Genomic DNA, 72089 nt, shown 5'->3' with positions numbered 1-72089 from the left:
ACCTACATAGTTATTTGATTTATGAGAAAAGTAACACTACATGCCATTGGTGAAAAACAGTCTTTTCAATAAATAGTACTACATCAATTGGATATTCATAGAGAAAAGAATAAATCTTGACTTCTAACTTCTACCACACGCTAAAAACAACTCCACGTGGCTTGTAGATCTCAATGTGAAAGACGAAACATCTAGAAAGTAACATAGAAGATATCCTCATCACCTTGAGGGCAGGCAAAAGCATTTTTTAATGTTTATTTATTTTTGAGAGCATGCGTGTGCCTGCACAAATGAGGGACAAGCACGAAGAGAGGGGGACAGAGGATCTGAAGCAAGCTCCTGCCTACAGCCGTGAACCTAGTGAGGGGCTCAAACTCAGAACTGTGACATCATGATGCCAGCCGAAGTCGGTTGCTGCAACCACTGCACCACCCAAGCACCCCAAGTTTTTTAAACAAGGCACAAAAAGCACTAACCACAAAGGAAGAGACAGATAAATTGAACTACAGTAAAATTAAAACTTCTGCTCATCAACATATGCTATTAAAACAATGAGGAGGCAACCAAAAGAATATATAATATGTATATAACATTAACATCACTTATATCCTATAAACCAATAAGAATAAGACTGTTGGGGCACCCGGGGGGCTCAGTCGGTTAAGTGTCTGACTCTGGCTCAGGTCACGATCTCGCGGTTTGTGAGTTCAGGCCCCAAGTCGGGCTCTGTGCTGACAGCTCGGAGCCTGGAGCCTGCTTTGGATTCTGTGTCTCCCTCTCTCTCTGCCCCTCCCCCACTCGCACTCTGTCTCTCAGGAAATAAATAAACACTAAAAAAAAAAGAATAAGATGGTTAATTCGCTTTCAAAAATTGGCAAAAGACAAACAGAAACTTCACAAAGAAGGGTATCTCAAAGGCCAATGACATCTGGAAAAGTGGTTAACTTCTTTAGTCAACAGGAAAATGCTGATGAAAATAAAAGTGAGATACCATAATACACCTACCATAATGGTACAGTTTTTAGTAGGTGACAATACCAAATACTGGCAAAGTTGTAGAACTGGAACTCCCACGTATTGCTGATGGGAATATAAATTGGCACAATAATTTTAGAATACTCTTTGGAAATATCTAAATTCGAACATATATATGTATTATGTAGGACCCCACAGTTTCACACCTGGTGATAAAGTCAATAGAAATATATTATTAGTGAGAATATAACTGGTACAGGCTTAAAGAGAACAATTTGGCAGGATCAAGTAAAATCCAGCAAATCTACATCACAGAAATTTTTATACAAGTACCAAAGCCCATCCGTCTATAAAGATGTTTGATATGGTAATATTTGTAATGGTAAAAATGAGAAATAACCTGGATATTATCAATTGGTAGATGGTTAATTATTTAAGGTCCATGAAAATTATTTGAGAGCTAAAAAGAATGATGTAGATCTATATGTACTGAGTGGAAAGATATCCCAGACATATTGTCAAATAAAAGATTTTGCAGAGCAATGTACATGACATGATTGTTTATTAACAGAATATACAATTTTAATTTAAAATGTTTTGGGGCGCCTGGGTGGCGCAGTCGGTTAAGCGTCCGACTTCAGCCAGGTCACGATCTCGCGGTCCGTGAGTTCGAGCCCCGCGTCGGGCTCTGGGCTGATGGCTCGGAGCCTGGAGCCTGTTTCCGATTCTGTGTCTCCCTCTCTCTCTGCCCTCCCCCGTTCATGCTCTGTCTCTCTCTGTCCCAAAAATAAATAAAAAACGTTGAAAAAAAATTTAAACAAAAATAAACAAATAAAATGTTTTAAGATTACATATATGCAAACATAGGGAAAGAGGTCCGGAAAGAGACACAGAGGGTTAACAGTGGTTCTCTTTAAAACCTAAAACTGGATGAGGGGAAGGCTGAAAAGTGATACAGGTTTTCTACTATATAATTTAAACAACAAAAATATTTTCAAGAATTGCTTGCATATTTTTTTAAAAGACTAGTTTTTCTCATCACAGGAATACCCCAAGTGAAGAAGTAGTGAAATATAATCATCATTAAAGTCAAAATGAAAGCTGCAGGCTGCATGAGAAGGAAGGGGATAAGATTGTTCATGTGAGCCGCAGAGTTCATTTTAGAGAAAACATAGCAAGAGCAATGGCTCCATCTCCCACCAAGGTGAAAAATAACTCTTTGGGGGCACCTAGGTGGCTCAGTCAACCAGTTAAGTGTCTGACTTCAGCTCAGGTCTTGATCTCACAGTTCATGAATTTGAGCCCCGCATCCAGCTCTGTGCTGACAGCTCAGAACCTGGAGCCTACTTTATATTCTGTGTCTCCCTCTCTCCCTGCCCCTCCCCCACGCGTGCGTGCGCGCTCTCTCTCTCTCTCTTAAAAATAAAGATTAAAATATTTTTTTAAGTTCTTTGTGGGGAACCAGGAACAGTCCCAGCTCTTATAGAGTCTGATCTTAATTCTTTTTTAAGAAAAATAATGTAAAATTACAGTAATGAAACTAGGAATAGGATCTTAGAAGGGCCAGTGCAAGTGAGAAGTCTTAGAGCTTAAACTTCATTAGCTTTATGACAAACTTCTATGTGTAACATAATCAAATATTACATAAATTTTGGATGCAATAATGCAAGTATTTCCAAATGGAGAAGACAGAGAGTAACATAACTGAATAATGAAGTGCTATTTGTGAGAGGACTATATGTTGCCAGGGATTTTATTTTAATTTATAGCCTAAAAAGTTGTATGTGTATTCAAACTATAAACTATTTAAAGTTCACATCCATGTCTTATGGTTAACTTCAAGAACAACAAAAAGAACATAGCTAATATTTTTTTCAACTAAAATTTTTTTCAATTGAAAATTTCTTCCTGCCTTAATAACATTTCTTGTGATAGATTCATCTTAATTTAAACCTTTAAAAATCATTTACATTCTTTGGCTACTTTATTTTAAGAGTTTAGAATATACTCATTCAGAAATGTATTATAGCCCAGCCAGGAGGCACATCAGACCTAGAAGTCTGACTCAAGATGATAGCAAAAAGTGTGAACATTTCATGAGATCAGGAATCGTGGCTTGTACATTCAGTCCCAATGTCCGCAAGTGCCTGTCAGAGGGCACAGTGAACCATGATAATAACTACCATATATTGTACTGACTACCATATATTCAGCCAGATTCTGTGATAAGTGTTTCACAGACAGTATTCTTCCCTATTATTATCCTCTTGGGAAGGACTATTATTATCCTCTTTATTAATGAGCAACATGAGGCTTGATTAGGTGACTTAACCCAAGGTCACACAATTTTGAAGTGTGATAATTCTGATAATTCTGTTTCCTGGAACACTTCAATAAATATTGGTTGTGGGCACCCTTGATTAAATGGAAGGAATAAAGGAAGGGAAAGGAAGAGTGAAGAAGGAAAAGAGGACACAGGTCGATAACAAGGGCCCATGGCATTGACCTTTAGGAAGAAAACCATTTCCCTGAGGGGAATAATGGATGAAACCAACTTAGCACTCTTATCTCAAGAAGCCTGTATGCTGAGCAGATTATCAGGACAGGCCTACCTAGCAAGGGAGCTTCCCTCTCCAGTTTATTTTGTACCACTCTACACTTTGCTCTCTCCTCTACAATCACGCTCGTTCTTCTCCTCCTGGTTTAGTGGTTGTCTGTCTACACCGGTTACCATTGAGCTGTCTGTTGTTCTGGTCATCTTCATCCCTTTGGCTCTTGTGGCATTACTACCTCCAGGTCACAGGCCCCTTTGATGAGGCTGTGAGAGACATACAGTCATTCTCCCAAGGGCTAGCCACCTCCTAGGTACACAGCCTTGGAAGCACCACAACGGTCCCCTGCAGAGATCCTCACAGAATTTTATCCTCACTTCCTAGCTGGCGTACTTTCCTTCTTCTCTTCTGGTCCTCAAGAGCCTTTCCCTTCCCAGTTCCTCTCTGAAATTGGCTCAAGCCATTCCCAAAGACCAGCCTTAGACTCCAGGCCACACCATTGAAGGCCCAGCCAAGGTCCCTAAGTTTCCAGGTCACATTGAGAGACTCTCACTGTGTGTGCGAGTGTCACACCATTTTTAAATGGATGGGAAAAGAAAACATGAGGGAAAAAAATCACAATCAACATTTCCATACATTATTCTGCCACATTTCCCTGTGTGGGGTGATACCCTGGGTGAGGAACGTAGTAAAATGATTAGGTTTGAGGCAGGAGACCACAGACTGGCTTCTGGTGTGATGAGTTATGGTACCTCTGAGATAAACAGGAGACATGAAGAAGGCAATTGGATACATAAGTCTGGAGGTTTCTGGCTAACTTTTTGTAGAGTCCCATGGAAAAGACCATTATTTTCCCACTTAACCATTTCCAATATGGACAATAATAGATTTTCTTACCATTCAATAGTTTACAGGGCAAGCCTATTTATATCTAGCATGACATTTGATTCTCTAGTTTTACCAGTATTCTGAAGACCACTTACAGTTTCATTTTAGAAAAAGACAAGAACAGAAATTCAACAAAATATTTTTTTTCTTAGGAGTAGTTAAGACCCATGAACTTATATAAAAGCACTTTGAGTTTAAAACAAATTATTGCAGGTGAAGAAAATTATGTCCTTGGAGATCAGTGACCCATTCTCAACTGACCACAATCTCCCTTCTGTTTCACCTGCTTCCTACAATACATTGTTGGACCAAAAAAAAAAAAAAAAAAAAAAAAAAAAAAAGGCTTATAAATTATTTAAGACATTCTTTTTTGTTTTTGTTTTTTGTTTTTGTTTTTTGTTTTTTTTTTTTATTTAAGACATTCTAAACAACTTTCACTCAAAAAACTGCTGAGTTAATCCCTAGGTATTACCAGCTGGTTAACCTATCCCCAATTTCCATGCTATTACCTACTGCTGAAAACACAATGTTCCAAAGACAGGGGAACCCAAAATAAGGTTTATTGTATAAAAGTTTAAGTTCTACTCATTTGAGGTGTTACAAAACTGTGCCATGGATACTCTGTGCTTGTGGTTTTCTATTACATTCACGGATTTTTTTTATTCATGTCATTTGTATCACAGTGGGATAAATTGTAAAACCAACTCACAGCTCCAGCAAAAGGAAATATAAACTGAGAAATACTATGGAGTTTATTGCATTTGAGCGAGGTATACACAAGAGCATAGTCACCTGGAAATGCCACCATGAAACGGCCACTGCCAGCCACAGAGCTTGCAGCTCTATTCAAAGATTCTTATCACATCAGGGTAGAGCAAACCCACCCTGGTGAGCCCAATCTGCCCTCCTCCATTACTGAACATGGAAGAGAAATGCTATCACAAAGAGTTCATGTCATTCAGATCTCCTTTTATTGCACAAATCTCAAAATCTGGCCCAAATCCGCCATTGTCTGGAGCCAGCAAACATTACTTCCTATCATCACTATTACAAAATTGGGTAATTTAAAAAACTGGGTGGCTTTTCATGATGTTCTAAAATCCAAAATAAATACAGAAAACACAGCTGACTATGTAATAAAGTGAGGTCCACTTCCCATTGTAGTTCTCCTCTGTAACGTTGAAGTTAGAGGTGAGATTTCAGTAAAATTCCGACATTATGGGCAGAGACCCAGACATGACCAGTTCCTGCCTTGTTCATGCACTCTCTCTGAGAAAAACTGGACTGAGGGAGTAGTTACGTGTAAAACATACAAAAGACTGAGAATCAAAGTAAAACTTAAATAAGAGCTGGGGAGACATTCAATATCCCCCAGTACCATGAGTCTTCGGGAAAAGCTACACTGGAAAACAGTTTAGGCTCCTGTTTCTCTCCACCTACCCTTCACATGTTCCTGCCATGACCTGAGATGATGGTGTCCCCAGAGTAGGGATGAATTATAGCCCTACCTGGATGCAGGGAGGAAAGACCTTCCTTCCTAACATGTAGCCCAACAAATGATCTGACCAATTTGATTAGCAAAAAAAACCCTTTCTTGGTTGTATACAGCCAGGAGGTCTGGGCTGAGGCCAGTCTGATGCAGAATAGCTCTTATTACAGTAAATAATGGCTTTTTCCAAGACAAATTGATAGTAATTTTATCAAAATATTATTAATCATCACTTACAGTCAAAATATTGCCACAAGTGTGTCTTTTTTTTTCCTTATGTGCTTACTACGTGGCATTTTAAAAGTTAGTTAATGGGAATATGATAAAATAAGATATGTGCAAGATATTCAGCTGATTGCTAGGGAGAATGTGGCAATAAATAAACACATAAGCATTCTCTTCAAAGGATTTACAACCTGGAGAAAAACACAGGATAAGCAATTTATTCAATAAGTGGGTCTAGGGGCGCCTGGGTGGCGCAGTCGGTTAAGCGTCCGACTTCAGCCAGGTCACGATCTCGCGGTCCGTGAGTTCGAGCCCCGTGTCAGGCTCTGGGCTGATGGCTCGGAGCCTGGAGCCTGTTTCCGATTCTGTGTCTCCCTCTCTCTCTGCCCCTCCCCCGTTCATGCTCTGTCTCTCTCTGTCCCAAAAATAAATAAAAAACGTTGAAAAAAAAAAATAAGTGGGTCTACACTATAGCACAGAGGAGGCTATGAGAATTCAGAATGGGAGTCTCTTTTGAACTGAAAATATCAGGAGAAACTTTGAGAAGATAGTTGGATTTGAATGATACCTGAAAATATTGGTAAATGTTTTAAAATAAATATTATATTTTTTCCATAATAAGATTAGTGCACAATTAGTAGCTTTGCTAAGGGAAAAAAGTTAATGAGGGAAAAGAAATAAATCCCACCAGATCCCAACTCTTTTTTCGTTCATTTATTTATTTATTTTGAGACAGAGAGAGAGAGAGAGTAGGAGGAGCAGACACAGAGGAAGAATCCAGATTAGGGTCTGTGCTATCAGCTCAGTGCCTGACCCAGGACTCCATCTCATGAACCATTTGATCATGACCTGAGCCAAGATCCAGAGTTGTACGCTTAACTGAGTGAGCCACCCATGTGCCATGATTTCATCCTTTTCTATTTGCATTTGTCCATTTACAGACCTTTGGTCCTCCAGTTGAGTGGCAAAGTGGCATTGGGCTCTTGCCTGGCTTCAGCAGTGATAGAGGCACCAGAAGAACCAGTGCTGAGAGGAGAAGAAAATTGAATAAGGCAGGGCTATAGGGCTAAGGATACCTTTAAGCTCTGCAAGAGAGATAATGTGACATTCTACCTCTGCCAATAGCTGTTGTGGGCAGTGACCAAAACTAAGAGTTGTGGAGCTATATAAGGCACTGAAGAGTCTCAAAAATCAACAAGAAGGAACTATGGAGAGGAAAAACCAACTAAACTGCCTTTGGTCAAGGAGTCAGAATCTTAAGTGATTAACACGTGGCTATTACCATAACTGTGGCCTTATTTTAGTAATAGGCTCTCTGACTTTCCCATTACACAGTCAATAGAGAATAAAACATAGATTGGTGGCTCTGGGAGACCCATGTGACAACAGGGGAAAATGGGCACCAGATTTTGTTCTCAACTTAATATTACCTATTCCCCCTCTCTCTACTTTTGAGGCAAAGCATCCAGCCAGGTTTTGGAATGATGGCATAAAGAAAAGTCTTATGTGATGTGGAACTTCTAGTTCTACAGTTTAGGAAACAGTAACACAGCAAACAAACCAGATTGTCTCTTCTCACATCTTTCTTGAGAGATATAACTGAGCAAAATGGTTCCCTTAATTCTGTAACTAAATACAATTAAAAAAATAAATCCAATTTTTTTTTTTTTAAACGTTTTTTATTTATTTTTGGGACAGAGAGAGACAGAGCATGAACGGGGGAGGGGCAGAGAGAGAGGGAGACACAGAATCGGAAACAGGCTCCAGGCTCCGAGCCATCAGCCCAGAGCCTGACGCGGGGCTCGAACTCACGGACCGCGAGATCGTGACCTGGCTGAAGTCGGACGCTCAACCGACTGCGCCACCCAGGCGCCCCAAATCCAATGTTTTAGTTTTAAAATTTCCCTACTTTACAAAGATATCAAAGCAGGAAGAATTTTTTAAAAGAGAATTATCCTACAGATAATTAGTAGTAGTAAAAGAAAGACAGACTTAGGTTAATAGAAACTGAATTAAGTTCTTTGTATCTCTTCCTAATAAGTCATCAATTATGGGCATATTTAATTAAGTAAATCCTCTTGTAGGATAACTGGCACTTAACGCCCCAAAACAATGCAGTGGTCAACAACAAGAAGACAAGGACAAAGTTTAAGCCTAGAATCAGTCTTTCCATCTGAAGATTCTTGTGGTTCATTAGAAATAGTGAGAATGTGGGAGAATAAGGAGTGTGAGAAACAAAAAATGTGAAATAACGTAACATGTTCTTTAATAATTACTCATGCTTTTTCAAAGAGAAGAAAACTGAGGACTCCATATTGAAAAAAAGTAAATTTGAGGTCATTATTTTTTCAATAGAAATTTCTCCCTTCATCCATCACCAAACAGCACAATGTGAAAATTTAATTGAATGTTTTCTATGCCTAGGGAGCTGTGAATAATGGCAACAAGGATGGTAAATAATAATTCAAGGTCCTTTGGAGATCTTAACTTTAAAATAAACAGTAACACTCACAATACTTCCAATTTGAAAAAAACAAATTTAAATTGTCTAGTACTTTCAGTAAACATAAGCTAACATTTTATTAGTACTGCATATGGGGGAGAGGGCTGTGAACAAGCAGAAACGATCCTTATTCTTTACATATCTCTCCTTTCTTCATTGCTCAAGGGAAAAAGAAAGCTATTATCATTAGGGTCTTATCAATGAAAGAGAGAAATGTCATGACAGTCAGGAGGATTATTCCACCAAGTCTCTGCTGGCCTTCCATCTGACAAATGGGCCCTGGCCATCCCCACTTTAAGACTTCATCCTGCCCAGGATAAGCACCAGCTATGACACAGACTTTCATGTTGGATCAGAGAAAGGATTTTAATTATATAGTGCAGTGAAAAAAAAATAACACTAGTCTAAGAGTCTGCCACTAACAGCTGTGTGACCATGGGGGACCATGTAAGGATCAGTTTCCCCATCTGTCGAATGAAGATGCTGGACTAGATCAGGGGGTGGCAAACTTTTGTGCAAAGAGCCAAATAATAAATATTTGGGGCCTTGAGGGCCACACAGGTTTTGTCTAATTACTCAATGGTGCTATTGCATCATAAAAGCAGCCACAGATATTACATAATCAAAGAAGCATGACTATGTTCCAATAAAAATTTATTTACAAAAACAAGTAGCAGGCTGGATTTGGCCCAAGGGCTATAGTTTGAGAACCCCTGGACTATACAACCTCTTTATCCCTTCAAGCTCTGCAATCTATAATTCTAAAAATGAGAGAGGCAGAATGAGATTTATCAGACAGGCTTGAGCTGTCTAAGAGCCTGCTGATAGATGCAGGAATACTTCAGGGCAATTCAGAATGCTTTGTTAGCTTCTGGAGCCTATGATCCACCCACATCTAGCAGTGCAACAAAGCAAGGAAATATCTAAAAGTTGTAAGAATTGAAAAAGAAATAATAGAAATGTCATTACTTGTGAAAGATATGATTGTGTATATTTAAATAGAGAGAAATTATCAGAATAAGTCACCCATAAGCTGATCAACTTTCTATTCATCTCACATTCGCCCATTTTCCCCCTGTCCTATACTGTATAAAAGACACCAAAATTTTGCAATCTCTTTTGCCCTCTAGCATTAAATGTGCTACTGTTTTAAGAATATAGACATCAAACATATAATTTAATCAACCTCACACAGTTTGGAAAGCAAAGCAGAAATCAAGAATGTTGAAAAGTGTTTCCTCTAACTGTACTGAGATTTAACCAGGAATATGGGCTTATAAGCCTCCAGTTGATTCCGTGGACCCAGAGGAAAACAAAACAAAAGGCAAGAACTTAGAGAGATTCAGAATACTTGAACAAGAGGGGCACAATGATAATGAAAAGGAAGATATCAAAAAAAGACTTCCAGAAAGAAACAAAAGCGAGTTAATTTTAATATCGCAAAGATATGTGGATACAAAAGGAGTATATAGGAAATGCATGTTTACATCTGGGCTTGGTTGATTAACATGGGAACAGTTTAATTTGTTATGTTCATTTGGTTTTTAACTTCTGGATAATGCTCACAATACCTCAATAATTAACAGGTAAGTAGAAAATTCAAAATATTACTTGCTCAGAACTATAAAAAAATTTCTTATCAAAGAAAAGTTAACAGAATATATATAGACATGAGCTCGTGTCGATATATATATACTCTCTCTCTCTCTCTCTCTATATATATATATATATATGCACAGTATATATATACAGTATATATACAGTAGAGAGAGAGAGAGACTGTATTCTGTTAACTTTTCTTTGATAAGAAATTTTATATATAGATATATATATATAGATATATATATATAGCTCGTGTCTATATATATACATATATATAGAGAGAGAGAGACTGTATTCTGTTAACTTTTCTTTGATAAGAAATTATATATATAGATATATAGATATATATATAGCTCGTGTCTATATATATATATAGAGAGAGAGAGACAGAGACAGAGACAAAGAGAGCAAGCTGGAGAGAGGTGGGGGGAGAATCGCAAGCAGGCTCCATGCTCAGCACAAAGCCTGACGTGGGGTTTGATCCCACAACCCTGGAATAATGACCTGAACCAAAATCAAGAGTCAGATACTCAACCAACTGAGCCACCCAGGCACCCCTACTGTCTATATTAAGTGTGTTTTCTAGCAGGCAAGTTTGGAAGTATTTGGAAAATAGATATAGGTCATTGGATAAATGCAGATTATCAATGCAGTCACATTAATGCCTTGTTAAGTATCAATGCAATCTACTGTATGGAAAAACTGTAGACTCCAATCCAGTACCACTAGTTGAATGTATTCAAATATTACAGATTATATAAATTACCTCTTTGTAAAGTAGATAACATTCTAAACACTATTGTGCCCAGCCTAATTAATGAACCAAGAAACACTGTGTCTCAGAAAGTCTCAAAAATTTCCCATTAGCTTAAAAATTCACTATAAAGTTTAAAAATAAGGGGCACCTGGGTGGCTCAGTTGGTTAAACATCCAACTTCAGCTCAGGTCATGATCTCATGGTTCATGATCTCATGGTTCCTGAGTTCGAGCCCTGCCTCAGTCTGTGTGCTTGACAACTCAGAGCCTGGAGACTGTTGCAGGTTCTGTGTCTCTCTCACTCTCTGTCTCTCCCCAGCTCGTGTTGTCTCTCTCTCTCTCAAAGATAAATAAACACTAAAATAAATAAATACATACATACATACACACACAGAGTTAGGATGAGAAAAGCATCTCTGTTGCGGAGAAGATGACATAGTACACATTTCATTCAGTGGAGGAAGTCTTACTTTACAGCTGAGTTAGAGGGTATCCTTCTGTATTCCTTGGTTTTTTTAGGCAGGGTGATTTGAATCCTGTGGCCATAACACCTACATTGGAATATAATCTGCTATAAAAGCAACATCTATAGGGGTTTTTTTTCATTAACCCAGGCTATTATTGGAGGTAGCATTTTTCACATGTAAATATTTTGTCATAATCCTTTGATGCTTCCAAGAGAACTAAAGTACATACAGGACTTTAAAATTCTACATCGCAATTTAACCTTCATCTGAAATGCCAGATTTTTTACTGCCATTTGTATTTTTAATTTGTTTCAATGTTAAATTGTATTTGGTTTTTTTTTTGAATAGATATTTACACGTGGATTAAAACTCAAATAAGGTACGTTGTGTAAAATCTTTCCCCCTCCCCCACCATGCCTCTCTTCCAGGCACCCAGTTCCCAATCCATGAGCAGTCAGTGTAACTAAGAGGAGCCATCTCAGAAATGCAGACCTCAGTCTCTCCCTTCCCACTCTGAGGTAATAATACTAGAAGGATCCCACTTGCCACTGCACAAAGATCCTTACAAACAAACCAATCCAGAGAAGTCCTCTAAGACCCTGAGTAGGTTAGGAGACACACCATCCCACAAAGGCAACCAAGGCTTAAGTGAACTGATCAGCCTCTGTGTGTTCACTGGGTCACCATGGTCATCACTGGCTGGCTTATGCAGCATCACACAAAGAAAAGGGTCTCTTCCAATTCTTGAACCCGCTTTAGGAGGCTTTCTTCATTAGCAAGGGAGCTTGCTCTTACTCCTCCTAGTGTTGTTCTGTAAGTGTTATTCTCCACACACTGCTGATTGTGAACCATTTATGAATATTCTACAAGGTTCCACAAGATCGATGTTTGCCTTATGGTTGTCCTAGGGACATATTCATGTTTGAAATTTTTACCCACTTCATGTGGTACAAATTAACAATTTTTGTGATGTAACATGAAGTCTATTTCTTACACCAGTTTTACTGACTTTTATTTTAACTAGAACTTTCCTTACTTCAGGAAGAAAGAAAAGGGTAGTAGATTAAAATGTGGGTGAAATTTGGTTGAATTTTCAATGTTCAACAGTCATTGCTAAAAGATGGTTCTCAAAACTTGAAATGCAAAGGAGATAATCCGGAGATCTCAAAGGATATGCAAGATAGGGAACTATTTCCTCTGGGCTAAGAAAAGAGGATTGAGGATGCATTTTGCATTCTTAAACATCTGCATTTTTTCCCAAATAAGTATGCAATGCTCTTTTAATATAAAATTATGACCTATTAAAGTACATAAGCGGCTATTGTTCCCATTTACAGATAACAAAACTAAAGCAATGATGGCTGAAGTGACTTTGCCAGCTGTATCTCAGAGAGTCAGTGGGGAAACGGAATTTCAAATGGGGTCCCTCCAGGTCCTAGTCTATTTTTTAGCCCACTGACTCTCCTGTCTTCTTTTATAAGAGCACTGTATCTTGAAAGCATCTCTCAGAGACACCTCTGAGGTTAATGCCTTAGAAAAACCTATCAAACATAATGACTTTGATAGAGACCATTTCACATTACTTTTACCAATCTATTTTTCTTGGTTCATGCTCTCAAAAATGTCTGACTTTTCCCAATGACACTGTTCACACTGATTCTAGTTTTTTAACAACATAGGCAAAGATTTAAGCTGACTGTCTATGAGGCAAAAAGAAAATGACAGTAGAATTCAATTCTCCAGGATAGATAGAGAATATGCAATACATCTCCATTTTAGGAACCATCAGTATTACATTACCCAGCACCCACTACAGCAGCAAAAGGGGACAATCTTGGCAGCTTCATGAGATCCTTGGAGAAATCTCCCTCCTCCTTTGCCCCAGCTCCATCCCAATTCATCCCCAGACCATTCTTTGTAGCTATTATGGTTGCCAATATAACTGGCTCCAGAGCCCTATGGTGTGGGTTTAATGGTAAAGAGAAATGCGAAATATAGAATATGGAATTTCTAAACAGTAGAGGATTCTAGTGACATCTATTTAGTCTAATCCCCTCATAGACAGGATATAAAAAAGACCAAACTTTCTAAATCATTAACAAATAATGGGCTCTACATCTTAAGGATTTGCTTCTCCATGAAGAATTAAAACCATTTGTCTAGTTTGCCTAATACCTTTTCCAGGAGAAAGGGACTGGAGTAGACCTGTGAATCCCCCTCAAGAGGGATATAGGAAAGGGAGTATGTAGGTGCCAGGTGACTCACGGCTTCTCCCTCACCCCCTTTCATTAGAGCTACTGTCTCCCCATAAATATAGGTGTTATACCTCTTCCAGGGCATGTTTTCATGAGATACAACTTATCTCTACTCCATGAAGCAAATGGCATGCTCTTAAATCCAGAGGACTGGAGTCAAATGGATTGAGCTGGGCTAGACAGGTCCAACCTTTAATCTGCCAAACTACCTGGAGCCAGGGATTTGGTCCTCAGGGACTAATCAACAAGCAATTCAGATATGATGGGTCAGAGAGTTCCATCTGGGTCCCATTCCTCAAAAAGGAGATGAAGTCAAATCAGGGAGTATATGTAACCAGGTCCAAGAATATCATAGAGGCCTAACTATGGGATAGAGCTAAGTATTGGAAGCATGAAAAGAATGGAGCACAGTGGTCAGAGATGAAAGTATAAAGCACCTATGCAATTTTAGATTGGAGAATCTACCACTTTTCTTTAATTTAGCAGTAGACAAAATACCCAGGGCTGCATCTGACTGGCTTAAAACAAAGACTGCTTTTTGTAAGAATTTCCTCTACATCTCCACCTCAAAAGCCAGTAGGGAATTGTCATATCCATGTACTATCCAAAATTGAAGTGCAATTTATTACCTATAATCTATTATATCTCTCCTTGGCATGTTTATTGGTTACACTCCTGGTTATAAGCAACAGAATTTGACACTGGCTGATAAAGCAAAAAAAAAAAAAAAAGTATAATAATCCATGGAAGTATTGGCTGGGAGACCTAAAGGCAAGGGCCAAGGATGAGCTTGGGTACAATGTCAAAAACCATGTTGCAGCTAGCCTGTTAAAGAACAACCACCACCGCTATGGTCTCACCAGAGAGTAGAGAAAACCACTGTGGTCACTGCCACCACTGCACCAGCAAGCAGGAAGCTACACTGAGACCTGTTTGTTCATATTGCTTCCTTCTGTATCAGTCTGTCATGGGTATTGCTGATAGCTGACTCCTAGGCTACAAGCTACATTTTAGCTGCAAGAGAGGTTATAAACTTATGGTTTGACTCTTTACTGAAGATGTGGGATTCAAAAATGAAAACTACTCCAAGTATAGAAAAGCTATTCAAAAGGTAATGGGAAATTTTTGACAGGGCTACCAAGATAATTCAACAGGAGAAAATACTGTTTTCAGCAAATAGTGCTGAACAACTAGATATTCACATGCAAAAGAATGAAACTGGAACTATTTCTGACACCACATACAAAAATTTACTCCAAATGGAGCATATATAAGAGCTAAAGCTTTAAAATATTTAGAAGAAAACATAAGAGTAAATCTTTGTGACCTTGAATTAAGCAAAGCCTTCTTGGATATGACACCAAAAATATAAGTGGCCAAAGCAAAACAAAACCAAAAATAGTACTTAATCCAATTAAAAACTTGTCTTTCAAATGATACCATAAAGAAAATGAAATGTATGGAACCAGAAAAGACCCCAAATAGCCAAAGCAATCTTGAAGAAGAAAACCAAAGCAGCAGGCATCACAATCCCAGACTTCAAGCTATACTACAAAGCTGTAATCATCAAGACAGTATGGCACTGGCACAGGAACAGACACTCAGATCAATGGAACAGAATCGAGAACCCAGAAATGGACCCACAAATATGGCCAACTAATCTTTGACAAAGCAGGAAAGAATATCCAATGGAATAAAGACAGTCTCTTCAGCAAGTGGTGCCGGGAAAACTGGACAGCGACATGCAGAAGAATGAACCTGGACCACTTTCTTACACCAGACACAAAAATAAACTCAAAATGGATGAAAGACCTAAATGCAAGACAGCAAGCCATCAAAATCCTCGAGGAGAAAGCAGGCAAAAACCTCCTTGATCTTGGCCGCAGCAACTTCTTACTCAACACGTCTCTGGAGGCAAGGGAAACAAAAGCAAAAATGAGCTACTGGGACCTCATCAAAATAAAAAGCTTCTGCACAGCGAAGGACACAATCAGCAAAACTAAAGACAACCTACAGAATGGGAGAAGATATTTGCAAATGACATGAGATCAAGGGTTAGTATCCAAAATCTATAAAAAACTTATCGAACTCAACACCCAAAAAACAAATAATCCAGTGCAGAAATGGGCAAAAGACATGAAGAGACACTTCTCGAAAGAAGACATCCAGATGGCCAACTGACACATGAAAAAATGCTCAACATCACTCATCATCAGGAAATACAAATCGAAACCACAGTGAGATACCACCTGACACCTGTCAGAATGGCTAACATTAACAACTCAGGCAACGACAGATGTTGGCGAGGATGCGGAGAAAGAGGATCTCATTTGCATTGGTGGGAATGCAAGCTGGTGCAGCCACTCTGGAAAACAGTATGGAGGTTCCTCAAAAAAACTAAAAATAGAACTACCCTATGACTCAGCAATTGCACTACTAGGCATTTATCCACGGGATACAGCTGTGCTGTTTCGAAGGGACACATGCACCGCCATGTTTCTAGCAGCACTATCAACAATAGCCAAAGTATGGAAAGAGCCCAAATGTCCATTGATAGATGAATGGATAAAAAAGATGTGGTATATGTATACAATGGAGCATTACTCGGCAATCAAAGAGAATGAAATCTTGCCATTTGCAACTACGTGGATGGGACTAGAGAGTATTATGCTAAGTGAAATTCGTCAGAGAAAGACAAAAATCATATGACTTCCCTCATCTGAGGACTTTAAGAGACAAAACAGATGAACATAAGGGAAGGGAAACAAAAATAATATAAAAATAGGGAGGGGGACAAAACAGAAGAGACTCATAAATATGGAGAACAAACTGAGGGTTACTGGAGGGGTTGTGGGGGGGGTGGGTTAAATGGGTAAGGGACACTAAGGAATCTACTCCTGAAATCATGTTGTACTATATGCTAATTTGGATGTCAATTTAAAAAAAATAAAAAATAAAATAAGTAAATAAATAATTAAAGAAAGAAAGAAAGAAAGAAAGAAAGAAAGAAAGAAAGGCAAGAAAAGAAAGTGAAACATAACACAGAGAAAAGGAAAAAATAATGTAAACTACAAATGTTTTAATTTCTTCCTCTTTGACTCATTTGTAAGGGAAGGATTCCTACACTAGAGTTATGGGGATGGCTGAACCTACAACACCTGACACAAAGCAGATGAGACAGGCAGCAGTTCATTAGTCACTATACTCACAGCCAATGGGACAAGGATACCACGTCATGTGGAGCCAGCCACATGGGAGTTGCACTCAGGAACAGAGTGTACAACTAGGAGCTGTGGAGGACAATTTCATAGTAGCAAGAAGGTAGGATGACCCTTGGTTCCCAAGAAAGGATGTGATTGGTTTATTTGAATAAACTCATAGGTTGGCTGAAACTTGCTATTCAAGGATCAGCAAGAATCACATCTGTTCTTTTTGATATGGGGAGTTGTTTCAGGGACGTTATATATGGGAGAAGAACGGGAAGAGGAACTGGAAGTTAGATCATCCAAATCCTTTCCAATTTTTCCAGATGTTAAGGCAGCATATGATATTGAACCTTAATTTTATGTTTTAAACCACCATAAGACAAGTCTTCTAAGGGACTCATATCCAGGATATACAAAGAACTCCTACAACTAAAGAGTAAAAATACAAATAACCCAATTTAAAAATGGATAAATGACTTCAATAGACATTTCTTCAGAGAAGAAATAAAAATGACCGACAAACACTTGAAAGGATGTTCAACATTAGTAGCCATTAGGAAAATGTAATGTGATACCATTTTATACCTAAGATGACTATGATAATAAAAGAAAATGGACAAAAACATTTGGCAAGGATATAGAGAAATTGGAGCCCTCCTACATTGCTGTGAGGAATGCAAAATGATGCAGCAGCTTTGAAAAGCAGTTTTGGCAATTCCTCAAAATGTTAAACATAGAGGTACCATATAAATCAGCAATTTCACTCCTAAATATATACCCAGGAGAAATGAAAACATATGTCCACACAAAAAGTTGTATATGAATGTTCACAGAATTATTCATAATAGCCAAAAAGTAGAAACAACTCACATGTCCATCAAAACGGTTGAATGAATAAATAAAATGTGGTGTGTTTATGCAATGGAATATTATTCAGCAATAAAAAAATGAAGCATCAATACATACTACAACATAGATAAACCTTAAAAGCATACTAACTGAAAGAAGATAGTCATAAAAGAACACCTATTGTATTATTCAATTTATAAGAAATGTCCAGAATAGGCAAATCTATAGAGACAGACAGTACATTACTGTTTGTCTATGGCTGAGGGGTTGTGCCTAAGAAGTCACTGCTAATGATTATGGGTTTCTTTTTGGAGGATGAAAAGTGTTCTAAAATAGGTAGTGATGATGGTTGTACAACTCTATGAAAGTGTTAAAAACCATGAAATTGTACCCTTTAAATGGGCAAGTTATAGTGTGTGAATTATTGAGATATAAAGCTATTATTTTTTTAAGGTATGAGTGCCTTAAATATGACCGATTCCAGAAGTTTAACTATAGTCAAATATCTACTTGAATCTTTTACTTAAAATATCTTCACAAAATTTGGAAACCCTTTATGGCTGATTGACTAATATATATTTCCTTATAAATCTCCTATAATCTTGCCAAACCTGTTGATGGCAACAATGAGAAACACAGTAGTTAAGTAGATAAGTGACAACTGCAATTTCATTTTTTAAAATATTTATTTATTTGTTTTGAGAGAGAGCACATGCGTGCGAGCTGAGAAGGAGCAGAAGGAGAGGGAGAGAGAGAATCCAAACAGGCTCTGCACTAACAGCACAGAACTTGAACTCATGAACTGCGAGATTATGACCTGAACTGAAATGAAGAGCTGGTCACTTAACCGACTGAACCACCCAGGCGCTCCTGTAATTTCATTTTAACCATCTGTGTAAATAAGGGTTAGTGAATAGGCTAAGTTTTTAGAGAAAGAAAGGTTAATAGAGACACACCAGGTGAGAAAATTGCTTCTCAAAAATGTTAGCTAACTTTTCCAAGGTCACAAAGCCAAATGATAAAGATTTTGTGTATTGTGGAAACCTAATACTCCATCCATGCTAGGAGGCTGGCTAGCCAGCCTCCATGATGGCTCCCAATGATTCTCACCTCCTGTTATTTACATTCCTATGCAGTCCTCTCTTCTCTATCCCATTGTTCATTCTCAGAGAAACTAGATGAATGTCATGATGACATTTAAGCAACTATGGAGAGGTCCATGTAAAAGGAACTAAGGTCTGCTAACAATCACATGACTGAGCTTAAAAGCTTGTCCTCCCCTACCTGAGTTTTCAGATGAGACTGCAGCCCTATTTGACAGCTCGATGCAACCTTATGAGAGACCATGAGCCAGAATCATCCAGCTATGCCTCTCTTGAATCTCTGCCTCATAGAAATAGTGTGATAATAAGTTGTTTTAAGCTACCAGGTTTGGGGGAAGTTTGTTATACAGTAATATCCACTAATACATCCTTTATGCTGTTGCCACTCTAACTACTACTTCTTATCTGAGAACCATTAAATACTTACAGTGATTTTCCAGGTTGCACAGGTTAAAATTCAAACCTTAATCTCTCTATTTGGGTAGGACTTTGATTTACATTTCTCCATTTAAGGAGAGGAAAATTAAATATTACAGTATTTGCATAATTTTTTTCAATCTCATTAGGAGATTTTGCTACTCCAATAAGAGCAAGGTATAGTATTTCAAAGTAGGATAACTTCTTAGGTATGTTGCTCCTGCTTTTGCTACCAGGGTAATTAAATCCAATCACATCATGTCCCAAAGGTTCATTGAGTCAGACTGGTACTGTGGACACTACCTCCTGCTCTCTATCTGTGTTATCTATAAACAATTTCACCCATGTTCCTAAATCCACTCTGATCAATTTCCCAAGAGTTTCCCAATGTAACAAAGGAGCCACATGGGAAAATATAGAAAAGAAATCAGCATATCTTATCCTCTACATTGTGGAAGCAAAATTCATAGTAAAATTTATTATGACTGACATCCACTGTTCCCCTGACCTCTTTTCTTCATCTAATGAAGACTCAAGCACCTGATCCTCAGTCTCCTTCTCCTCTCTAATCATGTCTCAGTGACCTCACTAGAAAATAGCAGCAATCAGACAAGATTTAGTTAACTCTCCTTCAACAAAAACTACCAACCAATCTGCATCTATATCCACAATGGAATTCTCATCCACGTTCCTCTCAATAGTCAGTATTTCGGCACCTGGGTGGCTCAGTCAGTTAAGCATCAGACTCTTGGTTTCAGCTCAGGTCATGATCTCACAGTTCACGAGTTTGAGCCCCACATCAGGCTCTGCACTGACAGTGCAGAGCTGCTTGGGATTCTCTGTCTCCATTTTTGCCCCTTCCCAGCTTGCTCTCTCTCTCTCTCTCTCTCAAAAACTAAATAAACATAAATATAAAAAAATAGTTAATATCTCCAAATGTGCTTTGTACTTCTTCTCTTCTTAAATACTCAAAAATTTTACATCCAATATTTTCCAACCTCTCTTTCCTGGATTACCAATTTCTGCCTCTCTTTGTATGCACCCAGAAATTTATCAATATTCCTTAATACCACTTCTCTAAAAATATTCTCTCTTAATCCCATATACCCAGTTGGCTGCTAGCCCATTTCTCTGATCTCCTTCCTGGGCAAAATGTCTCAAAGCAGATTGGATTCTTGGTTTCTCTGTCCTACCATCTTTCATTTTTTACTTAACCCATTCTAGGTTGAGATTTGATACCATCATTCCACCGATACTACTTTTATCAATTGGTACTAAATACCACATGTTTTGCCACTTCCAGTGGACATTTTTCTATCCTCATTTTACTTACTCTCACATTTAATCCGGTAATCACTCTCTCCTAATTAACATACTCTCTTCTTTTGGTTCCTAGAATTCTGCAATATCACACTCTTCCTCCTACCTCTCTGGCTACTTCCACTCAGGCTTCTTTCCTGATTCCTCCTCTTTTGCCTGCCTTCCAAATGTTGCCACTTCACAGGGCTCAGTCCAAAGACATCTCCTCTCTCTCCTGCAAGTTGCTCATCTACTTCCAACACATGAAAGTCCATATAAACGCCAAGAATCCCACATTTATGCTTTCAGATTCATATATCCAACTTCTTCTTGAGATCTCTAGTTGCTATTCACACATATTAAACTTAATATGTCTAAAACAGAATTTTTCATTCTCAAATAAATTATTCTCCCAAGCATTCCCATCCACCTACATACTCAAGCCTGAAACTAAGTGGAGTATTATATATAATTTTTCCTTCTCCTTTTACCTTTACCTATATTCAATCCAACAGCAAATTTTCTGGAGACCATCTCCAAAATGTGTCTTGAATCTATGTACTTGATGTTGTATGCCACCAGCATTGTACTATATAATACATCATACACCTATAATACTGCCAGGGATCCCCTTTTCGGTCTTTTAAGAGGAAACTTGTAGAGTAGAAAGAGCATAATGGTATATTAATTATCTATTGCTACATAAAAAATTTCCCCAATTTCATTTTTGCTAAACTGAGCCCTCACCTTTGTCCCATCTACCGGGTTTTTTACCTGATTAATTTCTTATGATTTTATATATTTTAGATTAAATATCATCTAATTTCCTGACCATATTCCCTCTTATTCTCTTTTTGTAAGTTCTTTATAATTTATAATTATAAATGTATTTACTTGTCAATTGTATCTCTACCCCTACTAGACTCTAAACTCTACAAGCAAACAATGCTTTTTTATTCTTCATCCAAAACCTACTGTCTAGGTCAGTACTCTGAAAGTAATAAGCTCTCATTAGTATTTGTTCAATAATAATGACCGTGCTATAGGAGATTCATAAAATCAAAGAATATTCAGTTTAAGAACAACAAATCAAAAGACCTTTATAAGTAAACTGGGCATTCTTTTGCAAAAGGCCATCAGTATGCCTTGCATTTGCATTTAAGAAGTTCGTTACATACAAAAATGCAAAATTACTGCATTCCCATTTCTGCCATCCACATATTTGTGTATGTTTGTATGAGGTTGTGTTTATTTCTTAAATATCCTTTTCTACTCTTTTAATTACTATTTTTAGCACCTTCTGATTCAGATTGAACAAGATCTGTCCCCCAAAAATGCTCTTGATTCTTATTAGAGTATTTGACCTTAAAAGGCCTCCTATCAGAAGCCTAAAAATGTCAGCATTTCCCCAGATGCAGAGGCTTGTCTCATTCCTTTAACCACTAAACTAAATGATAAATCAAAGATATTCTAAGGGGGGGGGGGGCGGGAAACTATCAAAAGTCTTACTTGTAAAGCAGAATTGAAGTTGAAAAGAAAGTAAGAATGAGACACACTATATGGGCATCAGCAGCCACAGGGGAACACTGCCAAAAAGTCAGGAATAACTTCTCAAGGGTAACCATTTTCAATCTATTTTATTTCTTTTTATTACTCTTCCCAGGTAACAGAAAACTTCAACTGATATGAAACCTTTTAACAAATGTGGCTTGTAATATGGTCTATTTATATTCTTATTTTATTTGATTCAATTATTCTCCAGTAATGCTCCTGGTATTAAAAGTCTTTTTGATGATTGTTCTGTTTTCCATTTCCAAAGTCATTAACCTCCATTCCCTACCTGAGGTGAAGGGAATGCTCTGTGAGTGACAGCCTTGTTTACAGAGAGCAGGAAAGGACTTGGCAGCTGTTCCAAAGTGTCAAATGAGATAGCCTGAAGAATGCTATAGAAAAATGTCACCAAATTGGGAAGCGACGTCACACTAACTAGACTGGCTCCTTGTCCACTAATAGAATTCTCTGACGTGTACCTCTTGAGAGAGAAAGATTTTGCTAGGAGGGAGGAGTGCTGGGTAATTTTTTGTACCTTTCATATGACTTGCACAATCTTCCAACTATCAAAAGCATAAAGATTACCTTAAAAATGCAAATAATGAGAAGAAACAAACTAACAAAGACTATATTAATTTGAATTAAAAAAAACAGTGCCTTTTTTAAATGATTTCATTTTTAACATCTCAGAGTGCCTCTAATATGCCAAATTTTAACACAAAATTGATGCTCTTTAACTATTTCAAAAGGTATATCCAAAAGTATGCCAAAGTGTTAATTTGAACTATGTCATTACTTAAAAAGCACATAATCAGGTATTAATTGGGCAAAGCCTTCTAATATATTTAAGTTTTCTATTCTCTATTCTCTTGTGACATTTAGTCTTTTAGTAAATGCAATTTTTCATTCAATAGACATTTCTTAAACCTCTAGTATGTGCAGGCACAATTCCAGGCACTTAAAATCAAATACAATTAAGAAATCAGTTTCTAAATTGTACCAGTCATATCTGGGACACATCCAATAGTTCATACTCTCATAGAAAAGAGAGAAAAGAGAATAAATAAATAAATCAGAACATTCACAAAGTTATATTCTTTTTTTCCCTGTGCTTTCTCTGGGCCAAAGTCTCTCCCCTGAATCCTAATCATTCTTTCTAATCCACAGATCTCCCATCTTCACCTCAAAATCAGGTCATTCAAGACAGATTTTGCCCTTGTGTCCAACTCCAGCTTGGTTCCAATCCCCAAATCCCTAATTGTCAAAATAATAACCAACAATGAGCACGTACTATGTATAAAGCACTGCATCAGTGTGGTACACTGATTATCTGACTTAACCTTCAAATTATTCCTATGAATTAGGTCATATTGTTAGTCTACTTTATAATTAAGGAAGCCAAGAATTGGAATACTAAGTAACATGCTCAAATAACTAGAAAGTAGTAGGTGTAGGCTGGTTTTGAAAATCAATGCTACACTGTCCAAAAGTTAACATGTGGCCATTGAGCATTTGAAATTTGGCTAATGCAATGAAGAAATTAAAGTTTTTATATAATTTTTATTTATTTTATTTTATAAGTTAATTAAATTTAAGGGCCAATACTTAATTCAGTTATTGGATATGTGAACATAATTTTTCAAATGTAAATTTCATGAAATTTAAATATAGATCAAGTATTTCTCTTTTTTTTTAAGATTTTATTTTTAAGTAATCTCTACATCCAATGTCGGGCTTAAATTTACAACCCTGAGATCAAGAGTCTCATGCTCCACCAACTGAGCCAGCCAGGCACCCCATAGGTCAAGTATTTCTAATTAAAATTTAGCTTCCAAATTTACTAATTTGGAGTATATCAGTATAAAATATACATCAGATTCTGAAGACCTAGTATGAAAAAAATGTAAAATATTTCATTGATACTTTTTTATATTGACTACATGTTGTAATGATATTTTGGATATACAGCAATTCCCCCCTTGTCCATGGGGGCTATATTCCAAGACTCCTAATGGATCCCTAAAACCACAAATAGTCCCAAGTCTTATATATATTGTTTTTTCCTGTATATACATAATTATGATAAAGTTTAATTTACAAATTAGGCACAGTAATATATTAACATTAATAACTAATAGTAGAACAATTGTAACAATATACTATAATAAAAGTTATATGAATGTGGTCTATCAAACTATCATATTGTACTGTACTCACCTTCTTCTCTGTTGATGTGAGATGATAAAACTCTTATGTGATGAGATGAAGTAAGGTGAACAACATAGGCATTGTGATAGCATTAGGCTGCTATTGACTTTCTGAGGATTCAAAAAAAGGAAGATCATCTGCTTCCAAACTATGGTTGACTGCAGGGAACTGAAACCACAGAAAGTGAAATCATGGATAAGGGAGGTCTACAGCATTGGGTTCACCAAAAAAATATATATTATTATGATTAATTTTACCTGTTTCTATTCACTTTTTCAATGTGACTATTACAGATTTTTTAATTGGCTCGCATTATATTTCTATTGCACAGCACTGGTCTATAGCCTATTCTCCTAACCACTACACTATCTCAGCTGTCAGGAAAGTTTTTGTTTGTTTGTTTGTTTGTTTGTTTTAAATATCTATTTATTTGGGGGAAAGTGCAAGCGGGGGAGGGGCAGAGAGAAGGGAACTGAAGGTCCAAAGTGGCCCTGCACTGACAGTGCTTGACAGCAGCCAGCCCAGTGTGGGGTCTCAAACTCACGAAACACAAGATCAGATCTGAGCCGAAGTCTAACACTCAACTTACTGAGCCATGCAGGTGAGGCCCCTCTCAGGAAGGTTTTAATTCCATGCTTATGTGGTAACAAAGAGCCATTAATCATATTGGCTGCTGTTCCTGTCTCTCCCCCTCCGATTTGCTGTTTGAGTGTCCCTGTCATTTCCCCCTACTATAAGCCATTTGTCTTGGGATATCTTATCCCCTTCACTCTGTAGCCTCCTCTCAATTATTCTTTAAGAATTAACTCAAGTCCCACCATTAAAGAATGGCTTTTCTTGTTATTTATTCCAAAATATTTTTCATTCTTTCACTTCAACATTAAAATATGGAAATCATCAAACTAGACATTCAAGCCTAGTATTCTGCTACAAAGCATGGCTCTAAGCTACATGTTGTAAGAATGGGGGGAGAATTCATATATTTGTAATCATATTCCAGCTCCTTTTTCTAGTCTGTATCCCTGCCATTCATAAATTCATTCAAATAATTCTTGAATTCATTCACAACTGCCACTGCAAGTTCCACACTTATTTCATGAATACTACTTTTATTTGCCTAAATTACCTCATTCAAGTTTTAAAGAAGGCCGTGGTGTTCCTTCACAATTATGAAGATTATGTGTTATCTTATCCACTGTTTAATTTATAAATTTTAGTCATGTCTTATTTCAGTTTTAAATTCCTCAATTTAAGTTCCTAATCATTCTTTATATGGCAGTTACTATCACCAAGAGCAAAAAATATTATCTTTGATCATTGCATCTTAATCTACAGTCTTTCTTGACATACATAAGAATTGACCATGGTCTTTAAGATTCCAGCTGAAAATAATATGAGAGGGTAATAGAATATTTTCTGTTTGGTGTCTAATTTCCTTTATAAAAATTATTTTAAGTACTTTAATATTTAGCCATACATTGATCTGATGGCATCAGGAAACATTCTATAACAATTCTTTGCATTTGAGTAATAACCACAACCTTTTTTTAATACACAGAGAAGGTATATAACTATTTTATAATTCTGCTTTTGGTATTCACATTAATTTGCACTTCTCTGCTTATCCATACTGATGCATAAATCTTTATTCCTGTCTCTCCCTATCTTCTTGGTGTCACAGAATTAAGTCTTGGGAGATAATATCACTCTTAGATGATTCACAACCTATGTTTTCCTCTTCATCATTTAGATCATTGATTCTCAAACTTCAGAATGCATAAGAATCCTAAGATTTTTACAGAAGCTAAAGATGAAAATGAAGAAAGTAAAAACATGCTAAAGCCTTTGTCTTACTCATTAATTCTGGGCATCCACTCAAAAAACATAACTTTAAAAATGTGAAAGAGCTTATCTGTAAGATTTCTGTTTCTGGCAACATGGTAGATTAAATATTTAAAACATTCTTGATAGAAAGCACACATAAATGCTGCATAACATATAACAAATATTCTTATAATTACCTATCTGGTATTATAAGAAAGAAAAACAAGAAAATTCTCAGGCACCAACTCAAAGAGAATTAGAAACTAAGAATTCATATCCATAGCCAGCCCCTACATTGGTTTGGGAGTTAAAATAGTGCTTCATGGTCTAGGAAAAGCCAAGATAAGAAAGTGAAGTTTCCTTAGGCCTACAATATTTGGGGATTGTCTGGAAGAACAAGCAAATCCTAAATCTAGGCCATCCAGGATTTCTACAAAGTTTTGGTAAAATGGGCTTATATTCTAAAAGGAAATATTATAGAAACAAAAAGAGTCAAAGGAAGTGACAAATAGTGAATTAGACACTACAATTTTAGCTAATGAAGAAATTATAACTATAATTATTAAAATAATAAACTAAGGAGATAACATAAAAAGAAAATTGGATACAACTGAAGCAAGAATTAATGAACTAGAAGATAGGTCTGAAGAGTCCAGCAAAAAGCAAAGTGGTGTATAAAATGAGAAATTTAAATTACATTTAACAGTTCTTCCAAAAGGAGAAAATAAAGGAGGAGAGGTAATATATGTAGAAATAATAGTTAAAAAATTTTTCAGAATTGTTGAAAAATACAAACCCAAACATACAGACAGAGCAACATCTATAATGCTATCTATAAAAATTAGAAAACAACAATAGTAAACAAAAAGCATAAAGAGATCTTAAAGCTCCATAAAGAAAAGACAGTTGGCCTTTAAAGGATTAATAACTAAGCTGACAATAGACTTTTAAATAAGCAATGTGGAAGCCATAAGACATTAAAATATTTCCAAAATACTGGGGAAAAATAAGTATCATCTAGAATTCTATACAAAACAACAATTCCTTTAAAAAAGATGAAGCAAAATTTTTTTCATATAAAAACTGAAAAAAGTGACCACCAGAAGACTTTCTTAACAAACTTCTGTAGGAAATAATTCATAAAATAAAAGGGGAAAAAAAGCTTGAGAAGCAAAAACATTTTTTGAGCAAAAATGAGCAAAGATATTGGTGATATAATAGTAAATCTAAAATATATCTGTATAAAATAGTAACAATACCTAATTTTTAGTGTTTAACAATCTCTAAACAAGACTGGCCTAAAATATCAGGCAAAAATTAGATGTAAGATGCAAGACTATGATTGGAATTAAAGCACTCTAAGGCCCTTCTATCATTCAGGGAGAGGTGAAGATATCAATTAACTTAAGTATATATGTAGTAATTTCAAACATAATTACTAGAGAATGGAAATTATGTATGACTTCCAAAGCCAATGGAAGGAGAAAAATGGAATTTTTTTTTAAAACTGTTATATCAAACTAAAAACTTATGCACAGTAAAGGAAACAATCAACAAAGTAAAAAGACAGCCTACCAAAAGTATTTCCAACCATTATCTGATAAGGGGTTAATATCCAAAGTATACAGGAAATTCATACAACTCAATAGCAAGAAAACAAATAACATGATCAAAAAGTGAACAAGGATTAGTTATTTCCCAAAGGAAGACATACAATAGCCAACAGGTATATGTAAAATGCTCAACACAGCTAATCAGGGAAATGTAAATCAAAACCACAACGTGATATCACTTCGTATCTGCTAGAATGACTATTATCTAAAAGACGAAAGATAACAAATGTTGGCAAGAATATGGAAAAAAGGGAACCCTCATACTCTTGGTGGGAATGTAAATTGGTACAGCCACTATGGAAAATAATATGGAGCTTCCTCAAAAATTTAAAAATAAACTACTGTAGGATCCAGTAATACCCCTTCTGGGTATATAAACAAAGGAAATAAAATCAAGATATCAAAGAGATATCAGCACTCCCATGTTCATTGTAGCATTATTCATAATAGTCAAGATATGGAACCAACCTGTGTCCGTTGACAGAAAAATAGACAAAGAAAATGTATATTCACATATATGTGTATATATACACACACATATATATACACACACATACACACACACACACACACACACATATATACACACACACACACACACACACACACACACAATGGAATATTATTTAGCCTCAAAAAAAGGACATCTTGCCATTTACAACAGTATGGATGAACCTGGACATCATTATGTTAAGTGAAATAAGTCAGACAGAGAAAGACAAAAATTGTATGATCTCACTAATATGTGGAATCTAAAAAAGGGACTCATAGAAGCAGAGAATGCAATGGTGTTTTCCAGGGGCTAAAGGGAGAAGGAAATAGAGAGATATTTGTCAAATTTACAAATTTTCAGCTATGCAGGATGAATAAGTTCTGGAGGCTTACTGTACAGCATGATGACTATAGTAATTATACACTACTGTATAATTGAAATTTGAGAGAAGTGGATAGATCTTAAATATCCTCACTACAAAATAAATATGTGAGGTGATGGTTGTGACAATTAGCTTAATTGTAGTGATCATTTCATAACCATACTGTGATTATATTTGATAAATAGATAAAAACATCACCTTGTACAACATAAACATATGCAATTTCATTTATCAATTATACCTTAAAATCTGGAAAAATATATTAATTAATTTTAATTTTAATATTGTAATAAATTTATAAGATAGAAAATCTGAATGGAAGAAAAGACACAGAAAAAGCAGTGCCCCATGAAATAACTAAATAAGATAGTAGAAATAAATCCAAAATATTTGAAATGACAATAAAATAAATGGACTAAACTTAAAACAGTGAAAATAACATAGTCATTTTCAAATTGATGTTTTTAAAAAAAAATTCAGTTCTATGAAACTTACAAAAGACAATGTTAAAATGCAGATGACAGAGAAAGTTAGAGTGTTAAACCATACAAAATTATCCAGGTAACACTAAACAAATGAAAACCAGTGTAACTCTATTAATATAAGAAAAAAAAACTTTAAATTGGTAGCTCTTTTAAACCTAGTTCACATTAAAATAATTTGGGGAATTTTTTCAAATTATCAATGCCTCATCTACACCAATTAACTCAGAATTTCTAGAGGTTGGTCTTGCGCATGTATGTTTTAATTTTTTCCTAGGTGATTATGATGCAGAATCAGATTAATAACTTCTATTTTAAAGCAAAACGATGTTTAGGAATGAAGAAATACACCATGTTAATAAACATCTTTAACAAGGAAGAAATAAAAATCCTAAATCAGTATGCATATAATGATATAACTTCAACATATCAGTAAAGCAAAAATTGACACATTTGGAAGAATATTCATAGTGTAATTTTCTGATACTTTTCTTAATAAAAGAGAAGTCAAGTAAAGCAAAGAAAACAGTAGAGATAAGTAACATTCTTAACAAATTTGAAGTACAGATATACCTAGATGCTGATACTCAATAATTAGCAACTACACAAAGAAAGTATACATGGAATATTTACAACATTTTATTATATAATAGGCTTTAATCAAGTCTCAACAAAACAGATAAAAACTTTCTACCATATAGATATCCTCATCAAAATAAAATTAAATTGGAAGTAAAGAACAAAAAAAATTTGAAACCATATATTTAGTAATTTTAAAACCCACTTTTATGTAATTTGATAGTTAAACAAGGTATAATGGAAATTAAATAATAGTAGAACTAAATCATATGGAAAATGTTACATATCCAAACTTGAAAAGTGCTGCTCAAATAGTTCTTAGAGGGGAATTTCTAAACTTAAGTGCTTATATTTTAAAAAGAATGTTTAAAACACACTGAAATAAGAATTCATTCCTAGTTTTTTTAAAATAAAATAATACATCATACGTTGCATTGTACTAAGGGTATGATATAAAATAATAATAATAATAATAATATCTAATTTGTAGAGTTTTAAAATAAGATAGACCTACAATATTGGACAGAAATTAAAAACAAGATGCAATAGGCAAGAGGAAGTAATTAAAAGCATAAAACTGTCAAAGAAAGAGATAAAACTATTTCTTTTTGTAGATGACATAATTGTATATCTGAAAAACCCAAGAGAATCAATAGAAAAACCGTTACAAACAATAAGAGATTTTAGCAATGAAACTCAAATATTAATATGCAGAAATTAATAGCTTTCTATATACAAACAATAACCAGTTAGAAGATACAATGAGAGAGAAGACTCAATTTACAGAGACAACAGTAAAGAAAATACTTGGTTATAAGGTTAACAGGAGATATGTAAACTTATAGGAGGAAAATTTCCTATTATTTGCGAAATATAAAACAGTATACTTTGAACAAATGAAAAGACAGACATTTTAGGAAAGGAAGACTGAACATCCTAAAGATATCAATTCCCCCTAAATTAATTTAAAAATTTGTTTCAATCCCCCAAAATGCCAGGAAGTTTTTCCCCAGATACAGATAAATTTGTTATAAAATTGAGACCGAAAAATAAACCAGCAGGATGGCAAAGTTCTGGAGATCCGTTGCTCTACAATGTGAATATACTTACCACTACTATAGTGTACACTTAAAAATGATTAAGACCGTACATTTTATACATCTTTTATCACAGTTAAAAAAAAAAACAGGAATATAAAACAACTTCTCCATACTGATCACCTCTCAAGCATTCTTATATAACATTATAGATAATCCCTCTATTCTTAAAGAATATCTACCTGGGGAACCAGAAATACTGATTCCACTGAGCTTCAGTATATTCCCTCAAGTGTGATACTCCTGTGCTTAGTCTAATGCCAGGCATGTAGTGAGTGATCAATAAATATAGATCATAAGTAACCTACAACTTTCTCTGTAAATATATTGAGTTATCAATAAATCTATGTGCATTTCCAAAAAATATGAAAAAGGAAAAATCACTAAGTCTAAAAAAGAAGAAAAAATGAGGGAGGCTAATTCAAATAGATATTAAAATATTGTTATATGACCTATATTTAAAATTGTGTGGCATCCAGAAAAACAACATATAGTATCAGGAAAAAAAAAAAAAGAAACAAAACAGACTGTCCAGAAATAGACCCAAGTGTATTTGTAAGTTTATTGTGTGATAAAGATGGCTATCTCAAAGCAAAATGGGGGCAGATACAAAAATATTAATAAGTGGTATTGAGAAAACTGAATAGTCATTTAGAAGAATATATCATTAGATTTATACTTCACAACATACACCAGTATAAACTCCAAATGAATTAGATATTTAAATGTAGACAGTTGGATGATATAGATAGATACATACATAGATACATAGAAGAAAGAAAAGAAAAGAAAAGAAAAGAAAAGAAAGAAAGAAAGAAAGAAAGAAAGAAAGAAAGAAAGAAAGAAAGAAAGAAAAAAGAAAAGAAAAGATGGAGAAAAGGGAGGGAGGGAATGAAGGAAGAAAGGAAAGAAGGAAGGAAGAAAGTAAGGAAGGGAGAGAGAAGAAAATGACAGACGAAAGATGTGAGCCAATTCCTCTATTGCCTGGGATAGGGGAAGAAGTTCCTAACCATGATTCAATGTCCAGAAGCAATATAATAAAATGGAAAATTTTAAAAATTAAAAATAAACAGAATTTGTAAGGCAAAAACAGTAACAGTATGTGGAAAATCAAAAGATAAATGACAATGATAAACCAGGAAAAAAAATCTCAATTTATATCATAGCAGATCTGACCTCTCATATATAAAGAGTTTTTAAAAATTCAATCTTGCCTAATAGGCTTAGACTTCAGCCTATTAAGATAAAACCAAAGCAAAGTTTCTTTCCATGGCCCAATATTTATTGGTTCTAGATAAAACTTTTCCAGTCTTTTCTACAATAAAAGTACTTCTTTTTGATCAAGCCTATGTTAGGTAAATTCAATTCTCTATTACAAACTATATAAGAAGAGTTGTCCTAAAAACAGGAATATTTGAGTCATTTCATTTCTAATAAAATCTCAAACAATATGGTGTTGTCTATATTCTAATTTCATCATTAATAGCACCCTTGCTTGCTTTCAAAATTCTCCTACTTTGAATGATAAATTATGTTTACCTTGTCTGTAGACCAAATGACGACCAGTTTTCATCAGAGTGTCACAGAAGGAATTTCATCCACATTAGCTGGCATTCATCAACTAGCAGATTCATATGGACCTAACCATCTCCCCTGTGCTGTTGTACCATGAACTATTCCAGTTCTAGTAATTAGAACTAAGGCTAAATTCAATTAATTCTCTAAGTTTGAGCTGTTATGTTTGACTCTCTTAAAATTATATCATATAACAGGAGTATTAGGAAGGCTTGCTGACAAAATGAAAATAAGAGTAGGTATTAACCATGCCAGTAAACTTCCTTCATACTTGTTATTCATATCCCAAGCCTGGGCTCCTCCTGACCTACCATTTTTCTCAATAAGCACTCATGGACCTCTTACACATATGAATTTCTGATCAGGTAGTCTCCCACCGATGCAATCCGGATGCTTCTTGCTGAAAATATGATTTCTTACAACCTTCAGCTTCACTTCTATCTACCTCTGCCTACCCTCAGTAGTTACTGACATATGTTTTTCACTTTTCCTGGTTAAAAACCCTATCCTTCACAATTTGCATTCTGGCCTAAACACTGAGAGTATCAATAGCATAAGATAATATCCACTGTTAGAAAAAGTAGGAGACAGGTCCCTGGGTGGCTCAGTTTGTTAAGCCTCTAACTTTAGCTCAGGTCATTATCTCATTTGTTGGATGAGCCCTGAGTCAAGATCTGTGCTACAGCTTGGAGCCTGGAGCCTGCTTCTGATTCTGCCTCTCTCTTGGTGCCTCCCCTGCTCTCTCTCTCTCTCTCTCTCTCTCAAAAATAAATAAACATGAAAAGAAAAGAAAGAAGGAAGGAAGGAAGGAAGGAAGGAAGGAAGGAAGGAAGGAAGGAAGGAAGGAAGGAAGGAAGGGAGAAAACACAATAGATTTACAATGGTTTAGCCCAAATCACTGAAATGGAAACACCTAATAAAAGTGAAAAAGAGGGGCACCTGGGTGGCTCAGTAGGTTAGTGGGACTCTTGATTTTCGCTCAGGTGATGATCTCACAGTTCATGAGATTGAGCCCAGTGTCAGAATCTTGGGATTCCCTCTCTCCCTTTCTCCCTGCCCCTCCCCCCTTCTCTCTCTCTTTCTCAAAATAAATAAACTTTAAAATTATTAATAAAAAAATGAAAAGTATATTTAGCTAACACCCTATGTGTGCTGAGAATAGGTAATAGTGACTTTCTCACTCAAAAAGGACTTCTTGAAGGAAACTAAATACAAACAGGCATAGCTCCCACAGTCCCTGCAGAGCCAACTCTGTGGCAATGGTTTGGTCATGTTTCTTCCAATAGATCTACTAATAAAATCTCCTAAATGAAATTCGTTTCTTTCAAATAACCAATGAATTTACAATGATTATTTCTACATGGCCATTCACCATAAACAAGCTAGACCTTTATCTCATGGCCTCACTGAAATATAGCAGGCATGTTTCTTTGTGGAAATATACCAGAGTGGTGTGATACATCCACTGACCTTTCCAAATAATCTTGCTTTGTGAACAAAAGGAAATGTTAATTTCCTCGAGAGTAAAAGCTGATGCAGTTGTCAAAGATAAAGCAAAAAGGACACAAAAGCAGCAAACTTCAAATGTGCTCTGGATACTGAAATAATGACAGCAAAGGAGATCAGTGACCTCGAGAATGACAACGAACTAAAGTGGGATTTAGAGGTCCCTAAGTATAATGTATTCATCGACACTTTTATTTCGAATGGACAAGCAATGGAGCAGAATTAATGCCCTGTGGAACTCATGGCTGTGCATCGAAATCCACCAAGTTACCAAGACTTATGGGCTTTCCAAACAACCCAGGTGAAGGTGGCACTCTTTACAGGGTGCCTGACCAGCAGAATACAGATTTGATTCTCTGACCCCTGAGAAAAATACAAAGCAGTCACTTTGAGCTAAGACTCCAAATTACAGCTGTGGTTCAGCTTGGATTTTTTTTTTTAATGAAACTTGCTGACTAAGGCCATAATATTTGATTTATCTTTTCCTTTTAATGGTGTTGATCAGAATAGAATTGGTCTCTCGTTACCACTCTGAATACATTGGGCTTTGCTGGATACCTAGCTGGGTACATCTATTCTAACCTCATTGTGGCTATCAGGAAATGAATTTCCTAATTAATAGCAGAAACCAAAGAACAAACAGAAAGAGTAAATGCAAAAGGATAATATTCTTTAGGAATGCTGTCAAACTGTATTTCGGACAGCTCCCCCTTGGCCAAATAACACACAAAACAAAGCACACAGGGGCTGTCAGCCATGAAGAGGCAGAGAAAAGAAAAGAACAGCAGATTGAATATAGAAATAATTTGTCATCTCAAAAGACTTCCAAAGTGCAATAAAAGACTGTTTGGAATCTAATTGAAATGATTCTGGGAATGAAATGACATCAGCGCTCACTGAAGGCACATTACGAAAATATAGTTGCTTGAGTGAAAAACTAACGGAGCCCTCAGTTTGGCCTAATGGTGCATGGGAAAAGTTACCTCCCAAGGTCACTCCCTTCAGTGCCACCACAAATCAATATGTTGGAACCCACTGAAGACACTAGGCAAACATCTTGATCGTGTATGTCAGTGAGAACCCTCTAACCCCAAATAGAAGTATTTATGATAAGAACAAAAAAATAAATACAAAGCAGAGTTTTGCCAAACTCTCCACAAGAATTCTGTTTTAGGCTCTCCCAAGGATAAATAGTGTTGCTCCTTCCCCTACAGAAATGTAAAGCACACTGATATCCCCTTGGATACGGAAGGCAAAGTCTGAATCCTGCATTTCTTTTTTTTTTTTTTTTTTTTAATTTTTATTTTTTAATATATGAAATTTACTGTCAAATTGGTTTCCATACAACACCCAGTGCTCATCCCAAAAGGTGCCCTCCTCAATACCCATCACCCACCCTGCCCTCCCTCCCACCCCCCATCAACCCTCAGTTTGTTCTCAGTTTTTAACAGTCTCTTATGCTTTGGCTCTCTCCCACTCTAACCTCTTTTTTTTTTTTCCCCTTCCCCTCCCCCATGGGTTTCTGTTACGTTTCTCAGGATCCACATAAGAGTGAAACCATATGGTATCTGTCTTTCTCTGTATGGCTTATTTCACTTAGCATCAAACTCTCCAGTTCCATCCACGTTGCTACAAAAGGCCATATTTCATTCTTTCTCATTGCCACGTAGTATTCCATTGTGTATATAAACCACAATTTCTTTATCCATTCATCAGTTGATGGACATTTAGGCTCTTTCCATAATTTGGCGATTGTTGAGAGTGCTGCTATAAACATTGGGGTACAAGTGCCCCTATGCATCAGTACTCCTGTATCCCTTGGATAAATTCCTAGCAGTGCTATTGCTGGGTCATAGGGTAGGTCTATTTTTAATTTTCTGAGGAACCTCCACACTGCTTTCCAGAGCGGCTGCACCAATTTGCATTCCCACCAACAGTGCAAGAGGGTTCCCGTTTCTCCACATCCTCTCCAGCATCTATAGTCTCCTGATTTCTTCATTTTGGCCACTCTGACTGGTGTGAGGTGGTATCTGAGTGTGGTTTTGATTTGTATTTCCCTGATGAGGAGCGACGTTGAACATCTTTTCATGTGCCTGTTGGCCATCCGGATGTCTTCTTTAGAGAAGTGTCTATTCATGTTTTCTGCCCATTTCTTCACTGGGTTATTTGTTTTTCGGGTGTGGAGTTTGATGAGCTCTTTATAGATTTTGGATACTAGCCCTTTGTCCGATGTGTCATTTGCAAATATCTTTTCCCATTCCGTTGGTTGCCTTTTAGTTTTGTTGGTTGTTTCCTTTGCTGTGCAGAAGCTTTTTATCTTCATAAGGTCCCAGTAATTCACTTTTGCTTTTAATTCCCTTGCCTTTGGGGATGTGCCGAGTAAGAGATTGCTACGGCTGAGGTCAGAGAGGTCTTTTCCTGCTTTCTCCTCTAAGGTTTTGATGGTTTCCTGTCTCACATTCAGGTCCTTTATCCATTTTGAGTTTATTTTTGTGAATGGTGTGAGAAAGTGGTCTAGTTTCAACCTTCTGCATGTTGCTGTCCAGTTCTCCCAGCACCATTTGTTAAAGAGACTGTCTTTTTTCCATTGGATGTTCTTTCCTGCTTTGTCAAAAATGAGTTGGCCATACGTTTGTGGGTCTAGTTCTGGGGTTTCTATTCGATTCCATTGGTCTATGTGTCTGTGTTTGTGCCAATACCATGCTGTCTTGATGATGACAGCTTTGTAGTAGAGGCTAAAGTCTGGGATTGTGATGCCTCCTGCTTTGGTCTTCTTCTTCAAAATTACTTTGGCTATTCGGGGCCTTTTGTGGTTCCATATGAATTTTAGGATTGCTTGTTCTAGTTTCAAGAAGAATGCTGGTGCAATTTTGATTGGGATTGCATTGAATGTGTAGATAGCTTTGGGTAGTATTGACATTTTGACAATATTTATTCTTCCAATCCATGAGCACAGAATGTCTTTCCATTTCTTTATATCTTCTTCAATTACCTGCATAAGCTTTCTATAGTTTTCAGCATACAGATCTTTGACATCTTTGGTTAGATTTATTCCTAGGTATTTTATGCTTCTTGGTGCAATTGTGAATGGGATCAGTTTCTTTATTTGTCTTTCTGTTGCTTCATTGTTCGTGTATAAGAATGCAACTGATTTCTGTACATTGATTTTGTATCCGGCAACTTTGCTGAATTCATGTATCAGTTCTAGCAGACTTTTGGTGGAGTCTATCGGATTTTCCATGTATAATATCATGTCATCTGCAAAAAGCGAAAGCTTGACTTCATCTTTGCCAATTTGGATGCCTTTGATTTCCTTTTGTTGTCTGATTGCTGATGCTAGAACTTCCAGCACTATATTAAACAGCAGCGGGGAGAGTGGGCATCCCTGTCGTGTTCCTGATCTCAGGGAAAAAGCTCTCAGTTTTTCCCCATTGAGGATGATGTTAGCTGTGGGCTTTTCATAAATGGCTTTAATGATCTTTAAGTATGTTCCTTCTATCCCGACTTTCTCAAGGGTTTTTATTAAGAAAGGGTGCTGGATTTTGTCAAAGGCCTTTTCTGCATCGATTGACAGGATCATATGGTTCTTCTCTTTTTTTTTGTTAATGTGATGTATCACGTTGATCGATTTGCGAATGTTGAACCAGCCCTGCATCCCAGGAATGAATCCCACTTGATCATGGTGAATAATTCTTTTTATATGCTGTTGAATTCGATTTGCTAGTATCTTATTGAGAATTTTTGCATCCATATTCATCAGGGATATTGGCCTGTAGTTCTCTTTTTTTACTGGGTCTCTGTCTGGTTTAGGAATCAAAGTAATACTGGCTTCATAGAATGAGTCTGGAAGTTTTCCTTCCCTTTCTATTTCTTGGAATAGCTTGAGAAGGATAGGTATTATCTCTGCTTTAAACGTCTGGTAGAACTCCCCTGGGAAGCCATCTGGTCCTGGACTCTTATTTGTTGGGAGATTTTTGATAACCGATTCAATTTCTTCGCTGGTTATGGGTCTGTTCAAGCTTTCTATTTCCTCCTGATTGAGTTTTGGAAGAGTGTGGGTGTTTAGGAATTTGTCCATTTCTTCCAGGTTGTCCAATTTGTTGGCATATAATTTCTCATAGTATTCCCTGATAATTGTTTGTATCTCTGAGGGATTGGTTGTAATAATTCCATTTTCATTCATGATTTTATCTATTTGGGTCATCTCCCTTTTCTTTTTGAGAAGCCTGGCTAGAGGTTTGTCAATTTTGTTTATTTTTTCAAAAAACCAACTCTTGGTTTCGTTGATCTGCTCTACAGTTTTTTTAGATTCTATATTGTTTATTTCTGCTCTGATCTTTATGATTTCTCTTCTTCTGCTGGGTTTAGGCTGCCTTTGCTGTTCTGCTTCTATTTCCTTTAGGTGTGCTGTTAGATTTTGTATTTGGGATTTTTCTTGTTTCTTGAGATAGGCCTGGATTGCAATGTATTTTCCTCTCAGGACTGCCTTCGCTGCGTCCCAAAGCGTTTGGATTGTTGTATTTTCATTTTCGTTTGTTTCCATGTATTTTTTAATTTCTTCTCTAATTGCCTGGTTGACCCACTCATTCGTTAGTAGGGTGTTCTTTAACCTCCATGCTTTTGGAGGTTTTCCAGACTTTTTCCTGTGGTTGATTTCAAGCTTCATAGCATTGTGGTCTGAAAGTATGCATGGTATAATTTCAATTCTTGTAAACTTATGAAGGGCTGTTTTGTGACCCAGTATATGATCTATCTTGGAGAATGTTCCATGTGCACTCGAGAAGAAAGTATATTCTGTTGCTTTGGGATGCAGAGTTCTAAATATATCTGTCAAGTCCATCTGATCCAATGTATCATTCAGGGCCCTTGTTTCTTTATTGACTGTGTGTCTAGATGATCTATCCATTTCTGTAAGTGGTGTGTTAAAGTCCCCTGCAATGACCACATTCTTATCAATAAGGTTGCTTATGTTTATGAGTAACTGTTTTATATATCTGGGGGCTCCGGTATTTGGCGCATAGACATTTATAATTGTTAGCTCTTCCTGATGGATAGACCCTGTAATTATTATATAATGCCCTTCTTCATCTCTTGTTACAGCCTTTAATTTAAAGTCTAGTTTGTCTGATATAAGTATGGCTACTCCAGCTTTCTTTTGGCTTCCAGTAGCATGATAAATAGTTCTCCATCCCCTCACTCTCAATCTAAAGGTGTCCTCAGATCTAAAATGAGTCTCTTGTAGACAGCAAATAGTTGGGTCTTGTTTTTTTATCCATTCTGATACCCTATGTCTTTTGGTTGGCGCATTTAATCCATTTACATTCAGTGTTATTATAGAAAGATACGGGTTTAGAGTCATTGTGATGTCTGTATGTTTTATGCTTGTAGTGATGTCTCTGGTACTTTGTCTCACAGGATCCCCCTTAGGATCTCTTGTAGGGCTGGTTTCGTGGTGACAAATTCCTTCAGTTTTTGTTTGTTTGGGAAGACCTTTATCTCTCCTTCTATTCTAAATGACAGACTTGCTGGATAAAGGATTCTCGGCTGCATATTTTTTCTGTTTAGCACACTGAAGATATCGTGCCAAGCCTTTCTGGCCTGCCAAGTTTCAAAGGAGAGATCAGTCACGAGTCTTATAGGTCTCCCTTTATATGTGAGGGCACGTTTATCCCTTGCTGCTTTCAGAATTTTCTCTTTATCCTTGTATTTTGCCAGTTTCACTATGATATGTCGTGCAGAAGATCGATTCAAGTTACGTCTGAAGGGAGTTCTCTGTGCCTCTTGGATTTCAATGCCTTTTTCCTTCCCCAGTTCAGGGAAGTTCTCAGCTATAATTTCTTCAAGTACCCCTTCAGCACCTTTCCCTCTCTCTTCCTCCTCTGGGATACCAATTATGCGTATATTATTTCTTTTTAGTGTATCACTTAGTTCTCTAATTTTCCCCTCATACTCCTGGATTTTTTTATCTCTCTTTCTTTCAGCTTCCTCTTTCTCCATAACTTTATCTTCTAGTTCACCTATTCTCTCCTCTGTCTCTTCAAGCCGAGCCGTCGTGGTTTCCATTTTGTTTTGCATTTCGTTTAAAGCGTTTTTCAGCTCCTCGTGACTGTTCCTTAGTCCCTTGATCTCTGTAGCAAGAGATTCTCTGCTGTCCTGTATACTGTTTTCAAGCCCAGCGATTAATTTTATGACTATTATTCTAAATTCACTTTCTGTTATATTATTTAAATCCTTTTTGATCAGTTCATTAGCTGTTGTTATTTCCTGGAGATTCTTCTGAGGGGAATTCTTCCGTTTGGTCATTTTGGACAGTCCCTGGAGTGGTGAGGACCCGCAGGGCACTTCCCCCGTGCTGTGGTGTATAACTGGAGTTGGTGGGCGGGGCCGCAGTCCGACCTGATGTCTGCCCCCAGCCCACCGCTGGGGCCACAGTCAGACTGGTGTGTGCCTTCTCTTCCCCTCTCCTAGGGGCGGGATTCACTGTGGGGTGGTGTGGCCCGTCTGGTCTACTTGCACACTGCCAGGCTTGTGGTGCTGGGGAGCTGGCGTATTAGCTGGGGTGGGTAGGCAAGGTGCACGGGGGCGGGAGGGGCAGGCTTAGCTCGCTTCTCCTTAGGTGATCCACTTCAGGAGGGGCCCTGTGGCAGCGGGAGGGAGTCAGATCCGCTGCCGGAGGTTTGGCTCCGCAGAAGCACAAAGTTGGGTGTTTGCGCGGAGCGAGCAAGTTCCCTGGCAGGAACTGGTTCTCTTTGGGATTTTGGCTGGGGGATGGGCGGGGGAGATGGCGCTGGCGAGCGCCTTTGTTCCCCGCCAAGCTGAGCTCTGCAGTCCGGGGGCTCAGCAGCTCTCCCTCCCTTTGTCCTCCAGCCTTCCCGCTTTCTGAGCAGAGCTGTTAACTTCTGACCTCCCAGACGCTAAGTCGCGCTTGCTGTCGGAACACAGTCCGTCCGGCCCCTCCGCTTTTGCCAGCCCGACTCGGGGGCTCTGCTTGGCCGGCGAGCCGCCCCTCCGCCCCGGCTCCCTCCCGCCAGTCCGTGGAGCGCGCACCGCCTCGCCGCCCTTCCTACCCTCTTCCGTGGGCCTCTCGTCTGCGCTTGGCTCCGGAGACTCCGTTCTGCTAATCCTCTGGCGGTTTTCTGGGTTCTTTAGGCAGGTGTAGGTGGAATCTAAGTGATTAGCAGGACGCGCGGTGAGCCCAGCGTCCTTCTACGCCGCCATCTTCCGGAACTCCTGAATCCTGCATTTCTTTAAAGTAATTCTGTTTCATTCAACCAATATTAACTGAACATCACTAGGTACTAAACAGACTCAGTACTTACATGGGGGACCCTGCAAGCCACAACACTTATTTACATGAGTCACTGCCTAGTGGGGAATGAATTATAATAGTACGATGTGATTATGTGAAAAACATATATAGTCCAGAATGATTTGCTCCATCTGAGGAATTCACACATAGGGAGATGCCTAAGTGTGATGCTAAAGGTGAATATGAGTCCACCATCCAGATAGGGCATTGAAGAATGAAGTACCTGGAGGGAGCATCCAGAACTGCTATTGCCAAGAAACACAGAAAGGCATGACACAGCAAGAGCCAAGTTGCTGTCCGCCTGTGGGTGCCCTTCTAAGTGTAGACCCTTAGCATTAACAGAGACTTGTCAGTAAAATCTTCCCATGAAAGAGTTGTCGGTTTTCTTTTTCTCCAATTCCTCTCTTCACGTTTTCCCTTGAACTACTCCAAACAAGCATTTGACTCCATCACTTTGCTAAAATAGCTTTTGCCAAGGTCACCAATAATCTTTATGCTGCTGAATCCAAAGTCAGTTTTCAATCCTTAGAAATTTGATATACCAACATTTAATAGACTGTATCACATCCTCCTTCTGGACATACTATCTTCCTCTGGCTTCTTGGACACCAGTCTCTTGACTCCCACCACCCCCAGCTTTATCTCCTTTGCAGATTCCCCCTCGTGCCCTTGCATTCTAAATATTGAACAGCCTTAGGGTTCAGCCCTCAGACCTCTTCTTTCTCTATTCATACTAACTTCCTAAGCTATCTCCCACCTAGTCCCACACTTTTAAAAAGCATCTATATGCTGGTGACCCACATTTATACCTCTGTCCTAGACAGTTCACAACTGTGAACTCCAAGTATATAGATCTCACTGCCTACTAAATATTTACATTGAAGTTCTGATAGGAATCTCGGCATCACAACATCTCAGAAGAAACTTCTTACTCCTTCCCCCAACTTATTCCTGCTATAATCTTTTCCATCTCACTTAATAGTATCTCCATTTTTCCATTGTTTGTGGCAGAAATCTTGGTGTTTCCCATGACTTTTCTCTTTCTCTTACATCCCACATTCAATCCAACACCAAATCAATTTCAGAATATATCCAGAATCTCATCCCTTCTCGGCACTTCTACTGCCAAAATCCTGGTCCAGGCCAATCACCCTTCATTAGGAATATTGTAATAGCCTCCACAGTGGGTCCCCCTGTTTCTGTTCTCATAATAAGAATGATTGTTCAAAAACTTAAATCAGATCATGGCATTTCTTGGCTCAAATCCATCCAATAACTCCTACCAAAGTCAGAGTAAAACCAACAGTTCCCTCCCAGCACTGCTACCTGACCACATTTTTGCCCACTCTCTGCTTGTTTAGTCTCAGTCACACTGGCCTGCTTTCTAGTCCTCAAACATTCAGAGCAGTGTCCCACTCCAGAGCTTTGTACTTACTCTTCCCTCTGCTTCTAAAGCTTTACCCTCATGTTATCACATGGTTCACTTTCTCACTTTCTTTAGTATCTGTTTAAATATCCCCTTTGCAGCAAGGTCTACCATGACCATTTTCTATAAAAGAGTAACTCTTCTCCATTACTCCAGCATTCTCTATTTCCCTCCCCCTGCTTTTTCTAGGTTGTATCTATTACCGCCTGATGTAGTCTATGTTTTTAAATGTATTTCTTTCTTTCTCTATCTAATCCCCGCCAAAATATAAGTTCTGTGAGGGCCAAGGCTTTGTCTCTTATGTTTACTGGTGTATCCTCCAGCTCCCAGAATGGTGCCAGCTGTGTAGTAGGCACCTAATAAAAACTTATTGACTTAGGGGCACCTGGGTGGGTCAGGCGGTTAAGCATCTGGTTCTTGATCTTGGCTCAGGCTCATGGTTCATGGGATCAACAAGCCCCTCATTGGGCTCTGTGCTGCAGTATGGAACCTGCTTGGAATTCTCTCTCTCCCTCTCTCTGCCCCTTCCTGTGCATGCATACATGCACGAGGGCACACGCGTGCACGTGCTCTCTCTCTCTCTCTCTGCTCTCTCTCAAAATAAATAAACTTTAAAAAATAATAAATATATATATATACACAAAAGATAAACTTATTGGCATACTATGTGAATGAACAGAAATGGTTCCTAATACCTGAGAACTCATATGAGAGCTTCTTCTTTAGAATACCATCAGTGTCAGTTCCTCCAGAAAGAAGGAACTAGAGACTGACATCAGAACCACATAATTCCTAAATTCCCATCTTGCTTAAACAAAACACACACACACACACACACACACACACACACACACACACACAGTAGATACTGAAATTCTCAGAATTAAATACAGATGTAATCATTTATAGGGTCCTCTTATAAACTTTATAAAGTTGCTAGTTTAAAAACATCATCTTGGGGCTCCTGGGTGGCTTAGTTGGTTAAGCATCTGGCTCTTGATTTTGGCTCAGGTCATGATCTCAAGGTTCATGGGATTGAGTCCCAGGTTGGGCTCTGTGCTGACAGAGCCAAGCCTGTTTGGGATTCTCTTTCTCCCTCTCTGCCCCTACCCCACATGCACGTGCTCACACTCTCTCCCTCTCTTTCTCAAAAATAAACACTTAAAAACATCATGTTAAGTATACTTTGTTATATTTTGTACTTGAACCAGATTCATACTTGGACTTTACCTGACTAGTAGGGCCAAGGGTGCATTGCCTTTGGCAAAATTTTATACTAACTGTTTTGAAGAATTTTTAAAGAAAAATTGTTACTAAAGTTTAGATATACATATCCTTCTACTGGGAATTCTGCACCTAGGGAAACCCTCTGTATGTAAACAAGGAGATATGCATGCAAAATGTTTATTGCAGTATTAGTTGTAATAGGGGGAAATTAGAAACAACCTAAATATCCACCAATCAAAGAATGGATAAATAAACAGTGGTATGTTCATAGAGCAGAATACAAAGTAGCCCTTCAGAATTAGAGCCTCATCTAATAACTTGGATAAATTTCAAAAGCATTGTCAAGCAAATAAACAAGTTGCATGATATATACCAAATAATACCACTTACATAAAGCTTACAAGTGTACAGCACAATACTATAGAAAATTTATGGAGACATAAAATAATAAATGCCAAATTCAGCAGGATGATTGCCTTTGTGAGGGATCAAGAGATGGGGATGAAAAGGGTCTTAACTGTATCAGCCATGACTTATTTTTTTTAACAAAAAATATATAGCTGAAGGAAATGTGTTAGGGTTATAAGATTTGACAAAAACTGTTGATGTTTTTGGTATTTCTCTCTGCTTTCCTGTGCGTTTGAAATATCTCATAAAAGAAAATATTCTGTTCCCCAGTGTGGGGAAAACCAGAAAAATAGTGCTCTTAACACAGTGCAATATTAATGAAGCTTGATTATATTTATAAGGGCATGCCAAGTGGAGAAAACTGTATTTGCATAATTGCTTATTTTGGTAACACTAGTAGTCAGTTAAATCATGAAGGACTTTAAAAGTCAAGGTGAGCTGTTGGAATTTCATCCTGTTGGCAATGGAAGGTCGTTGCATTTTAAGCAAGGGAGTAACTTGATATGATTTATATTTTAGAGAGATCACTCTTGGGGAGCAATTTGGGAAGTACAATGGAGGACTAAAGTGAATGGAAGTAGTAAGACCAGTTTGGAGGCTTTTATAATGATCCAGGCAAAAGATAATGATGTCCTGGACTAAGTTAGTGACATGGGGATGGAGAAAAGCAGAGGAAAGTAAACGTATTTGGGACATAAAATCAACAGGACTCTTATGTGCGAAGTGCAAAAGGAAATCCAGGGTGCCTTTCAATTTTCTAGCTTGTTGGAATGAGTGCATAATGATTGCAACCACTAGGATAGGAAATTAGGGGGAAGTGCAGACTTGGGAGTGACAGGGGAGACAAAGAGCTAACATATATTGATTCCAGCCATCTGTGAGAGGATATCCAGGAAGCAGATGAATTAATAGGTCTGTAGCTCTGAGAAAAAATTTGTAGCTAAAGATAAATATTTGGTGTTTATCCACATATAGTTGGCAATTAAAATCATGGAAGTGAGTGAGATCTGCCTGAAGAGCATGGAGACAGGAGATTAAGAGAGAAGAGAACCAAGGGTTAGAACTCTAGGATCACCACATTGAATGGGGGAGACACAAGAGAGGTACCCATGAAAAAGGCTGAACAGAAGTAGGTGGAGATACTGAGGAAGAATCCAGAGATCATGGAAGGCAACTTCAGACCATTAAGCCTGAGGTTGGTCAGAACAAACCCTCCACTCTCCCCTGCATTGAAATGATTAAGAACTGCCTCTTCTTCCTCCTAAAGATTAATTTCTCCCCCTGGGCTTCAGATGACTTCAAAAATGGATATGTAAACCCTTGAAGGACATTAGGTATGTTGTTTGGAAAAATCTTAAGCGACCAATGTCAGATCTTCAAATTTCATATGACCCCTCCTAAAACTGACCTACCATAGAATATTGGATCCAGGCATTAGAAAAATGCTCTCTCACCTTCCCTTCAACAATCGCCTTCCATTTAACAATCGCTTTCTTTTCCCTTCACAAAAGAAAGGCATTCTCCTCATCCATTCTTTTTTTCTCCATATTTTTTTAAATTTAAATCCAAGATAGTTAACATCTAGTGTAATAATGTTTTCTGGAGTAGAATTTAGTGATTCATCACTTACATATAACACCCAGAGCTCATCCCAACAAGTGTCCTTCTTAATGCCTATCACCCATTTAGCCCATCCCATAATGCAACACCCCTCCAACAACCCTCAGTTTGTTCTCTGTATTTAAGAGTCTCTTATGGTTTGCCTCCATCTCTGTTTTTATCTTATTTTTCCTTCCTTTCCCCTATGTTCATCTGTTTTTTTTCTTAAATTCCACCTATGTGTGAAATCATATGATATCTTTCTCTGACTTATTTCGCTTAGCATAATACCCTCTAGTTCAATCCACATTGTTGCAAATGGCAAATTTTCATTATTTTGATTGCTGAGTAGTATTCCGTTGTATATATACCACATCTTCTTTATCCATTTGTCAGTTGATGGAGATTTGGGCTCTTTCCACAACTTGGCTATTGTTGATAGTGCTGCTATAAACATCGGGGTGCATGTGTCCTATTGAATCAGCATTTTTGTATCCTTTGGAAAAATACCTAGTAGTACAATTGCTGGGTCATAGGGTAGATCTATTTTTAATTTTTTGAGAGACCTCCATACTGTTTTCCAGGGTGGCTGTGCTAGTTTGCACTCCCACCAGCAGTGCAAGAGGGTTCCTCTTTCTTTGCATCCTTGCCAACGTCTATTTTTGCCTGAGTTGTTAATTTTAGCCATTCTGACAGGTTTGAGGTGGTATCTCATTGTGGTTTTCATGTATTTCCCTAATGATTAGTGATGTTGGGCATCTTTTCCTATGTCTGTTAGACATCTGGATATCTTCTTTGGAATAGTATCTATTCATGTCTTCTGCCCATTTCTTCACTGGATTATTTGTTTTTTGGGTGTTGACTTTGATAAGTTCTTTATAGATTTTGGATACTAACCCTTTGTCTGATATGTCATTTGCAAATATCTCCTCCCAATATGTCAGTTGCCTTTTAGTTTGGCTGATTGTTTCCTTCCCCATGCAGAAGCTTTTTATCTTGATGAGGTCCCAGTAGTTCATTTTTGCTTTTGTTTCCCTTGCCTCCTGAGACATGTCAAGTAAGAAGTTGCTGCAGCTGAGATCAAAGAGGTTGTTGCCTGTTTTCTCTAGGATTTTGGTGGTTTCCTGTATTACGTGTAGGTCTTTCATCCATTTTGAGTTTATGGTGTGTATGGTGTAAGAAGTGGTGTGTGTGTGTGTGTGTGTGTGTGTGTGTGTGTGTGTGGTGTAAGAAAGTAGCCCAGGTTTATTCTTCTGCATTTCATAGTCCAGTTTTCCCAACACCATTTGCTGAAATGACTGTCTTTTTTTCATTGGATATTCCTTCCTGCTTTGTAAAGATTAGGTGGCCATACATTTGTGAGTCCATTTCTGGGTTCTCTAATCTGTTCCATTGATCTATGAATCGTTTGTTTTGTGCCTTGATGACTGTCTTGATGATTACAGCATTGTAGTACAGGTTGGAGTCCGGACTTGTGGTGTCTCCACCTCTGGTTTTCTTTTTCAACATTACTTTGGCTATTTGGTCTTTTCTGGTTCCATACGGATTTTAGAATTGTTTGTTCTAGCTCTGTGAAGAATGCTGGTGTTGTTTTGATAGGGATTGCGTTGAATGTGTAGATCGCTTTGTGTAGTATAGACATCTTAACAGTATTTGTTCTTCCAATTCATGAGCATGGCATGTTTTTCCATTTCTTTGTGTCTTCTTCATTTTCTTTCATAAGCTTTTTATAGTTTTCAGTGTATAGATCTTTTACCTATTTGATTAGATTTATTCCTAGGTATTTTATGGTCTTCAGTGCAATTGTAAGTTGGGATCAATTCCTTGATTTCTGTTTCTGCTGCTTCATTATTGATGTATAGAAATGCAACTGATTTCTGTACATTGATTTTATATCCTGCAACTTTGCTCAATTTATGTATCATTTTTAGCATTTTTTTGGTGGAGTCTTGGGGGTTTCCACATAGAGTATCATGTCATCTGCGAAGAGTGAAAATTTGACTTCCTCCTTGCTGATTTGGATGCCTTTTATTTCTTTTTGTTGTCTTTTTGTTGTCTGATTGCTGAGGCTAGGACTTCCAACACTATATTGAATAACAGGAATGGACATCCTGTCATGTTTCTCACCTTACGTGGAAAGCTCTCAGTTTCTTCCCATTGAGGATGATATTAGCTGTGGGTCTTTCATATATGGCCTTTAAGATATTGAGATATGTTCCTTCTATCCCTACTTCCTTGAGTGTTTTTATCAAGAAAGGATGCTGTATTTTGTCTCTTCACCCAGTCTTAATTATACTTGGATACATTTCACTGAGGTATTAAAAACTTCTAAAGGGCCAAAGAAATGATACCAAATTTTAGTCTCAGCAAAGGCTTCTTGAATCAATTAAGCACCTGAAACACATTGTGGGCCTTGTGTCTTTCCCTATCTTATATATTTCTGTTAGGAGTTCAGCATGGCTATAGAATCCTTTTTTAACCACCTTTTGTGACTTCTTCCATCCTCTCCATCTTCCCTCTTATTCTCATGTCCACTTCCAAACTGACTTTGACCAGCTTCTTGAAGATATAACCTACAAGTTCCTGGCCTCAACTTATCTGGTGCTGTGGGAGGGCGGAATCTCACACAGGTGCAATCCCACATCTTGAGGAAATTAACTCTCTGCGGGGTAATCCTGGAGTTATGATGCAGGTAGGTAAAGGTTTCCCCTTTTATTCAGAGAGAGGAGCCTCATTTATTAGGCTCCTCAGGTGATCCTGTGGTATCCAGAAGCCAATCTTCCATACCAATGGCCAATCAGATAAAGCTTCCTTTATTGGCTCTCCTCTTCTTCCTTTACTTGCCTGTCTCACTGCTCCCTGTATGGTAAGCCTTTGTCTCAGGCTCCGCTTTTTGGGGAATTCCATGCTAAGGGAGTTGGGATGCCCTGAATTCAGATATTTTGTAAGATGGGACAGAAGGAGCGATGACAATTGCATTTAACAACTTCCCTTCTTCAATTCCTTGGACTACTGCCAAAAGATACATCACCTTAGGAGAATGCTAAGAGAGAAGACAGAACAGGAAAAATACCAAAGGCAGCAGTGTCTTATTTTACCCAGGTGACAAACTCAAGGCAAGGCTCTGTGGATTATCTATCTGTCCTAGAATCAGAATACTTGAGATATGTGGGAGGTATGCCAGGAAATCCAGCTGACCATGAGGCACACCTTCTCTGCATTTTTTTAAATAAAAAGCATTTGATGAGAACTCATTTCAGCTTTGTCTTGACCTAGGGCTCATATACAAGTTTTCATGATCTCAAGGAGGATCATGAAAAGTGCCTCCACAAGTCAGTGTTACAGCTTCATATAAAAAGAACATACGTGAAGGTAAGTTAGCATTTTATATCTTGAACATTTATTCAGATGTGTAGGAGAAGCAATTTTGTTAACTTGTACTAAAATGTTATTGATGGGCACCTGAATGGCTCAGTCAGTTAAATGCCAGACTCTTGATTTCCACTCCGGTCATGATCTCACGGTTAGTGAGTTCAAGCCCCGGGTTCTTTCGCACCATCTCTCTCTGCTCCTCCCACATGCACACATGTGTACTTGCTTTACCCCCTCTCTCTCCGCCCCCCCAAAAAATAAATAAAATAAAATGTTATTGAATCCACTTTCTTTTTAGAAGCAAGTCTCCTGTTTGCTGCCCCTGGTAAATCACTTCTCTGTTCAATTTTTCATTCCTATTATGTGTGTATTAATGTTAGATTAACATAATAGAAACATTTGTTGATCTTACTGTAAATAATGTTAAAAATTGTTAATTTACTGCTTGTAAGTCCCACATTTACTAATGGGCTGATATGTTCCTTTTTTCCTGTTATGAATTTCCATAAAGCAGGTTAATCTGCACCTTTAAAGCAGAACATTTTCTTGTGTCTAGAAATAGAACACAATTTTCACGAATTGATCTAGGAAATTAATATTAATTTATCTCTCTCAGAGGCAGAAATGCTGTTTAATTGCCTCAAATGTACAACGATAAATATCTTCAATGATAAAATGAAATTGCTAATCTATATATAATACTCAAGTGTGTGACTCTGTCTGACCTCCACATTTTTTTTTAAATGTTCATTTATTTTGAAAGAGAGAGAGAGTGTGAGCAGAGGAGGGGCAGAGAAAGAGGGACAGAATCCCAAGCAGGCTCTACACTGTCATCACAGAGCCCCACATGGGGCTCGATCTCACAAACCTTGAGATCATGACCTGACCTGAAATCAAGAGTCAGACACTTAACTGACCTAGCCACCCAGGCACCCCTGACCTCCGCATATTTTTTAAGACAGTTTAAGATAACATGGAAAATTAAAACTTAGATAAATATAAAGATCTCCATTAATATCCAACAGGAAAAATTCTAAAATGCACAGTTTCCAATTTTTTGGGATTGGTTTTTGCTCAACTGTCATGTAATCTTCACAATGAGTCTCTAAATGAAAGGATGGCAGGTATATATTTTTTTTAAACGTTTTATTTATTTTTGAGACAGGGAGAGATAGAGCATGAACAGGGGAGGGTCAGAGAGAGGGAGACACAGAATCTGAAACAGGCTCCAGGCTCTGAGCTGTCAGCACAGAGCCCAGCGCGGGGCTCGAACTCATGAACTGTGAGATCGTGACCTGAGCCGCTTAACCGACTGAGCTACCCAGGTGCCCCTGGCAGGTATAATTAAGAGGTATTTGATAAGGCTTGATAAAGCCTTCTAATTGTATTTCCCAGGAAATGAAAAAGTTAATACTTCTAAGACCTAGGTAAAAAAATACTTGGGAAGTCAGCACTTTTCTATATTTGCCTTCAACAAAATTAAAAATAGATATAACAGCAGTCTGTAGCTAAACTTTTAAATATAAGTCTTGACATATTATTGTGAATTTGAGTATATAACTTGGAAGAATTGCTAAGAATTGAGTGATATTATAAAAATTATTCAATTTCCTTCCATTTACTGTGTAAATAATTCTCATTTAACATAGATAAAAATGGGGATTTAGTTGATGCTGAATCCTGTCTCATTCTAGCAATGTCATATTTACCTATGGATACATGACCTAATTAGAAAAAAACTTTCTCAAAAAGCAATGCAGTTCCCAAAAAAAATTACTTTCTAGATTTAATAATTATCATTATATATAACAAATTCATTTTATAATCATGTATTAAAAATAAGTATAACTTACATTAAGACATACTGCCTTATCTTTGAGAAAAACACGAAAATTTCCATTTATATACATGTTTTCTTACAGGGAATTTTGATAGAATGATACATAAGATTATTAAGCATAAAATTATATTACATTAGGATACAATTCTGCGGGGTAAAAGGAATGAAAATACTTCAAGGAGAAAAGGTAATGATGGAAATTTTTCATTGGTTAAAGAAGAGTTCATATACATATTTTTAAAAAATAGATGATGGTGAATATCAAATCATTGTGAAATTTAGATTTCCTTGTTTACATTTTAGAGAGTGATGTCACAGTTTCGTCTTTTAAATGAGACATTTACATGCAGCAGAAATTACATCCTTTTCAACTATTTAAACTTAGGATGAAGAATTTTAGATATTTGCATGAAAATATGTAAGGGGGTACATAGTTTTTAAAAATTTATTTAGAAGTTATGTGGGCAAAAATATTTGAAAACCACTGTATTAGTTTCCTTTTGCTTCTGTGACAATCACAAACTTGATGACTTAAAACAATACACATTTATTCTACACAGTTCTGTAGATCAGAAGTCTGATATGAGTCTGTCTGGGTTTAAAGCAAGATGTTGGCAGAGCTGTATTCCTTCAGTGGGGAATCTAGGGGAAAACCCATTTCCTAGTTTTTCTAGCCCCAATTCCTTAACTCCCGACCCTGTTTCTCCATCTGAAAAGCCTGTAATGTTAGACCGAGTCCCTCTCACACCGCCGTCTATGTCTCTTCTGCCTCCCTCTTCCATGTACAAGGATGCTTGTGATTACATTGGGCCCACCTAATCAAACATAGTCTTTCCATCTCAAGGTCAGTAGATTCGCAAACTCTAATCTCAACTGCAACCCACATTTGCTCCTGCCATAACATAACCTAACATGTTCTTCAGGTCAAAGATTAGGACATGGACATCCTTGTGGGGCCATTATTCTGCCTACCACAACCATCTCTTTCTTCATTTCCTGGTTATTCACCTTGTGCCCCAGTGGTTGCACATAAATGAATTAATAAAAATAATTTAACAGACTTCTCTCCAGTTTAAACTCCCCACGTCGAATGCCCCAGATGCCACCCTTTTTCTCTCTCCCCTTCACAGCCAAATATCTTGAAATAGCTATTGTGACCCTCAAATCACAACCTGGCTTTCATCTATGAAAATGATCCTCCCCCAGTGGCAAACAATGGAGTATGTCATTACATCCAAAGGTCATGTGACACAATTTTGATCAGTTTCTCCATCCTGAAACTCCTGATTCGCTTGGTTTTTTGGCCCCACAGTCCTGGCTTTCTTCCTATGTCTGTGTTAGGTACTGCCAGTCTTCTTTGTGGAATCCTCTCCTCATGCCTAGTCCATACATTTTGCTGTTCATTAGGGTCCTGTCCTAACCCGTATCATAATTCTGCACACTCTCTAGGCAGTCACATAGCTTGATAAGCCAACTACAGGTAAATTGCTCCCAAATTCTTATCTCCAGTCAGACCTGTCTCCTGAGCTTCAGAAATACATATTCTACTGTTTATTAAATGTCTCCATATGATGTTTGACAGGTACCTCAATTTTAACATACTGAAATCTGAATTTGTCATTTGCTACTACATGTCAACCTACTTTAACTCTTATATTCTCTATCTCAATAAATGCCACACCAATTCCCTGGTTGAACAAGACAGAACCCTAAGTGTCATAATCTCCACTCTCATGAATCATCAAGTTCTGTCAGTTCTACCTCCTAAATATATCTTGAATCCTCCATACAGCCACTTCTCAAGTTTATTTCTTGCTCAGATTTCACCATTATTTCTTGCTTGGATTACTGGTCTTCCTGCTTCCAACTTTGACACCCCCTTTGTTTTCCCCATACTGGACGCCCACAGTAGCCAAAATGATTTTTCTAGAAGACAAATAGCATCATATCATTTCCCAATTAAATCACTTCAATGGCTCCCCACTGCCAGTAGGATCAAGACCCTAGCCTGATCTCTTACTCCAAATATGCTAAACTTTTTTCACTTCCTTGAACTTGTCATCTTGCTTCTCTTATCCAGACCATCTTACATGCTGTTACCCCTGCCAGACATGAGCTCCCACACTCCTTGCCTCCCTGTTTAACTCTTACTTAATCTTGACCAGGAATGCATTTCATTTTCTGAAATTGGAGAGGGAAAGGAATGGATGGGTAGGAGAATAAATTATCTTGGAGTTTGGAAGTAAGGAATTGGAATGCATACCTGATGCACTTCTTAGTGAAGTGGTAAACGCATTTCCTTGGAGTGCAATAAGTAAAAGTAGGTAGAGAATACAGAGGCAGGTGAAGTTTTCCTGATGTCATCCTTTATGGGAAATAGGAAAGAGGATGAGCCAAAGACAAGTAAAAGGATTGTCAAATGGAACCCAGTAATGATCCATCTGTAGCTTTCAGTCTGTTTGCTTGAATGGATTTTTCCAGCAATGCTAAATCAAGCCTGTCCTTCTAAACCCCATCTACCTGATGTTCAAATAAAATAACCAGATTGTTGACAATTCAGACCTCTTTTTAATATCTTCACAATTCTTCACATGTTCTGTTTTCATTTTTGCTGAAAATAATAATTTGATCATTATAATCAAAACATGTTTTGATATATGTATATACTGTGAAAAAATTACCACAGTAAATTTAGTTACCATCCAGTACCTCACATAGTTAAAATCTTTTTCTGGTGGGGACTGACAACTTTTAAGATTTGCTCCAGTATTGTTCACTATAGTCACCATGCTTTACTTCATATCCCTAGGGCTTATTTGTCTTGTAACTGGAGGCTTGTCCCTTCTCACAACCTTCACCCATTTTGCTCACTTCCTACACCCTCCCTCTGGCAAAAACCCATCTGTTCTCCATATCTTTTAGTTCAGTGTTTTTTGATTCCAAATATAAGTAAGGTCATACAGTATTTATCTTTCTCTGTATGACTTATTTTATTTAGTGTAACACCCTCGAGTTCCATCAGTGTTGTTGCAAATGTCAAATTTTCTTTCTTTATGTCCAAATAATATTCCATTGTAGATATAGCCCACATCTTTCTCCATTCATCTGTTGATAGACATGTAGATTGTTTTCATGTCTTGGCTATTCTGAATAATGCTGCAATGAATATGGGAGTGCAGATATGTTTTCAAGATATTGATTTCTTTCCTTCAGATAAATACCCAGAAGTGGAATTGCTGGTATGGTATTTCTATTTTTAATTTTTACTTCAGTTTGAGAAACCTCCATACTGTCTTCCACAGTGGCCATACCAATTTACATTCCCACCATCAGTGCAGGGGGTTTCCTTTTTCTCCATATCCTCACCAACAATTATTATTTTTTTTTATTTGAGAGAGAGAGAGTGTGGCAGGGTGCAAGTGGGGCAGAGGGAGAGAGACAGAATCTTAAGCAGGCTCCATGCAGAGCTTGACGTGAGGCTCAACTCCATGACTCTGGGATCATGACCTGAGCTGAAATCAAGAGTTCAACCTTCAACCAGCTGAGCCACCCACGTGTCCCAACAATTATTATTTCTTGTCTTTTTTATAGTAGCTACTTTCTAATAGATCTGAGGCAAAATTCATTGTGTTTATTTTATTGAGATATAATTGACATATGACATTATATTTTCAGGCATACAACATAATGATTCAATATTTGTATAATTTGCAAAATGATCACCACAACAAGTCTAGTTAACATCTATTACCACACACAATTACAAATTTTTGCTTCTTGTGATAAGAACTTTTGAGATGTTCTCTCTCGGCAACTTTTAAATATACATTGCAGGATTATTAACTATAGTCACCATGCTGTACGTTGCATTCCCATGACTTATTTATTTCATAACTAGAAGTTTGTAACTTTGACCATCTTCACCATTTTGCCCATTCCCCACCCCCATCTGGCAATAACCAATCTGTTCTCCATATCTATGAGTTTGGGAGGAGGTTGGGGGTTAGATTCTACATATAAGTGAGATCATGTGGTATTTGTCTTTCTCTGTCTGACTTATTTCACTTAGCATTTTATTGCAGTTTTGATTTGCATTTCCCTGATATTGTTGATCACCTTTTTAATGTACCTGTTGTCCATTTTTATGTCTTCTCTGGAAGAAGGTCAACTCAGATCCTCTGCCCATTGTTTGTTTGTTTTTGTATTGAAATATGCTTGACACACAAGGTTATATTAGTTTCAGGTTTACAACATATTTATTCAACAATTCTATACATTATTCAATGCTCACCATGATAAATGTAGCCATTTTCTGTCACCATACATTATTACAATATTATTGACCATATTCCCTATGCTGTACTTTTCATCTCCAACTTATTTATTTTATAACTGGAAGTTTGTACCTCTTTATTCTCTTTATCTATTTTGCCTATCCTCCCACCCACCGCCCTCTGGCAATCACCAATTTGTTCTCTGTATTTGACTTCTGTTTTTTTGTTTGCTTGTTTTACTTTTTATTTTCCACATATAAGTAAAAGCATAGGTTAGTTATCTTTCTTTCTGACTTGTTTGAATTAGCATAATAACCTCTATTCCATCCATGTGGTTCCAAATGGCAAAATCTCATTTTTTTATGTGGCTGAATAATATTCCATGATAGATGGATAGATGGATAGATAATCACATCATCTTTTTCCATTCATCTATCAATGGACAGTTGAGTTGCTTCCATAGTTTGGCTATTGTAAATAATGCTGTAATAAACATAGGGGTAAATGTATCTTTTCCAGTTAGTATTTTGTTTTGGGGGAGTAAATATCCAGTAATAGAGTTTCTGGATCATATGGCATTTTCATTTTTACTTTTTTGAGGAATCTCCATACTATTTTCACAGTGATTGCACCAATTTACATTCCCATCAACAGTGCACAAGGGTTCTTTTTTATCCACATCATTCCAACACTTGTTATTTCTTGTCTTTTCAATATTAGCTATTCTGACAGATGTGAGGTGATATCCCATTGTAGTTTTTATTTGCATTTCCCTGGTGATGCTGAGCATCTTTTCATATGTCTTTTGGCCACCTATATGTATTCTTTGCAGAAATGTGTTTCAGGTCCTGTGCCCATTTTTAATTGGATTATCTGTTTTTCTGGTGTTGAGTTATGTAAGTTTTTCATATATTTTGGATATTAAACCCTTATCAGATACATCATTTACAAGTATCTTCTCCCATTAACTAGGCTACCTTTTCATTTTGTTGATGGTTTCCTTTGCTGTGCAAAAGGTTTTTATTATCTAAAAACTATCCCATTATTTTTTTTTTAAATAGTGCTTTATTTTTTATTATTTTTTTTTAATATATGAAATTTACTGTCAAATTGGTTTCCATACAACACCCAGTGCTCATCCCAAAAGGTGCCCTCCTCATTACCCATCACCCACCCTGCCCATTATTTTATTTTTATGTCTGTTTACCTTGCCTCAGGAGACTTATCCATAAATTTGTTGCTAAAATGATGTCCAAGAGATTACGGTCTGCTTTCTTTTAGGATCTTTACAGCTTTAGGTCTTATATTTAGGTCTGTAATCCATTTTTAATTTATTTTTATGCATGGTGTAAAAAAATGATCCAGTTTCATTCTTTTGTATCTGGCTGTCCAGTATTCCCAGAACCATCTGTTCAAAATATTGTCTTTCCCCATTGTATATTCTTGCCTCCTTTGTTGTAGAGTAATTGACCACATAGGTGTGGGTTTATTTCTGGGCTCTGTATTCTGTTCTGTTGGTCTATGTATCTGTTTTTGTGCCAGTACCATATTGGTACTTTATGCACCAAACCATATATATAGTTTGATTACTATAGCTTTGTAGTATATCTTGAAATCTCAGTTTGTGATACCTCGAGTATTTTTCTTCTTTCTTAAGACTGCTTTGGTTATTTGAGGTCTTTTGCGGTTCCATACAAGTTGTAGGACTATTCTAGTTCTATGGGGCGGGGAGAATGCTGTTGGCATTTTGATAGGGCTTTCATTGAATCTGTAGATTGAATCTGTAGTATGAAAATTTAAGAATATTAATTGCTCTAATCCATGAGTATGGTATATCTTTCCTTTGTGTCATCAATCAATATCTTACTGTTTTTAGAGGATAGGTCTATTACCTTCTTGGGTAAATTTATTCCTATGTATTTTATCCTTTTAGGTAAAATTGTAAATAGGATTTTTATTAATTTCTCTCTCCAATACTTTTTATTTTATTAGTATATAGAAATGCAGCAAGTTTCTCCATATTACTCTTCTATCCTGTGACTTTACTGAATTAATTTTTCATTTTAGTTGTTTTTTGGTGTTTTGGTTTTAGGGTTTTCTATATATAGTATCACCCCATCTTCAAATAGTGACCATTTTACTTCTTCATTACCAATGTGGATACCTTTTTTTTCGTTATTATTGTTGTTGTTGTTTTACTTTAAGTAGGCTCCATGCCCAATGTGGGGCTTCAACTTACAACCCAGAGATCAAGAGTCACGCACACTACCAACTGAGCCAGTCAGGTGCCCCTGATTCCAGTCTTCTTAAATTTGAGACTTTTTCTATGGCCTGACATATGGTATATCCTGGAGAACATTCCATGTGCTCTTGGAAAAATGTATATTGTTTTGAATGGAAGGTTCTCTGTATATCTCTGAGGTCCATCTGGTCTAATGTGTTGTTCAAAACCACTGTTTCTTTATTGATTTTCTGTCCCAGTGATCTATCCATTGCAGTAAGTGGGGTATAAAAGTCCCCTACTATTATTGTTTTGCTGTACATTTTTTCATTTATATCCATTAATATTTGCTTTGTATATTTAGGTGCTCCTATGTTGGGTGCATAGATATTTACAATTGTTATATCCTCTTGTAAAATTGATTACTGCATCATTATGTAGTGACCTTCGAATACGTTCATCCATCCCTTCACTTTGTCTCTATGTGTCTTTAAATCTGAAATGAGTCTCTTTAGACAGCATATAGATGATGGGTCTAGTTTTTTTTAATCCATTTAGTCACTCTATATATTCTGATTGGAGCATTTAGTCCATTTACATTTAAAATAAGTAATAGGTATGTACTTACTGCTATTTTGTTCATTGTTTTCTGGTTCGTTTTGTAGTTCTTTTCTGTTCCTTCTTTTCCTCTCTTCCTTTTGGGGATGGCTTTATTCAAGGGTATGCTTGAATTGCTTCCTCTTTGTTTTTTATATATCTATTATAGGTTTTTGACTTCTCATTATGCTTGGGTTCATATATAACTTCTTATATGTATAGCAGTCTATATTGAGTTGATGATGATTTAAGTTCAAACGCACTCTAGAAGCACTAAATTTTTACTTCCCTCTCCAATTTTTATGTGTATAAGGTCATATTTTTTACACTTTTATACTGTGTATCCTTTGGATAATTTTTATAGGTAGTTATTTTACTACTTTTGTGTTTTAACCTCCATACTGGCTTTATAAGTAATTAATCTACTACTGCCTTTATTATATGTTTGCTTTTACCTGTGAAATTTTTTTCATAAGTTTCTTCTAGGGTATGACCTTTTTCTTTTTCCACTGAAAGAATTCTCTTTAACATTCTTGTAAGAGTGGTTTAGTGGTAATAAACTCTTTTAAACTTTGTTGGGAAACTCTTTATCTCTTTTTTTCTGAATCATAACATTTCTGGGTAAAGTATTCTTGATCGTAGGTTTCTTTTCCTTCCATTGCTTTGAATTTGTCATGCCACTGCCCTTTGGCATGGAAAGTTTCAGCTGAAAAATCACCTGATCAACTTATGTAGTTCCCCTTGTCTGTAACTGTTTTTTCTTACCTCTGTTAAAATTATTTTCTTATCATTACTTTTGGACATTTTAATTAACATGTGTCTTGGTGTGAGTCTCCTTGGTTTTATCTTATTAGAGGCTCTCTCTGATTCCTGGGCCTGGATGTCTGTTTTCTTCCCCTGGATTAGGAAGGATTTCAGTTATCATTTCTTTAATAAATTTTGTGCCCCCTCTCTCTTCTTTTATGGGGATCCCTATAATGTGAATGTTATTGTGCTTAATGATATCAGAATTCCCTTAGCCTATTTTCCTTTTTCATTCTTTTTCTTTTCACTGTTCAGCTTGGATGCTTTCCATTATCCTTTCTTCCAGATTGCTGATTCAGTCTTCTGCGTCCTCTAACCTGCTGTTTATATTCTCTACTGTATTTTTTTATTTCTATTATTGAATTCTTCAGCTTTGACTCGTTCTTTTTTATATCTTTTATCTTTCTATTGAAGTTCTCACTGAGTTCATCCACTCTTTCCTCAAGTTCACTGAGTATCTTTATGACCATTACTTTGAATTCTCAAATCAGCATTATCTTTGTTTCATTTAGCTCTTTTACTATGATTTGTCCTGTTCTTTAATTTGGGACATACTCTTCTGTCTCCTCATTCTGCCTAACTCTCTGTGTTTCCATGTATTCATAGGTCAGCTATATCTCCTGGTCTTGAAAGTAGTGGCATTGTATGGAAGTACTGTGGTGCTCTATGGTGCAGTCCCCCCTGGTCACCAGAAACAAGCACTTTAGGGGGTGTCCCCTGTATGGGCTGCAAGCATCCTCCTGCTATGGGTGAGCTAGACTGCCTTTAGTCCAGCCAGCTGCAGTGACCTGCTTGGCCTCCTGTGGGCATCTAGTGAGGGTTTGCTCCTGTCACTGTTGAGAGGCTGGTCTGTGGCAGTCATGGACTCATTAGTGGTTGAGGCCAGCAGTCAGCCTTGCTGTCTGCAATCAGCCTCTCTGCCACAGTCATACCAAAGTACAGAGTTTTCTCCCTGTGTAGCCAGCTAAGACACATGCCTACAGGAACTTTAGGCATGCTGATGTGTGTGCTTTTCCCTCCTCCCCCTCCCACAGGGCAGGAGCTATTTAGGAATGGCATCATCTCCAGCAGGGGTTGCCACCCAGGTTTGGTGGGGCAGGAGCTATTTTGGAGTGGCATCTACTGAGGCAGTCAGGTTGGATGTGGGAGGTTCACAGGGGAATGCCAGGACAGGGCACATGGTGCTAGCAAGACAGATGGAGAACCTTAGTGCTCACTCTCACAAGCACCCAGCTAGGGTGGGAGAGGGGAAGACAAATGGCATCCACCAGCACTCTTATTCCCAGGGAAATCTGCAATTCCCCGCCACTCCAGCACATGCTGTAAGATTAGTCAATATACCTCCTTCATGTAGGGGCACCTCGGTGGCTCAGTCAGTTGAGTATCTGACTTCGGCTCAGGTCATGATCTCACCTTGGTGGGTTTGAGCCTCACATCGGGCTCTGTGCTGACAGCTCAGAGACTGGAGCCTGCTTTGGATTCTGTGTCTCCCTCTCTCTCTGCCTCTCCCCCATGTGTGCTCTGTCTCTCTCTGTCAAAAATGAAAATAAATATTAAAAAAATGTTTTAAATATATCTCTTTCATGTATACCCCAGGCACTTTTTAGGCTGTTATTTCAATGCTGTGTCTTGGGCCAAGTTATTTAGTTTGCTGGCTCTTTAGGGTGGGGACTTAGTTTCTTACTGCCTTCCAGCTTTCCCAGAGTTAATCCCATTGATTTTTTAAATCTCCCAGAGTTAAACCCCACTGATTTTTAAAGCTCCTGGCATTAAGTCCATCTGGTTTTCAAAGCCAGATATTTTGGGGACTCAGTTTCCCAGTGCAGTTCCCCAGTGCCTGTAGCAACTGGTGTGGGGGCTGATCTGGCTTCCCTGTGTTTGTGATAGCCTGGGATTTGGTTCCCAACCAGGTATCCACTCCTCCTACCCTTTTTGGTGTGACTTTCTCTACATGATCAAAAATGGATTCTGCCAGTCTCTGGATCATTGTCAGAGTTCACTACATAGATGCGTATCCATGGGACAAGGTGAGCTCAGGATCGTCCTACTCTGCCATCTTCCTCAAACCCTTACTTGTTTTATTCTATTGACTTGTATGCATTCTTGATACATTTTGGATATTAACCCCTTATCAGATATCAGAAGCTTTTTAGTTTGATGTAGTCCCACTTGTTTATTTTTACAGTTGTTGCCCTTGTTTTTGGTGTCAAATCCAATTCATACCCAATTAGTCAAGCGTAAGTGAGAATCTGGACTTAAAATTGGCATCTGAAGTCAGGGGGCAGGGGGGTTGTCTTGTGGAACTGAGCCTATAACCTATGGGATTTGATGCCATCACAAAGTGAATACTGTCAGAATGGAGTTCAATTGTAGGGCACCCAGCTGGTGTCACAGAAACACTTCATATAGGAAACCCCCACACACATTTGGTAACCAGAAGTGTTCTGAGTATGGTAGTAGTGTGAGAAGTAAAGAGACACATAGGAGAGAAAGACTGGATATTTTTTCCAAAAACAACCATACCGTTTTGATTATTATAGCTTTATAACATAATTGGAAATCAGGAAGTATGACACCTCCAGATTTTTTCTTTCTCAAGATTACTTTGGCTATGGTGTGGTTCCATACAAATTTTTGGATTTTTTTCTGTGAAAAATGCCATTGAAATATTGATAATGCCATTGAAATTTTGATAAGGAATGCATTGAACCTGTACATTGCTTTTTGTGCTACGGACATTTAACAATATGAATTCTTCCAATCCATGAGCAAGGTATATCTTTCCATTTATGTGTGTGTTCTTTAAGTTTTTCATCAATGTCCAATAGTTTTCAGTGTACAGGTCTTTGACCTCCTTCGTTAAATTTGTTCCTAGGTATTTTGTTCTTTTTGATTCAGTTATAAAAGGAATTGTTTTCTTAATTTCTCTTTCTGCTATCCCATTTTTAGCATATAGAAACACAACTCATTGGGGCGTCTCAGTTGGTTAAGTGTTTGACTTTGGCTCAGGTCATGATCTCACAGTTCGTGAGTCCAAGCTCCACATCGGACTGTATGCTGACAGCTCACAGCCTGGAGCCTGCTTCAGATTCTGTGTCTCCTTCTCTCTCTGGCTCTTTACCACTCGTGCTCTATCTCTCTCCCTCAACAATAAATACTAAAAAAAATTAAAGAAACACAAATGATTTTTGTATACTGATTTCATCTCCTGCAACTATAATGCATTTGTCTCTTAGTTCTAACAATTTTTTGATAGTCTTTAAGGTTTTCTATATGTAATATCAATGCATCTGAAATAGTTTTACTTTTTCTGTTCCAGTTTGAATGTCTTTTAGTTTTCTTGCCAAATTTATCCAGCTAGAACATTTTGTAATATGTTGAGTAAAAGTGGTAAAATGGGTATACTTTTTTAAATTATTTTTTAAAATTATTCTTTAATTACAGCATGATTAACATTTGTTGTATTAGTTTCAGTGTACAATATAGTGATTCAACAATTCTATACAAAATTCAGTGCTTATTATAATTGCACTCTTAATCCACTTCACCTATTTTACCCATCCACCTACCATCTCACCCCTGGCAATCACCAGGTTTTTTTCTGTATTTAACAGTCTACTTTTGTCCATCTCTTTTTTTTTTTATGTTTTTTCTTTTTTTTTTCTGTATGTTTTGTTTCTTAAATTCCACATATGGGTGAAATCATATGGTATTTGTCTTTCTCTACACTTCACTCAGCATTATATCTTCTAGATCCATTCATGTTGTTGCAAATGGCAAGATTTCATTCTTTTCATGGCTTAATAATATTCCATTGTGTATATATACCACATCTTCTTTATCCATTTGTCTATCAATGGACACATCTATCAGTGGGTTCTTCTATATTTTGGCCACTGTAAATAATGCTGAAATAAACATAGGGGATATATATCTTTTCCAATTACTGTTTCTGCATTCCTTGGGTGAATGCCCAGTAGTGAAAACACTGGATCATTTGGTAATTATATTTTTAATTTTTTGATGTACCACTGTACTATTTTCCACAAAGGCTGCACCAGTTTGCATTCCCACTAATTGTACATAAGAATTCCTTTTTCTTCATATCCTCACCACTATTTTTTGTGTTTTTTATTTTACTGTTTTTTGTGTTTTTTAACACAGGTGTGAGGTGATATTTCATTGTGGTTTTGATTTGCATTTCCCTGATGAGTGAGTGATCTTGAGCATCTTTTCATATGTCTATTGGCTATATGTATGTCTTCTTTAGAGAAATATCTCTTCATATCTTCTTCCCATGCTTAATTGGATTACTTGTTTATTGGTGTTGTATGAGTTCTTTATATATTTTGGATACTAACCTTTATTGAATTAATTGAACATATTTGCAAATATCTTCTCCCATTCAGTAGGCTGTCTTTTGTTGTGTTGATTGTTCCCTTAGCTGTGCAAAAGTTTTTATTTTGGTGTAGTCTCAATAGTTTATTTTTGCTTGTGTCTCCCTTGCCTTAGGAGACAAAACTAGAAAATTTTGCTATGACCAATGTCAGAGAAATTCGTGCCTGTGCTCTCTTATAGGATTTTTATGGTTTTAGGTTTTAGGTTTGAATTTATTTTTGTGTATGATGTATGATAGTAGTCTAGTTTCATTCTTTTTGCATATGGCTGTTCAGTTTTTCGAGCACCATTTATTTCAGAAACTGACTTTTCTCAATTATATATTCTTGTCTCATTTGTCATAGATTAATTGACCATATGCACATGGTTTTATTTCTGGGATCTGTATTCTGGTCCATTGATCTATGTGTTCATTTTTGTGCCAGTACCATACTGTTTTGATTACTATAGTATTGTTTGATTACATACTGTTTGATTACATTGGAGTAGATCTTGAAATTGTGATATTTCCAGTTTTGTTCTTCCTTTTCAAGATTGCTTCGGTTAGTCAGAGTATTTGGGGGTTCGATACAAACAGTGGAATTATGTATTCTAGTTCTGTGAAAAATGCTGTTGGTATTTTGAGAAGGATTGCATTAAATCAGTAGATTGTTTTGGATAGTATGGACATTTTAACAATATTTGTTTCCCATTCCATCAACATGATGGCATATCTTGCCACTTGTTTGTGTCAGGTATTCCACCTAATTGTTTATTTATAGGTATTTTATTATTTTTAGTACAATTGTAAATAGAATTATTTTCTTAATTTCTATTTATATTACTTCATTATTAGTGTATAGAATTACAAAGGACTTCTGTATATTAATTTTGTATCCTGCAACCTTACTGAATTCATTTATCAGTTCCAGTAGTTTTTTGGTAGATTCTATAGATTTTCTACTAATGGTATTATGTCATCTGCAACAGTAAAAGTTTTACTTCTTAATTACCAGTTTGGATGCCTTTTATTTCTTTTCTTGTCTGATTGCTGTTACTAGGTTTCTAAGTACTGTCTTAAATAAAAGTGGTGAGAGTGGACATCCTTGTCTTATTCCTGATCTTAAAGGAAAAACTCTCATATTTTCACCATTGAGTCTGATGTAGGCTGTGAGTTTTTCAGATATGGCCTTTGCTATGTTGAGATATGTTCCCTCTAAACCTACTTTGTTGAGGGTTTGTACCATGAATGGATGGTGTACTTTGTCAAATGCTTTTACTACACCTATTGAAATGATTATATGTTTTTTAGTCTATCTTTTATTTATGTGATGTATCACGTTGATTCATTTGCAAATATTGAACCACCCTTGCATTCCAGGAATAAATCCTACTTGATCATGGTGAATGATTTTTTAATGTATTGTTGGATTTGGTTTGCTAATATTTTGGTGATTATTTTTGCACTTATGCTCATCAGAGATATTGGACTGTGGTCCTCTTATTTGTATTCTCATTATCTGCTGTTGGTATCAGAGTAGTGTGGTCTCAGAGAATGAACTTGGAAGCCTTAATTCCTCTTCTGTTTTCTGGAAATTTTTGAAAACAGTATTAACTCTTAAATCCTTGGTAGAATTTGCCTGTGAATCTATCTGGTCTTAGATTCATTTTTATTGGGAGGTTTTTACTATTATTATTATCAATATTATTATTATTACTATTATTATTAGTTCAATTTCATTGCTGGTAATTGATCTGTTCAAATTCTCTATTATTCAATTTTGTGAGGCTATATGTTTCTAGGATTTTATCCATTTCTTCTAGGTTGGGCAATTTGTTGGCATATAATTTTTCCATGATATTCTCTTATAATCCTTTCTATTTCTGTAGTATTGGTTGTTATTTCTCCTCTTTCGGTTCCAATGTATTTGAGTCCTCTCTCTTTTTTGTTTTTCTTTTAAGCTTGCTTATTTATTTATTTATTTATTTTCAAATCAATGTTTTTATTTTTTTCTTGTTTTGCTTTTTTTTTTTTTACATGTAATTTATTGTCAAATTGGTTTCCATACAACATCCAGTGCTCATCCCAACAGGTGCCCTCCTCAATGCCCATCACCCACTTTCCCCTCTCTCCCACCTCACATCAACCCTCAGTTTGTTCTCAGTATTTAAGAGTCTCTTATGGTTTGCCTCCTTCCCTCTCTGTAACTTTTTTTTTCCTCCTTCCCCTCCCCCATGGTCTTCTGTTGAGTTTCTCAGGATCCACATATGAGTGAAAACATATGGCATCTGTCTTTCTTTGCCTGACTTATATCACTTAGCATAATACTCTCCAGTTCCATCCACATTCCATCCATACATGGCCAGATTTCATCCTTTCTCATTGCCAAGTAGTATTCCGTTGTGTATATAAACCACATCTTCTTTATCCATTCATCAATTGATGGACACTTAGGCTCTATCCATAATTTGGCTAATATGGCTGAGATTAGTAAATAAATCTCTTCCCTGTATACCTTTTTCAAACGACTGCTTCTATAGTGTATCTCAGCAGGGTTGCTTGTTTGGTGTCTCTTTAAGGGTAGTGAATCAGTGTCCTCTCACCCTCCAGCTCTCTCAGAGCTGAGTCTTTGATTTTTAAAACTCATGAAATAGGGGCGCCTGGGTGGCGCAGTCGGTTAAGCGTCCGACTTCAGCCAGGTCACGATCTCGCGGTCCGTGAGTTCGAGCCCCGCGTCAGGCTCTGGGCTGATGGCTCGGAGACTGGAGCCTGTTTCCGATTCTGTGTCTCCCTCTCTCTCTGCCCCTCCCCCGTTCATGCTCTGTCTCTCTCTGTCCCAAAAATAAATTAAAAACGTTGAAAAAAAAATTTAAAAAAAAAATAAAACTCATGAAGTTAAGCCCTCTGGTTTTCAAAGCCAAACATTATGGGGATTCATCTTCTCAGTGTGAGTCCGATGTGTTTGGGGTGCCTGGTGTAGGGACTACTTATCTCCCTTTTCCATTCTTGCAATGTCCCTCCCTCCTACATGTCAATGGTTCTCAACTGTATCTCTATCCTTCCTACAATTTTTTATATGGTCTCTTCTCTACCATTTGCTGTGAAGAGTCTGGTATGCCAGGGTTTGTTTTATTGTTTACTGGGTTTTTTACACTGACATGGGTGTTATCTAGGTATATCCATTGGAAGGTTAGCTTAGGATCCCCTAACAACCATATCTAATCCAGAACTGCTGAGATGTGAATCCTTGTGTCTTATTCCTCATTTTAAGAGAAAACAATTTAAGATTTTCACCATTGAGTATTATGTTAAAAATGGACTTGTCATAAAATGGCCTTTATTATGTTGAGTTACATTCCCTCTATACCCATTTCATTGAGAGTTTTTATCATAAATGGATGTTGAATTTTGTCAAATGCCTTTTCTCCATCTATTGAGATGTTCGTATGATTTTTATCCTTCATTTTGTTAATGTGTCATATCAGTATATCATATTGTTGTGCGGATGTTGAACCATCCTCATGTCCCTGGAATAAATTTTTGTTGATCAGGTTGAATATCTTTTTAATGTATTGCTGAACTCAGTTTGTTAACATTTTAATTGAGGATTTTTATTTACATCTACGTTCATCAGGGATATTGGACTATAATTTTCTTTTCCGTGGCATCCTTACTTTGGGTATCCAGATAATTCCAGCCTTGTAAAATGAATTTGGAAGTGTTTCCTCCTCATATTTTTTGGAAGAGTTTGAGAATAATTTTTATTAATTCTTATTTGAATGTTTGGTAGAATTTATCAATGAAGTTGTCTTGTCCTGGACTTAGTTTGTTGGGAGATTTTTGACCCTTACTGGTTACTGTTCTGCTCAAAATTTCTATTTCTTAATGATTCAGTCTTAGTAGGTTGTGTGTATCTTAGAATTTATCCATTTCTTCTAAATTATCCAATTTGTTGGCCTATCATTATGCACAGAGGTTTCTCTTGGTCCATTGTATTTCTGTTGTATTAATCTTAATATCTCTTTCATTTCTAATTTTGAGTCCTCTCTCTTTTTTTATAAGGTGAGTCTAGCTAAAGGTTTGTCAGTTTTATCTTTTTGAGAAACAAGTTCTTATTTTCATCGATCTTTTATTTTGTCTTTTTAGTCTCTATTTCATTTATTTCTACTTTTTTCTTTACGTTATTGCTTCTACCAAATTGGGACTCATTATATTTTTGGAGTTGTTTGGGGTTTAAAGTTGGATTGTTTATGGGCGCCTGGGTGGCGCAGTCGGTTAAGCGTCCGACTTCAGCCAGGTCACGATCTCGCGGTCCGTGAGTTCGAGCCCCGCGTCAGGCTCTGGGCTGATGGCTCGGAGCCTGGAGCCTGTTTCCGATTCTGTGTCTCCCTCTCTCTGCCCCTCCCCCGTTCATGCTCTGTCTCTCTCTGTCCCAAAAATAAATAAAAAACGTTGAAAAAAAAAATCTTTAAAAAAAAAAATAAAAAAAATAAAAAAAAAATAAAAAAATAAAAAATAAAGTTGGATTGTTTATTTGAGATTCATCTTATTTTTGATGTAGGCACTTATTTCCATGAACTTCCCTCTTAGAACTGCTTTTGTCATATGTCCTAGCATGTGTTTTTATTTTCATTTGTCTTCAGGTTTTTTTATTTCTCTTTTGATCTCTTCTCTGACCCATTTGTTTTTCAGTAGCAAGTTGTTTAATCTCCATATTTTTCCAGGTTTCTTTTTGTAATTGACTTCTAGTTTTATATCATTGTGGTTGGAAAAGATGTTTGATCTGATTTCAATATTTTTATATTTATTAAGTCTTATTGTATGATCTAGCATATGCCCTATCCTGGATTATGTTTCATGTGTGCTTGAGAAGAATGTGTATTCTGCTGTTGGATAAAATGTTCTGTTTATGTCTGTTAAGTCCATCTTGTCTAATGTATCATTTAAGGCCAATGTTTTCTTATAGATTTTCTGTCTAAATGTAGACAAAAAGATCCATCCATTTTTGAAAGTGGGGTCTGTAAGCCCCCTACTATTATTGTATTGCTGTCTATTAATATTAATCTGGTCTGTTAGTATTTATATATTTAGGTGCTTCTATTTTGGGGTGCATAAATATTTACAATTATTTGTCTTGCTGAATTGACCTTGTTATTATGTAGTGTCCTTCTTTGTATTAGTCTTTTTTTAAGTTTTTAATGTTTTATTTTATTTTTGAAAGAGAGACAGGGTGCAAATGGGGAGGGGAAGAAAGAGAGAGAGAGAGGGAGACAGTATCTGAAGCAGGCTCCAGGCTCTGAGTTGTCAGCACAGAGCCTGACGCAGGGTTCGAACCCACAAACCATGAGATCATGTCCTGAGCCAAAGTCAAACCCTTAACCAACTGAGCCACCCAGTTGCCCCTGTTTTGTTTTGGTCTTTAGCTTAAAGTCTAATTTGTCTGATATAAATATAGGTACTCCAGCTTTCATTTGGTTTCTATATACATGAAATATCTTTTACCTCTCTTCACTTTAAACCTGTGTGTTTTCTAATATCTGAAGTCAGTCTCTGGCAGACAGCTTATAGATGGGGATTTTTTTTCCCATAAACTCAGTCTTTTGATTGAATAATTTATTCCATTTGCATTTAAAGTATTTATTGATAGGGATGGGCTTATTGCCATGTTGTTCATTGTTTTCTAGCTACTTAGTAGTTCCTTTTCTCTTGTTCTGTTCCTTTATGATTTGATGATTTTCTGTAGTCAAATGCTTAGAGCCTTCTTTTCATCTTTTATATATCTCAATAAGTTTTTGTTTACCATGAGGTTTACATAAAACAACTTAAACACTCTATTTAAGTTGCTAATGACCTACATTTGAACACATTCTAAAGCTCTGCATTTTATTACCCCCAAATTTCATGTTTTTGACATAACAATTAAACATCTTTCTTGTATATCTCTTAACAAATTATTAGTTATCTTTACTACTTTTGTTTTCTACGATTCATACCAGCTTTATAAGTGATTAACTCACCACCTTTACAAGATTATTCTGAATTTTTACTAGATATTTATATTTGCCTGTGAGATTTATACTTTCATACATTTTTTATTACTAATTAGCACACTTTCTTGTCAGTTTTTAAAAGTTCCTTTTACATCATTTGGAAGGCTGATGTAGTGGCGATGAACTCCTTTAGCTTTTGCCTGTCTGGAAAACTATTGTCCTTATTCTAAAGGACAGTTTTGCTGGGTATAAAATTCCTGGTTGGCAGTTTTTTCTTTCAGCACTTTGAAAATATCATACCACTCCCTCCTGGCCTGCAAAATTTCTGATAAAAATATGCTTATAGTTTTATGGGGGTTGTCTGGTATATAAAAATCTGTGTTTCTCTTGTTACTTTTCAGATTCTCTCCTTTGACAATTAAACAAATTGACAAATTAACATTTGACAATTAAATTATGTACTCTGTGTGGGCTTTTTGAATTCATTTTGTTTAGAACACTTTGGACTTCCCAGATCTAGATGTCTGTTCTTTTCCCAGGTTAGGGAAGTTTTCAGCCAGTATTTATTCAATTAACTTTTCTTCCCCTTTCTCTCTCTCCTCTTCTTCTGGGACACCTATAAAATAAATATTGAAATACCTAATGTTTTCCCATAAGACCCTTAATATGTCTTCACTCTTTTCATTTCTTTTTCTTTTGCTCCTTTTATTGAATGAACTCCTCTGCTGTGTCTTTGTGTTTGCTGATTTTTTTCTTTTGCTTTATCTAGTCTGTTGTTGAAACTATTAAACTTTTCAGTTCAGTTATTGCATTCTTCAACTCTGTGATTTCTGTTCAGTACTTATATTTTTTATCTATGTTAAAATTCTCACTTTATTCATTCACTGTTCTCCAGACCTCAGTAAATATCTTTGTGACCATTATTTTAAACTCTTTATCAGGTAAAACACATCTCCTTTTTATGAAGGTCTTTTTCTGAGGTTTTATCTTGTTTTTATTTTGAAACATATCCCTCTGTTTCTTCATTTTCTTTGATTCTCTATGTTGGTTTCTATGCATTACATAAAACATCCACCTCTCCCAGTCTTGACACAGTAACATTACGTAAAGAATGAATCTTAACATTCAACTCTGCCCTAGTTCCTGGTCATGTCTCAAAACTTTGTGATTATACAAGCTGCTTCTTTATTGTTAATGGTTCCCAGTAGTTGAGGAAGTGTTAAAACCTGTCAGTGTCCCAAAAGAGAGGCTCTCATTTAGCACCTAGATACAGGCTGATTGGAGTCTGGATTCTCAGGCAGGAGCTTTTCAAGGTTGGTATGCTTCTTTCAGGGATGACTTGAAGATGGGTGTTTGTGCCTGTTCCTTCTTCATTTATCCCTGGCTTGAAAGAAGTTAAGAATGACTTACTTGTTTGCTATTATCTCATTGAACCTAAGATCCCCAGCCCTTGGGCCACGAGAGTCAAGCTATCAAGGGATGTATCCTCTGGGCAGCATCCATAAAAGCCTGGATATCAGATATGTACAAAACTCCTTTTGCAGAGACATTAGTGACCTGGTGGGGGGATGGGGGACTAGGCAGAAAGAGATTATAAACATAGTGCCCACTGACCTGCCTGATCTCTGGGGAGGATTTCAGTCAGCCCCTAAATGTGTGTTAAATTAGAAGTATATCCCTCAGGGGGCACCTGGGTGACTCAGTCGGTTAAGCGTCCAACTTCAGCTCAGGTCATGAACTTGCGGTTTTTGAGTTTGAGCCCCACGTGGGGCTCTGTGCTGACAGCTCAGAGCCTGAAGCCTGCTTCGGTTCTGTGTCTCCCTCTCTCTCTGCCCCTCTCCTACTCACGATCTATCTCTCTCTGTCTCGCAAAAATAAACGTTAAAAAAAAATTTTAAAAAGAAGTGTATCCCTCAGGCCACAAGTTTTAAGATCTACAAATATGCCTCTTTTATGGAAAGACTGAGAGTTTGTCTGTTGTCTTTGTGTTGTGCCTGGTGGGATAACTGTTTAAGAACTGTTTCTCTGTTACAGTCCTATGGAACTCATGAATGTAAGCCCTTGGCCACCAGAGCCAGTTGATCAAGGAATGTGTTCCCTGGGTGGCAGCCACAAAAGCTGGGGAGTCAGACATGTACACAAGTGCCTTTCCAAGAGATACCAGAAATCTGGGGCAAGGCAAAAGGAGAGTACAAAGATGGCACCCACTGGCCCCCCAGTCTCTGGAGAGTATTGCAATCAACTCCTAGATCTATGTTAAATTAGGAGACTGCCACTCAGACCAGAACTTTTAAGATAAGCAAATAGGCCTCTTTTGTGGAAAGATTTTCAGTCTGCTGTCTTTCAGACTGCATTTCAGTCTGTTGCCTCTTCCCTAAGCCTGAGTCAATAGTCACAGCAACTCTTCACAAGGCTGTTAAGAACTGTATTTTGGTTTGTGATAATCTTGTGGGTCTTGTGAATAGATAAGCCCTACTGACTTTCAGAGCTAAATGCTTCAGGGGCCCACCTCTCAGGTAGAAGTCTTAAAAGTTTGGGCCCCAGATGTAGGTCCAAACACTTCCCTTCTCAGGGACAAGCTGAGAGCCATGCATTCCCTACCAATTGTATGTTGTCACACCATGGGATGGGTTTACAGTGAGATTGTGTCTCAGCCCCTCTTACCTATTTCAATGTGGATTTTTTTTTTTTTACCTATCTGCCTGATGTGTAGGAATTACTCAGCTAGTTTCTGCATTTATTTCATAG

Source organism: Neofelis nebulosa, chromosome 6, assembly GCF_028018385.1.
Source record: "Neofelis nebulosa isolate mNeoNeb1 chromosome 6, mNeoNeb1.pri, whole genome shotgun sequence".
Lineage (NCBI taxonomy): Eukaryota > Metazoa > Chordata > Mammalia > Carnivora > Felidae > Neofelis > Neofelis nebulosa.
The sequence above is the reverse complement of the archived record's forward strand: the minus strand, read 5'-3'. Positions refer to the sequence as shown.